General features: G+C 46.1%; 8 protein-coding genes across 29 annotated transcripts in view; 2 read left to right on the top strand and 6 right to left on the bottom strand.

The window, feature by feature from the left end:
- Positions 1 to 84, bottom strand: part of pim2 (Pim-2 proto-oncogene, serine/threonine kinase) — a 3,189-nt gene extending 3,105 nt beyond the window's left edge. The window contains exon 1 of one of the 3 annotated variants that reach the window (XR_008695207.1): positions 1 to 84. This exon is cut by the window's left edge and continues 164 nt beyond it. The gene's annotated coding sequence lies outside the window, so the exon portion shown is untranslated. The other 2 variants (XM_029157262.3, XM_029157263.3) reach the window with 2 other exon arrangements.
- Positions 85 to 1,461: 1,377 nt separating this feature from the next.
- On the bottom strand, positions 1,462 to 14,592 carry otud5a (OTU deubiquitinase 5a). Of its 4 annotated transcripts, none has more exons than XM_041071545.2 (9): positions 13,316 to 14,592; positions 12,671 to 12,764; positions 5,966 to 6,030; positions 5,733 to 5,889; positions 5,504 to 5,652; positions 4,458 to 4,643; positions 4,152 to 4,356; positions 3,951 to 4,022; positions 1,462 to 3,647 (listed from the first exon to the last, which is right to left on the bottom strand). In XM_041071545.2, the coding sequence occupies exons 1-9, from the start codon at positions 13,895 to 13,897 to the stop codon at positions 3,595 to 3,597; spliced, it is 1,563 nt and encodes a 520-aa protein (XP_040927479.1). In that variant the 5' UTR covers positions 13,898 to 14,592; the 3' UTR covers positions 1,462 to 3,594. The 4 variants fall into 4 exon arrangements, with proteins under 4 accessions (XP_040927479.1, XP_029012346.1, XP_029012345.1 ...); XM_029156513.3 differs by having other exon boundaries at positions 1,462 to 3,266; positions 12,671 to 12,761; positions 13,316 to 14,583; XM_029156512.3 differs by having other exon boundaries at positions 1,462 to 3,266; positions 13,316 to 14,581.
- Positions 14,593 to 15,298: 706 nt separating this feature from the next.
- Positions 15,299 to 17,140, bottom strand: LOC129604390 (uncharacterized). Of its 7 annotated transcripts, none has more exons than XM_055510531.1 (3): positions 16,291 to 17,140; positions 15,868 to 16,228; positions 15,299 to 15,805 (listed from the first exon to the last, which is right to left on the bottom strand). In XM_055510531.1, the coding sequence occupies exons 1-3, from the start codon at positions 16,577 to 16,579 to the stop codon at positions 15,604 to 15,606; spliced, it is 852 nt and encodes a 283-aa protein (XP_055366506.1). In that variant the 5' UTR covers positions 16,580 to 17,140; the 3' UTR covers positions 15,299 to 15,603. The 7 variants fall into 7 exon arrangements, with proteins under 7 accessions (XP_055366506.1, XP_055366507.1, XP_055366509.1 ...); XM_055510532.1 differs by having other exon boundaries at positions 15,868 to 16,326; positions 16,389 to 16,579; XM_055510534.1 differs by having other exon boundaries at positions 15,299 to 16,001; positions 16,095 to 17,139.
- si:ch211-180f4.1 (uncharacterized protein LOC100144405 homolog) lies at positions 15,299 to 23,476 on the bottom strand. Of its 5 annotated transcripts, XM_041071607.2 has the most exons (15): positions 23,230 to 23,476; positions 21,783 to 21,875; positions 20,890 to 21,012; positions 20,673 to 20,818; positions 20,493 to 20,594; positions 20,235 to 20,419; positions 19,541 to 19,783; positions 19,346 to 19,468; positions 19,118 to 19,240; positions 18,717 to 18,971; positions 18,542 to 18,626; positions 18,337 to 18,463; positions 18,071 to 18,258; positions 17,803 to 17,961; positions 15,299 to 17,640 (listed from the first exon to the last, which is right to left on the bottom strand). In XM_041071607.2, exons 2-15 carry the CDS (start codon positions 21,790 to 21,792, stop codon positions 17,158 to 17,160), a joined length of 2,352 nt encoding a protein of 783 aa, XP_040927541.1. In that variant the 5' UTR covers positions 21,793 to 21,875; positions 23,230 to 23,476; the 3' UTR covers positions 15,299 to 17,157. The 5 variants fall into 5 exon arrangements, with proteins under 5 accessions (XP_040927541.1, XP_029012957.1, XP_029012958.1 ...); XM_029157124.3 differs by having other exon boundaries at positions 18,542 to 18,971; positions 23,230 to 23,470; XM_029157125.3 differs by having other exon boundaries at positions 18,542 to 18,971; positions 21,787 to 21,875; positions 23,230 to 23,469.
- Positions 23,477 to 28,126: 4,650 nt separating this feature from the next.
- elk1 (ETS transcription factor ELK1) lies at positions 28,127 to 37,753 on the bottom strand. Its single transcript, XM_029156647.3, has 11 exons — positions 36,891 to 37,753; positions 34,097 to 34,305; positions 33,795 to 33,977; positions 33,540 to 33,713; positions 33,269 to 33,409; positions 32,664 to 33,065; positions 32,222 to 32,360; positions 32,019 to 32,143; positions 31,866 to 31,949; positions 31,557 to 31,658; positions 28,127 to 30,774 (listed from the first exon to the last, which is right to left on the bottom strand). Exons 1-11 carry the CDS (start codon positions 36,913 to 36,915, stop codon positions 30,676 to 30,678), a joined length of 1,683 nt encoding a protein of 560 aa, XP_029012480.1. The 5' UTR covers positions 36,916 to 37,753; the 3' UTR covers positions 28,127 to 30,675.
- Positions 37,754 to 42,562: 4,809 nt separating this feature from the next.
- uxt (ubiquitously-expressed, prefoldin-like chaperone) lies at positions 42,563 to 48,228 on the bottom strand. Of its 6 annotated transcripts, none has more exons than XM_055510538.1 (8): positions 45,901 to 46,041; positions 45,540 to 45,640; positions 45,182 to 45,307; positions 45,019 to 45,070; positions 43,837 to 43,904; positions 43,544 to 43,651; positions 43,399 to 43,462; positions 42,563 to 42,974 (listed from the first exon to the last, which is right to left on the bottom strand). In XM_055510538.1, exons 2-8 carry the CDS (start codon positions 45,623 to 45,625, stop codon positions 42,912 to 42,914), a joined length of 567 nt encoding a protein of 188 aa, XP_055366513.1. In that variant the 5' UTR covers positions 45,626 to 45,640; positions 45,901 to 46,041; the 3' UTR covers positions 42,563 to 42,911. The 6 variants fall into 6 exon arrangements, 5 of the variants coding, with proteins under 5 accessions (XP_055366513.1, XP_055366512.1, XP_055366514.1 ...); XM_055510537.1 differs by lacking the exon at positions 45,901 to 46,041 and adding an exon at positions 45,730 to 45,875; XM_055510539.1 differs by lacking the exon at positions 45,901 to 46,041 and adding an exon at positions 45,768 to 45,815.
- Positions 46,073 to 51,739, top strand: cdk20 (cyclin-dependent kinase 20). Of its 2 annotated transcripts, XM_029156872.3 has the most exons (8): positions 46,078 to 46,491; positions 48,310 to 48,423; positions 49,158 to 49,346; positions 49,774 to 49,895; positions 49,991 to 50,053; positions 50,429 to 50,552; positions 50,714 to 50,869; positions 51,333 to 51,739. In XM_029156872.3, exons 1-8 carry the CDS (start codon positions 46,417 to 46,419, stop codon positions 51,522 to 51,524), a joined length of 1,035 nt encoding a protein of 344 aa, XP_029012705.1. In that variant the 5' UTR covers positions 46,078 to 46,416; the 3' UTR covers positions 51,525 to 51,739. The 2 variants fall into 2 exon arrangements, with proteins under 2 accessions (XP_055366503.1, XP_029012705.1); XM_055510528.1 differs by lacking the exon at positions 49,158 to 49,346 and having other exon boundaries at positions 46,073 to 46,491.
- A 6,079-nt stretch (positions 51,740 to 57,818) lies between these two features.
- On the top strand, positions 57,819 to 60,822 carry gata1b (GATA binding protein 1b). Its single transcript, XM_055510540.1, has 7 exons — positions 57,819 to 57,921; positions 58,981 to 59,084; positions 59,216 to 59,265; positions 59,656 to 59,902; positions 59,980 to 60,125; positions 60,196 to 60,321; positions 60,392 to 60,822. The coding sequence occupies exons 3-7, from the start codon at positions 59,224 to 59,226 to the stop codon at positions 60,527 to 60,529; spliced, it is 699 nt and encodes a 232-aa protein (XP_055366515.1). The 5' UTR covers positions 57,819 to 57,921; positions 58,981 to 59,084; positions 59,216 to 59,223; the 3' UTR covers positions 60,530 to 60,822.
- Positions 60,823 to 67,506: the final 6,684 nt, after the last annotated feature.

Genomic DNA, 67,506 nt, shown 5'->3' with positions numbered 1-67,506 from the left:
GTCGGTATAAAAGAAACGTCGCTTAATATAATGTCATAGTGACCCCGTAGTCACTGCTCCTACAGAACTGTTTTGGTACGAATTTATACGCCTCTGTGAGACCACGCCCAGCCCGCCGTTACTGTCTAATCAGCACTCAAGCGTATGGTCTGTGTTTTGAACCGTTGGGCCAATAAAATTCAAGCTGTGCTCATGAATATTTAAAGCACGGGAGATCGATTCGTAGAATTCAGAGCAGAAGCGGAAGAGCGCGTTCTGCTGACGGGAAGGCGGTGGCGGTTTCCCCATAACCCACGTGCACCTATATTTGGTCTCTCAGATCAGCCATGAGTTCTGTTCACACACACATACACGCACACGCACACACACGCACACTGAGCAGCTCTGTGCCTTATCATAGGAGCCTATAATTTTAAGCCTTCTGAAGAAGTTTCTTTATTAGGTCATGTGCTGCTTTCTGTATTATGTACTAGCAAAAAGTGAAGACACAAGCATCATTAAGAAGGTGGAACCCTGCCATTGTGATTCCACTTTTCCCCCCACTCTCAATCCTGAGGCGTTAGTCACAGGCCGTCCCCTCACTGAGGTACAAGCATCTGACCTGGCTCCTCTTAAAGTGCACGTATGGACCATTGTCTTCTGCCTGCGTCCATCAGTTTCTTACCTCTGGTTCTTTGTTTTCTGTCTGTCACAAGCAGCACTGTGTCTTGGAGCCACTGTCGGTACTGATGCGGCAGAGGCAGCTCCCAGGGTTGTTGTGTTTGACTGATGTTCAGTTGTGTCCTGCCTGTTTGAGGCAGATGCTGTGTATGTTCCCTTTTCTTGTGAATTGTCTCTATATCCATAAAAACCAAATATTCAGTTTTAAAAAAAAGTAAATAAATGAAGAACCTGTATCATTTTTATGTGTTTCCTTTCACAGTCGGAGTTTTCCTGGTAAAAGTGTGAAGACAGAAGCAGATTTCAGCTCATAATTAACAGGGTTAGCTTCCTATTCCTGTTAAGATAAATGTGTCAAAGAGTAACTAGAAATAAAAGAAAAGAAAGCTGTCTATGAGCACTTCTTGTCAGTGAGAATATCGAGTCCTCTAGGTTATGTGATGTTATGAATTATTTCACAATCACATAATTAGCTTCTAACCACATGAGAAACTCATGGTATTCTGTCCAGTTTATCAAGTCCCACATTATTTATTGAAAACAATGATATTTAGTTTCCTTGATTATTACAAAAAGGCACACATTCTGAACATATTAATTTAAACTTAACCACTGCTTTATCTTTGTAACTCTTGTTTTAAATCTGTAGGTTTCAGTTGTTGTAGTTGCTTTGGATCTGAGTCTGATTTACATCTTAATAATCTACAGCTTGTGATGTACAATACCTTTCTCTCACCTTCATGTTTTAAACATAAGAGAGTCAGGGCATTTGTACACTGAAAAAATGTCTCAAAGACTTAATTGAGAAAAGTCTTCCTTTTTATTCCAAGAAAAAATTATTTTCATCCCAAACGAGAAAATAAAATAAAACAAAACTTATATCATTAATAATAACAACATTAATAGTCAATTATTAAGGGGATAAGTATGACAATTCGATTTTTCTTTCCTTTTTTGTTGTCACATTTTCTCTATGATGATATTGGTTGTGGTCAATTAAACATGCAGCTAAATAAGTCAAACGATGATGATAATGATGACGGTGGGAAGGAAGACAAACAGGAGAAAGAGGGAGGAGCTGCAACTGCTGGAGATTTTAGTTAAATGATGACATAGTGGCTACAGAAATGTTTCTAGCAACTAAGCTAAAAGGTAATGTAGCTCATTAGCAGCATTACAAAACCTGGAACTGGACAAACTGCCTTTCAAAATGTTGACTTTGAGTGATTGCGTGCTATGTTATAATAGTCTACATGCCACTGATGGTCTTTTCTTAATTAGGATTTCTAAAACAAAATGGCTGCCTATGGAAGCAATCAGAGGAATCAGGGCAAAACTAACCTGCCATCATCAGCTAAGCTATGGCCACGTGTCTGAAGCTTTACATTCCAGCTGATACATATGCTAATTCAGTGTCCAGGTACAAGACCTGAAGTTTTTAGTTTGTGTATTGTTTGCATTGGTAGAAATGACTCAAGGAAGTAAAAAATGAGCCATTACATTACTAAAGATAATGTAGGATTAGGTGGTTTGGTCCAAGTGGAAAGTGCTATCAAGAGTAGAGTTTAGCTGTCAGAACTAAAACGGTTTTCATTCCTACTCCTGGCAGTCAAGTGAGGACTACTTAGACCTTACCAAGGCCCGGCAGCTGTCAACAGGTTCTTTGCACTAGCACACCTATGTAGCCATGTTTTAGATGTGGAGGTAGCTCATCCACTCAGCCGGATGGTCTTTCGGTTTCAATAAGTTACCAAAGTGAAAAGCCATCAAACCTAAAGTTTGGTATAAATCCCCCAAATGGCTGCCAGTGGAACCTACTGTATCAATGGGAATGATGTAATTAGCATTATAGCTGTGGGTGCTGTAAGATAGGTTACATGTGCTAATATAGCTTGTAAAACGTGTAGAACTTGGTTAGTCTTGTTCCAAAATGGCTGAGTTAGCCAACTAGGAATATCACTAACCTATGTAAAGCACAATATTAGCTAGCTGCAAAGCATAGTAAGACTTGAGGTGGCAGCACGCTAACTAAAGTAAATGTTGTCTTACAGGCAGTGGTTGTTTTGTTCAGTTCTGATTAGCGTTCCTCAAACCAAAGGCTCTGACAGCCACACAGCCAGACGACTGCTGTGACCAAAACAAGGCAAATTCTAAAATCATGATGCTGTAGAGAGCTGCCCAAAATGTTAATTAAATCTTATAAATGATCCCAAATCAGCTTTAAGATGAAGCTCCGTCTAAACAGTAACCAGAAGTTGTGGGGTGAGGGAGGAAACAGACGGAAGGGGCGTTGACGACGGATTCTATCGGATGAGTTAAAGAAGGAAAAAAACAAAAAAAAAAACAAAGAGTGTGCATTTCTTGGTTGGATGTTTTATTGATGGTCCATCTCCTTCTGGGAGTCTGAGTTAAGAAGAGGAAGGTGGGGTCAGGGTGATGTAGGGGAGGGTCAAAGGTGATCGTTGTGTTTTATCAGCTGCTGTCTGGCGACGGCTCTCTCTCTCGATGCATGGCGGCACTCTGGTGTTTCATGCTGTCCAGATACTCCTGCTGAGAGACGGCCAGCACTGAGGCCAGGATCTCATCGTCCTCCCAGTCAGTCAGACCTGCAACACAGCACAGGCTCAGACACCGCTGATGTAGGGCTGCATTCACTAATCTATGAAAACAGCATCCACTTTGTTGTGAACATATGCTGCACTGTACACAAACATTTAACTGATCACGCATCATTGGTTTTGCAGATCTGACTTAGTGACCAACAGCCACACATAAAAAAACAAGAACAGCAACCACCTGCACAGACAGCGTTCAGCTCGGTTCTGCTAACAGCACTGTGTGCACGTGTCATTGAAAAGAGCTGGTCCAGGGCTCCTCAGTGCGACACCTCAGTTAACCTTACAAACCACGCCCGCGCTGCTGCTTCCTGTTGACTCAGGCTGAGGTTTGACAGTAAACAACAGAGTGATAGCTGCAGAGACAAGCACCTGGAGCAAACAACAAATAAAACAGTGTCATAAGGGCTTCAGCAGGAATCGGTTGTTCAGCTTCATCACTGATTCCTTCTAGAGTCCAGAACTGATACCAAAGTTCCTGTTGTTGTTTCCAGTGACTCAGCTCCTGGAAACGTGTTGTCAAACCAAAATCAAACAGCAGCAAGTTAAACTGGGGAGGTTCACCAGGAATGTAGCTAACTGACTGGAGGCCCCGTTAGCTAAACCAGCCACCTCTAAACACTGCAATAGGTGAACACAACACGCTTAAAGGTTACTGGACACAAAACAACGTACCGAACGCTGTGGGTGACATCTCCTGCATGATGGCTCTGTACTCCAAATGGTGACGACTCTGGTTACTAGGACCTGCGCGCGTGCGCACACGCACACACGCACACACATGCGCGCACGCACACGCACACACACACACACACACACACCCACACGTCACATGAAGTCCCATTGAGGACAAACAGGTACAGGTGTGTGTGTTACCTGGCGCGCAGGGCGAGGGGGGTTTGCTTAGGATGAGAGCCGCCCCTGCAGGGGAAGGGGGCTTGTTGTTGCCTGTGGGGGCAGTTGTGAGTTCAGAGTGGGAGGCGTCAGAGTCCCGTTGCCTTGGCGACCGGGCACTCCAGTCATCCAGTCCGCTGGAAGCTGCTGCAGTCGCCGAGCTGCAGGTGGCGCTGGCCTTACGCGGCTGGAGATGAAAAGGTGTTTAGAATCAGTGTTTGGTTTCTGCCATCAGACCAGCACTTTATTTAGCATGGATTCAAAGCAGACCGGGAACCGGGTCAGTACCTGTCTGGCCTGTTTCTCCTGGTCCTGCAGCCACTGCAGGTAGGACTCCCGGGCCACTTGCTCCTCAATGGCTTCATTGGTGGCCTCCCAATCTGTCGCCCTCTTCTTGTCCTCCAACATTTGCTGTTCAATCCAGGACTCTTCCGATGTCTTGATGGCCGACTTCATCAGAGACTGCTCTGCATACTGGGTTTGGAGAGGTACAAAGTACTGACTTTACCTGACCCAGCAGAACTACAGCTCCCACAATGCACCACAAGATACAAGCAGGAAGGACATCACTCATCCAGCTGCTTTCTGGCTTAGGTGTGAGCTCCTTAGCTCGTCAGCTCACACTTACACTGTTAAACATTAGGGGTGGACGGATCGATCCTAATATTGATACCACTAGTATTGATATCGATCGATACCCCAACAAAAATATCAATATTTAGGTTCAATTTTTACTCCTCCGCACTGCTGCCGTTTTTTTTCCAAATAGTCGACCTAACTGCTATCCTCCTATCTGCCTGTATGCCGGAGCAAAGCAGACACCCCCCCCTTGCTTTAAGATCTCACGTGACTCAGTGACTCGGGCCAGCAAACAAACAAGCAACAGGAGGACACAGATGAAAAAGAAGGATAAAAGCAGGAAAGGGTGAAACAACGGCAACCTGTACAATCTGCAAAAAGGCTGTTAAATACAGTGGCAACACCACCAGTTTATATTATATATTTACTGTTGAACTATGTCTGGATTTTATTAAATAATATTACAATTTAAAATATAACACAAAACATCTGAAAGTCATAAAAATGTATTTATATTTAATAATGCAATAATTATGAAAACGTTTCAGTATCTGTATCGATATCGGCGATACTGGTCCAGTATTTACCTGGTATCGGATTAACACCAAAGCTTGCAGTATGCCCACCCCTATTAAACCTATATGACAGTTTCTTCTAAGAGGGGTGGTCACTGAGCTTTATTGTGTCAAAGCACATTGATCAGCACCTTGATCATGACCCCTGCTTTGTCACTGTTCACTGTGCAGTTGCATTACCCCTGGTTTGAAGGCGGGCAGACCCAGCCCCACTCCGATCGTGGCCTTGTTGGGGTTCACCACAGAGTTGTAGTGGATGTTGCGATGGTAGCTCACTCTGATTGGCTCGTCGTTGTTCTGGTGGATGCCATGGAACGTGTTGATTGGTTCTGGGGTAGAAGCACGAAGAGGAAGCGGTTCAGCTTGCTGACGACAGATCTGCAGGCTGCTATTGGATGGGGAGCCTCACCTGTGCTGTATTGGTACACCTCCACCGGCCTGTTGTACATCTCGGCCATTGCCTGCATCTCGATGTGGTTGCCATGGCAATTGTTTTTCCTCTTCCTATTGATGTATGTGGTGAAGTCCTCTGTTACATAGTTGGAGAAATAGTCTGCATTCTTCATCTGAAGGAGAAGAAACAAAGTAAATAACACCTGACAAACTGTCTCATAATAATCAGAAGTGGATGCCGAGCCTCACCAGGTAGTCCATGCAGTGTTTCCTGACCACTTCATGCATGTCCTGATCCCCGTAGACTTGATCGGCTGAGACACACAAAAACAGGGTTTAGGCTAAGTGAGCGGCCGCACTCGTGGGACAACTTAATGGTCTCATTTGCTCAGTGAATCAATAAACGAGTCAAATCATTTTCCTTTGACTAATCTACTCATCCAACTTTTATATGCAAGTAAAACGAACAACTAAAACCAGAAAAACATCAGAAAACACATGAAAAAAAGCTCAATATTCATCATCAACAAAGGAAGAAGGAAACATTCAGTTCAACAGTTTCAACGCCATCAATCCAATGTTCAAAAGGCAGGATCAGATGTTACATTCAGTGTCAGTCCCTTATCACAAAGGCTCATTTCTATTTTACCAGTAAAGAAAATGTGTTTTGTGACCTGAGGCCTGAGGATTCCGCCCAGTCCATCTTTAGTATGTAAGGTTGACAATCACACACTTCCTGCTTCCAGCTCTATGCAAATCAGCATAACTTTGGTACGATTTCCAGCAAGTCACATGGTCAGTGACCGCAGCGATTCTCAGAACCCCCGTCAACTTCCCTTTTCTCCTCAGCAGTCGTATGTGATTGAGGTGAAGCTGTTGAGTGATGAACTGAACACACTCACAACAAAACTAAGAGCAGCAGGTGTGAGAACCTAAAACACACACACAGGGAATCTCCCGACATGTAGGGTGATGACCTGGTATCGGAGCATTGCCCTCACTCACTGGGGAGGAAACAGCCAACTGGTGGAGAGTCTGTTTCTGCAGCTTGGAGCAGATTGTTTGGTGATAAATGGATTGAATTGGTTACTATCAAAAACTTGCCAGTGTTGTTAGTGAGCTCTGCTGCCTGGAACAGACGGAGACCACAGGTCAGCATTACACAGTGATGGACCAGAGCAGTGACAGATCCACAGAACCAAAAATAGTCCTCAACAACATGTTGATTGATTTATACATATACAACAAGCAGGGGAGGGGACTTAACTTAGTGTTGAACCAGCTCTGCAGGCGTGTGGAGAATGACATGGGAAACTTTTACAAAAAAAACAAAAACAGATCAAAGCCCAAAACACACTCAGCGATTCTTCCTCCAGATGAGTGACGTGAATCATCAAGTACATAGAGGAGACAAGGGCAGTTGTAGAAGCTCAATATATGAACATTAAAAAAAATCAAAATCCATAATTAGAATCTCACTGATGCTGACAGAGACCTTGGAACAAATATTTAATGAACATGTCGAGTAGTATTTATGAATGAAGACACGCTCAGATTTCTCCATATTTTCTATGCAGAGAAAGGATCATTTATTCCTCAGTATCAACCCACCAGGGCAGCTGAGAATGACGTGTTTCACATCATCTTCAGTCCTGGCGGATTGATTTTCATGGCCTCTCAGACTACAACTAGTGCTTCCTCGTGTTTTCTGTACCTGCCTGTCAGTTTTGGGCTACATGTAGACAGAGGAGCACTTGAAACTTACTTCATGATACCAAGGAGAAACCAGAAAAAACAGATAGGAAAGAACGGTTGAATGAGCACTGACTAAGTAATATAGACAACCTTTATTGTGTTAGCTTGCGCTGTAAAGTTACAGTAAATTTAGAGCTGATGCCTGTTGTGCTTTGCGTGTTGAAGTGTCAGCTTAGGTTGCTAATGGGACTAGCTCTACCTCACGTTGCTAACGTTAGCTTGTGCATTAGCTTGGGTGGCAGCAACTCTAATACTAATAAAATAATTCATTTCATCCTTTTGTAGGTAATATCGGCCGGTCGCGTATCGTCACAGAGACCCCGTGAAGGGCGACTGTCTTGTTTTTCCAGCCACTAACAGCAGATGAAGAAAAGAAGAGGGTTTTGGCTCAATGAAGAATTTGTGGCTTTCTAACAAGTGTCTGCTTTGATTTTAAATAAAGGCTGCTAAACGACTTAGTCTTTTTTCAAACACTTTTATAACCTTTTGTTAAAAACGTCAGAACGTATGGAAGTTTATCCGACTCAAAATGCAAAAGCAAAACACACAGTTTCATTAATTAAAAGTTGAAAGAAAAAATCAATTGCATTTCATTTTCATATGGTTTATGAGTGTCTTTCTTCAAACCCGACAGCAGACAGCCATAATGCACTGCCACACGCTCAAAATGCAAACTCGTCATTCAAACTTTCAAACATTCACTCCTACATCAAGACGGACCTGTCCCTCATTGGCCAAGGTTAAACAATCCTAACCAGTTAGGGTCCACTATTGCCCCTTTAACAGACAGACAAACAGACAGAATGGCGAAGCCAGGGTCGATATAAACGTTTGTCCAAGCGTGTAGAAATAGCATTGTTCCTCCACCGTCAGACAGGCAGACATGCTGCTGGCTCTGAAAGGCAGCGGCATCCGCGTCCATCCTGCTGCTCTTATTACCCATGTCCATAAAGTTTTTATCTAAACCTTGCAGATGCTGAATCCACCCTGAACCAGACAACTGCCAAGAATTCTGGGTACGTTCATCTTGTACGTCACTGCTCTTCCTCAGAAGTTTATCAGCGTCATGTGACTGAGACAGTTTTCACAGATGTAGAAGTGAAAGTGCTCTTACTGCAGCACTAATATAATTCATGTCAAAGTATTATAGAAGTATTAGTATCCAGTTGTCCTGGACCCTTGTTCAGGTTTGGATGGATGTGGTACGACTGGGCTTTGGTGAAGGTGAGGCTGACTGTGGGTCAGGTCTCCTTTAAACCTGAGGAACCCACTGTGTCCAGCTGGAGACTGTCAGGATGAGCTCTGGGAACATGAAGCTTAAGGCCACGCTGTTCTCTGAAATAGCTTGGCAGCTTTTTCTAATGATCATCAGCTGAGCAGTCATCAGGTCACATGATGGCCACGCAGGCTGTCAGCCTCTTGATTGGTCAGTGTGGCTCAGTCATTGAGAAGGAACCAGAATCGCTGGTGAGAAGCTGGTGATAGACGACGACAATAAGCAGGAAGCGTTGTCTGATGATTCCCGACTTCTGGAATCTGACTTTAGATGCCTTTAAAACTAGTCAAACAGATACTACAGACACATATTCCATAAGGTTCTGGTTTAGTCATGCTACAGCTGCATGTTGGCGTTTTAAAAATGCAATGACACAGATTCCATTTTGGTCCCAGTTTAAGTAGAATAACTCTTGTAATAAATAATTCTCTTCTTTAATAATCACCATAAAACAGATCCAGTCCTAAGATGCAGACAAAAGACTGAGAAGTAAATGAAGTCAGAGCCCGGAGACATGGTTATGATTGATGGTACCAGAGGAGTAATGGATCAAGTCTGAGGATGTGAAGAGACTGTCTACAGCCACTTCTGACCCACTGGGAGGTCACGTCTGGCTCACTCAGACTGAACTCTACTTAGTCTGGTCTGGGTCCAGAACACGATCACACTTAGACGTTCAATATGACACCAGCTGTGTTTACATGCAAGGAGTCCCTGTTACTGGACCCTTCCTCCTGGGCCTGCTCTCAGACGGGGCTGAGAGTGAGGATCACACACTGCAGTGGAACATAGTAAGGTGGAAGCTGTTAGTGTTATTATGGCCAATGATACAGCGGAGTTTGGTTCTTCTTCTATTTGGCTGTTTCTCTTTGAATAAAACAAGGTGATGCTGTATTACTTTCATTTCACACTGCAGCTAGTGCTCATCTGTTTTTGAAATCACCCCACAGACACTAAACTGACAGGCTGAAGGTTCCTGATCCATGCTGTCCAAACAGGCTCTTCGCAGCAGTGGTGTTGTGGTTTAGTTTGTCATGTGTCAGATCACTACTCACACCTGCCGTCCACTTTCTGTTTCAGGTGGGCAGGTGTGTGTGTTTCTTTCCACAAAGCAAAGAAACAAGCCCTAAAAGAAGAAGTAAGAACTATCTGAGAGGAAGCCAGAACCAAGACCTTAATTGTCCTCCAACACCTGACACGTCAGCAGCATCAGACAAGGAGTCCAGTTCTCATGAGCAGAGACAGCAGATTTGTAACCTGACTTTTTGCTCATTCAGCAGAAAACAATAAAAATCTGCAAATAAAGTCACATATACAGTAAAGTGATAACTGTGGTGAGCAAACCTTCCTGCCTAAGCCTCCTACTCCAGGTCTGGAGTCTGGATCCAGAACCAAACCTTCAAGCTAAATGGACAGCAGATAAGTAGGTCGACTCCTTCCAAACTTGCATCTGACACCTGATGAAATGCACAGTTTCTGCTGGTCAAAGCCTCGAGGCTCTGAAACCAGAGAGACATCCACACTGCTCGACCATGAAGTCACATGATGCTCAACGTTAACTCAAGCGTCAGTACTGATACTTTTATCCCCCAACACAAAGCTGTTATCTGAAACAAGCTGAATGAGTCTGTGGACACAGAAACCGTCTGTTTACAGCGACCCACATTTCCACATTCCTTCCCACCACACACACGCATTCAACAGTGCAGCACAGCGCCCGCTACTGTCTGAAAGACCCATCTCACACACTCACACCTGCAGGTCAGAGGTCAGTCTCGTCAGTGCGTCTTATCACCAAGTGCGTGTATCTAATAATAAACAAACAGTGCACACAGCTGCACACGTGACTGAGGAAATTACAAACACGAGTCTCTGTTTGTAGTATTTAACCCAATTTAAAATCAAGAGGAGACATGATCACTATGTCAGTAAATACATCCAAGAAGTGTTTGTCATTCAGCGACAAAAATCTCTGACAAGCGTAGGAAGAATCCACTGTCCTCCCAGAGCTCACACTGGGCCCAAACATCAGCGCCACTCAAGCGGGGTCCATGTCTGGCGTCCTAACAGTCAGAACAGTGTTTTTCCTCATGAACAAAACACAATATAACATTTAACAGTTAATGTCTTTTGACCACCTGTCTTTCTGTGCTTTTATTAGAAGAATGTTTGAATGAAAGCCTTGCACCACTAGTAGAACATCAGAGCAACAGGAGTGCATCGACACCTGCTGGATACCAGTGGAACTGCAGAAGGACGTCTGAGCGCAAAACTACAGAACAGGTGTGACTGGCACGTGGAGAGCAGGGATCTGAGAGCCCCAGATGTTCACTTTTTAAGATTCAAATATTTATCTAACATTTAAGATGCAGAAAGACGGAAGGATTAGCAGGCAGCTGTCTTACAACTAGTTAGACGTGGACGTAGACCTGTCACTTGTGTTATAATAACTGAAAGTGAAAGGTGTAGAAGAAAATAAAAAACAACACAGCTGTGTTAAATCTTGATCCTGACCTTCAAAGAAGGCCCACCTCAGTTAGAGGGCAGCACAAATTCATACACCAATGCTGTGATGCAAGCCCCAGCAGTTTGCCTACAGGAAAAACAGGTGGGCTGATGATGCAGGAAACCTGGGACTGCTCCACATCCTGCAGCACCTGGATCTCCCTGGCACATACGCCAGGATCCTGTTGGTGGACTTCAGCTCACACTTTAACACCGTCACCCCTGGAATACTCCACCATGAACTGACCCAGCTCATCGTCCCTGATCCCACGTGCCAGTGGATCAGGAGCCTTCTGACCAACAGAAGGCAACAGGTGAGTCTGGGCAGCATCATCTGGCACCGGCACCATCAGCACCACAGCGATGTGTCCTCTCCTCACTGCTCTTATACCATCTATACCAACGCCTGCACCTCAGGGAACCCGTCTGTGAAACTCCTGAAGTATGCAGACCACATGACCGTCGTTGGGCTCCTCCAGGACGGTGATGAGTCTGGATGCAGACAGGAGGTGGAGCAGCAGGTCCAGTGGTGCAGTCAGAACCAGCTAGAGCTCAACAAGCTCAAGACTGTGGAGGTGGGTTTCAGGAAGAACCCCTCCCCAACATCCACAACAACACAGTGTCTACCGTGGACTCATTCAGGTTCCTAGGGTCCACAATCACAGGAGCTAGCTCAGGAAGTTCAACCTGCCCCAGGAGCTGCTGACCATCTTCTACACGGCCATCGTCCAGTCTGTCCTCTGCACCTCCATCACTGTGTGGTTTGGTTCAGCCACCAAGCAGGACAGACACAGACTGCAGCGGGTGGTCCGGTCATCGGGACTGAGCTTCTGTATTGGGCCAGACTCAGAAAACGGGCAGCGAGCATCACTGCTGACCCCACACACCCTGCACAGAAACTGTTTAAGCTCCTCCCCTCTGGCAGGCATCACAGAGCCATAGCCACCAATGCAATTTTCTAATTTAATTTATTCTATTTTTTTTCTTTTTATGCAAATAATTTATGTATATAACTCAAATTAATATGTAGATAATTAATGTTCGGTATGAGGGTATGAAAAGACAGAGTCAGACCAGATGCAATACCATGTTTGTCTTGTGCAAAACTGGCGAGTAAAATGATTCCGATTCTGAACGTAGGACAGAAAAGGTTTGTCGTTTCGCCACACACATACACTTTATTGAATAATAAACCTGATGGGTTTCTGTTGGTTGAAACCAACATGGCAGCCTTGTGTGGGCGCCAACGTTTTCCAGACAAGGTGAGTAACTTTACTGAGACATTTACAAATGAATTGGTTCAGATTTCATGTCTAGCACGTCAGTGATCGGCTTTGGTCGAGCTTTATGGGTCAAGTCGGGACTGATGGACTAAAAACATAACGTATCCCAAGTGTGTGTGTGTGTGCATCACTCACCCACAGCTCTGAACAAACACGCTCCGTCCTCCTTCATCTTCTTGATGACAAAGCCTTTCTTCTCCCTCAAAGCTTTTTCAAACCAGTGCTCCTGCTGAACACACACAGACATGCAGTCAGGTCTGTACTGACCAGGGTTCGCAGACAAAAGACTTTCAGCACTGGAATCGGGTTAAAATCATTGTGGTAAAACACCAACTGAAATGAAAGAATGACATCAAGTCTTGGCCTTTAGAGGTTGGAAAAGCTCATGTTTGAATATTTACTACTAATTATTAAATAATAAGAATCATAATAAGAGTGTCATGTCATTAATAGAGTCTCACCTTTCATTTCATCCTACACGTACTAGTTCTTCATAACACTGATCTGCTCACATTAAAGGCGGTTTGAACATTTAAGGTTGGAAAGACTTTACAATAAATTGATGCTTTGATGAGCTTTAGACAATTAAACATAATTATAGTCTCCATAATTGTGTCACCAGTCTTTGTGTTTGCTTGTTTTGTTTTTGTTCGCGTCTTTTACCAGTGTCTGATGAAATCCGTGGCCCCTAACCCTAATCCAGCTACACACCCGCAGCGGCCGCTCGTAAACACTCCATCATCTGTGTAGCCGCGTTAGCATTAGCCGCTAGCTGCCTACCTGCTCCACGGTGGCCGGGTCCATGGACTGCAGCCGGGCGGCGTTCTCGTACTCGTCCTCGCTGTTGTTTCCGGCTCCTTCCTCCGTTTCCTGGCTGGAGCCCACTCCTCCCGGTCCGGTCACGCCGGGCTGGCCTCCGCCGGCCAGAGCCGCCACCACCCCGCCGGAGCAGGTGCCAGCCTGCCGCCGCCGCTTGCTCAGGCCGGGCCCGGAGCAGCAGCTACCGATGCCTCCACCGCATCCGACGACACCGGCCGGAACGCCAAGGTCCCCGCGGGACCCGGCCACAATCCCGCTGCTGCTGTCCCGACCGTCGCCCGTGCCTGCCGGCGACACAGAGCCCACGGGGGGCGGAGAGGCCTGCTGCGGCCGGGAGCTCGCCTCGATGCTGCGCCTGTCGTCTCTAGCGGACGGCGGTGCGGGCTGGTAGGACCACGACGGAGGCGAAGCTCTCGGCCGGGCTCCGGTCCGTCCGGCGTGCGGGTGCTGGTGCGGGTCGGAGCCGCTTCGACGATCACTGTCATCGGCGTGGTCCGAGACGCCGACCCCGGAGCTGGTCTTCTTCTTCGGGAGAATCGTCATGGTGGAGAGTGTGTGCGGGAGGCAGGGAGGGGGTCAGAGGGCGACGAGTCCTCCCGTTCTGGATCGAATGTGCGGCTGTGTTCGGCCTGCGGCCCGGCCGTTTGTCTTCAGTCGCCGAGCTAAGGCTCTAATCCAAGCGAAAGTGGCAAGAGAAGCGATGGTTCTGCTCGTTTTCGACAGCTTGGTCGAACAAAAACAAAACGCGGCTCCCTCTTCCCGTTCTCCTGCGACCAGTCCCCAAAACATCAACACTATCTGACGAGCGCCGTGACGTCACTTCCTAGTAGCGACAGCGTGTGGTTGCATCAGGACGCCGGCAAACAACAGTTTGCAGTGTTATTCGTACTGATAATGCTGATGGTGTTTGTATAAATAAGTTGAAGGTGCGGGTCTATTAAACCTGAGCGACAACGAGCTAAACATGAAGATTCTAGTGTTATAACAACAAGTAGCTCAGAGGTAGCAGCTAATCGCATAGACTGCACGTCACAAGAGGCTAGTTCAGTGCAATGTCGAGGCTTTGGGCTTTAGGCTCGGTTCTGGCGGCCCAAAGCATCACACTGCCTCCACTCACCCGTCGTCCTCACACACGGCCCTGGCGCCACCTTCATCTTGGTGGATGGATACTCACTGCTGGACGAGGAGCAGCCTACGAGAGCTATAGGTCTGGAGACGTTGTGACCCAGTCATCCAACCTTCAGGACATTTGTTTGTCCTGCTTCTAAGGTGAACTTTGAGCTGCCTGATATTTCAGCACCAACAGGAGCAGTGAGGATGGTCTGTGTCATTTACAGAGCATCAGTAAGAGGGGACGAGGTAGAGCTGATAATTGGTGCATTTATACTCAAAACACATCTTTAGTTACATTTGATGCTACAATCCATAGAAAACAAGAAACTTTATACAAAAACCTGCATCTGACTGAGGTTGAGTTGTTCTACTGAGGTAAAACCTTAGCACGTCATCACGTAAATGAGTTGTGTTTAAGTGCTGCAGGCTGCTCTAATGTCCAAACCGCAACAAGCTGGCAACTAAAAAGAGCTGCAAAAACTGCATGGCCACTTTAAACGGACAGATTTTTAACCTGAACTAATGAGTTTTTTTTATTCTCCACAGTCTTGAGTTTTGTGTTATTTTGTGAATGTTTGACTAGCGGGAATTCACTGGAAAATCTACAACCAGAAATCTGGAGCCCAGAGCGGTCACGGGTCGTGTGGAATTCAGACTGACAGTCCAGTAGAGCTGGATGCTGCTTCATCTTATCATTAATCCTTGCTGCTCAATATGTTGACCTGGAGCCATCACTAAGGAACGAAGACCCCGTTCAACAGGAAGTCGGGTCGGGTCGAGAGAACTGCTCACTGTTCATTAAGATACTAGAGCAGGAATCACAGGATGTCAATCTGTTCAGGTAAGGTTTAATGATTTGGTGTCTGCAGCTTCTGGGAAATGTAGGTGAAAAGGTTCGAGTGAAATATTTGACAGTGTTTAAGTTACAATAATACAAAAATATTTTAACAGTCCAGCTACTGTCAGCGCCACCGAGCCTTAGGCTGAGAAGCACAGAAGATCCACCAGCATCCACAGCAACAAAAATAAAATCAAACGCTTCTATATTTTAGCCTCATAACCACAAAAGTCATTAAACCAGTTTCTGCTTTTAAGAAATGATGGATTTAAAACAGTTGAAAAATACAAGTTGGCACCTAAAGAATGTATGTGTATGCTTGCGTTTGTGTCTCTCTCTCCCTCACTCTGTCCTCACCTACAGGTATCATTGGACTCAGCTTTGTGTCGTGTCCTCCCTGTGTCCAGTCCAGTCTCTGATCCAACCATCCTGCCCGTGTCCAGTCTCTGATCCAACCATCCTGCCTGTGTCCAGTCTGGTCCCTGATCCAACCATCCTGCCTGTGTCCAGTCTCTGGTCCAACCATCCTGCCCGTGTCCAGTCTCTGATCCAACCATCCTGCCTGTGTCCAGTCTGGTCCCTGATCCAACCATCCTGCCTGTGTCCAGTCTCTGGTCCAACCATCCTGCCTGTGTCCAGTCTCTGATCCAACCATCCTGCCTGTGTCCAGTCTGGTCCCTGATCCAACCATCCTGCCTGTGTCCAGTCTCTGGTCCAACCATCCTGCCTGTGTCCAGTCTCTGGTCCAACCATCCTGCCTGTGTCCAGTCTCTGATCCAACCATCCTGCCTGTGTCCAGTCTGGTCCCTGATCCAACCATCCTGCCTGTGTCCAGTCTCTGGTCCAACCATCCTGCCTGTGTCCAGTCTCTGATCCAACCATCCTGCCTGTGTCCAGTCTGGTCCCTGATCCAACCATCCTGCCTGTGTCCAGTCTCTGGTCCAACCATCCTGCCTGTGTCCAGTCTCTGATCCAACCATCCTGCCTGTGTCCAGTCTGGTCCCTGATCCAACCATCCTGCCTGTGTCCAGTCTCTGGTCCAACCATCCTGCCTGTGTCCAGTCTCTGATCCAACCATCCTGCCTGTGTCCAGTCTGGTCCCTGATCCAACCATCCTGCCTGTGTCCAGTCTCTGGTCCAACCATCCTGCCTGTGTCCAGTCTCTGGTCCAACCATCCTGCCTGTGTCCAGTCTCTGATCCAACCATCCTGCCTGTGTCCAGTCTGGTCCCTGATCCAACCATCCTGCCTGTGTCCAGTCTCTGGTCCAACCATCCTGCCCGTGTCCAGTCTCTGATCCAACCATCCTGCCTGTGTCCAGTCTCTGGTCCAACCATCCTGCCTGTGCTCTGTTGTTGCTTGTTTGTTGTTGCTGTGCTTTTCTCTCTCTCTATCCTCTCACCCCAACCGGTCGAGGCACATCCAGCCTGGTTCTGCTGGAGGTTTTTTCCTCATTAGAGAGGGAGTTTTTCCTTTCCACTGTTGCTGTTAAATTATAATTAAAGACTTGCTGTATGTGGGATTTGTTGGGTTTAGTTGTGTAAAGTGCCTTACCGGGTGCTGTGCAAATAAAATTGAATTGTGTGCGCATAAGAATATTTAGTGAATTAACTAAGTAACTTAATTCACAAGTTACAGCCCAACAAACAAACGAAGGAGAGACAACAAACAAACGACCTGTAAAAATACAGTGAACGCACCAGGGAACAGTATCTGTGATAATCCACCAGAATGAGGAAGATGCTGCATTTGTGAGTGATGGGCCCCGCTAGGTCCTCCTCCTTTGATTTTAATCTTGGTCAGTTTCTTGACACCTGAACCACCTTTGGTCATTCTGGCCTTGTCTCCTTCTGCTACCACATGTAGGTCTTTGTTGTGTCTATCTGACTACCCCCACCCTCCCCCTCCCACTCCCGTCCTTCTTCCTCCTTGTCGTCCTTCTCCTTGTCAGCTTCGCTCTCCCATAGCGTGATCAGCGGTGGGTAGAGCTCATTCAGCGGAATGGACGTGGCGTGTTTCATGTACGTCTTCAGTGAGTGGCCGCAAGACTTGTGCTGCCGAACGCGTCGGCCCATGTAGACCACCAGCAACGCCATGAGGGATAACGCAAACATGGAGCCCATGACAGCCGCCAAGGCCACACCGCTACGCCGCGATGCTACCAGCTCCACCGAGAAAGACGCTTCCTTGGTGGTGATGTTTAGACAAGAAGTATGTACAGGTGAGGAGGGAGAGGCAGTGGAGGGGGGAGGAAATGAGGAGACTGTGAGGCAGACGTGGTACTCAGTGGCAGGAAGGAGGTGAGTCAGATTATACTCCTGAACATCAACCGGGACCTGGAGAGAAAAAGAATATGAACACAGCTGTTAATACAGACACTGAACTAAGCACAATCGCTCAACTGTCCTATTGTTAATACAGGGACCTGAACTAACCACATTCACGTTCTCATGCACATGACCCTTTGTTCACCTAGAGGCAGGTGTGAGCATGTCTACCTTGGTGGTATAGCTGATCTGAGGGTTGTCAATGTGCACAGAGGCGCTGGCCCACCAGGGCAGAGTGAGTGGGGCATCCTGCTGGTTCTGACCCTCCAGCAATTGTCCGGTGCTGGGATACAGCTTCCACTCCAACACCACTGACTGGGCGTGAACTACCTGCACACAAAAGTGTATAGGTCCAATTCGATAGGCCCGGCGATCAACCAGAACTAGAACTTTGTGGAGGTCCAGTAAAATGTGCTGAAGCTCAAAATCAAGCCTGCACCTTAGCAAGAACCACCAGAGACGCTGCTCGGCTCAAAGAGTTGCTTGTCCAGGCATGTTCTCCGTTGGGCTCTGTCCCCTGCTGGACCTTCTCTGACCACTGGCCCCCTGAACCCGGAGAGTCCACAAACACTGAGATGCTCTTAGTATCGGCCCCGTCCGAGTTCCATGCTACGCAGGTGTAAACACCTGAGAAAGAGAGGGGACAAGTTTAGAGCTGAGGCAGCTTCCTCTGCAGGCTGCTGAGAGTAACTGCCTTAGTCCAACCTGTGTCCGACGGCTCTGCATGCTCAATCACCAGTGCTCCAGGCTCTGACACCCGATGCTTCATCTTCCTGCTTAGGTCATGTCCCTCCTCCGATACGATGGCAGCAGCCATCACCTCTGAGCTCACCTGCCCAGGGAAGAAAAATCTAATTTCCTTGTTGAGACTCCACATAAAAAACAAGTCAATCAAGTGCGAACACTTCACCTTGTCTCCAGTGGGTGTCACCCAGTAGAACTGGGGGGAGGGGTCAGCATCGGCCCAGCACTTCAATGTGATTGGCTGCCCAGCACTGACATTCATGACGAGGGGGAAGGAGTGAGGAGAGATGTGAGGCAGGCAGCTGTTGGCCCCACCTTCAATACTGTCCGGCCCCGCCCACCTCATGGCTACCACGTCCTGCAGCTGCTGACCAGTCAAATGTGACGGGGAGGAGCAGAGGGTGACGGATGCATCCAGCAGTTTGAGATGTGACTGGTTACCAAGGTGGGGGCCCCAGGAGGACAGGCAGTCACATCTCAGCGGGTTGGAGTGTAGTGACAACTCCTCTAGAGTGGGGAGGGAGAAGAGGAGGTGTCCAGAGAGGAAGCTCAGCTGGTTGTTACTGAGCAGCAGAGAGCGGATGGAGGACAAGTCACTGAGGGGAAGGAGGAACAAAAGGAACACAGCAAGAGAACGAGAGGTGGAAGATGTAGAGAAACAAAACAATGGGTGAAATTTGGCTTGTGTCTATAATGAAAAATTAGAAATGTGACGGTATCGTTGTGAATGTAATGATGTCACCTGAAGGCCCGCGGGTCGATGTAGGACAGCTGTGGGTTGTTGCACAGGTCCAGTTTAGTGATTTCTGGGAGGTTGTGAAAAGCTGCTTGCTCTACCATCAGCAGCTCCTCCATGTTGTTCAGACTGAACCCAAACCCAGAACAAAGAGGTGCCTGGTAAATCACAAAGACGAGCCTAACGTTCTAAAAGATTCATAAACGTTTTCTCTGTGGTTCTGTTCTGACAGACCTGAGCTCCTCCAGGTGCTGAAGGTTCTGAAAGTCCCCCTGCTGGATTTGGGTGATTGGGTTTCTGTTCAGGTCGAGGAACTTCAGGTTAGGGAGCACACTTAGAGCGTCCCGGGGTACCGACCTGGCAGGACAACAGCAGTTCTCTCTTACTGGGATCAAGTAAGATCAAACCAACAACGACACTAAGACGCACCTGAGTCGGTTGTCGAAGAAGGACAGACTCTCTAGGTCCTCAAGGCCCAGGAAGGCGGCAGAGGGGACAGAGGTCAGTCCTATTCCAGCCAACACAAGGCTGTGAAGGCGGGACAGAGGAAGGAAGTTCTTCTCCTCCAGGCCCAGAATGGGATTTTCCCCTATCATTAAGATCTCAAGAGAAGGCAGGGACTTGAACCAGCGACTGTCTATGGCCACCAAGCGGTTGGAGTTCAGATGGAGCCTACAGGATGAGTGAGGTTAAGATGCTTTGGCATAGAAAAAGCTTCTAGCAATCCATTGTGGAGGTTCTAGCTGCTTCTCTTTGGTCTGGTGGCTGGTGCTGTGACATCTGTGACTGACCCAGTGGTTCGTAGCAGGTTTAAGTAATGGTTCAAAATATCAGTTTTGGTCCATAAATATGATTTCAGGGTTTTGGGATTTAGCATAACCTATGTGGTACTATGATAGCTTTAGCTGGTCCAGCTGGTTGTTAGAACAGATCTGGTTTGAACTGTGGAGCATTTTGGCTAATATTTGCTACGTTGGCCGTTCAACCCTCTAGTTTGTTTTAAAGGCCCTTCTGCAGGTTAATGAGGCGGCTGGGTGGTTCTTCAGATCGGACTATTGAAGGGTCAAGGGGTTCGAGATGTGATGTGTGATGTAGGAATGAAGAAGGTTAAAAGCAGAGCTACCGCAGCAGGTTGGTGAGACCAGCAAAGGCTCTGGGTCCAATGGAGGAGATGCGGTTGTGGTTGATGTAAAGCTCCTCCAGACTGGACAAGTTCCTCAAACTGAAGTCCTCCAGCTCCTCGATGTGATTCTCCTCAAGGTACAGCGTCACCAGGTAAACCAGACAGGAAAGACCCATAGAGCTGACCTGAACAGAGAGAGAAGGGTGGTACCACCAGGACACACAGACCGAGGAAACAGGACCACAGTGTGTTTATGACCTGTGTGAAGTGGTTCTGTGACAGGTCCAGCTCAGTCAGGTTGGTCAAGTTCTGCAGTTCTGAAGTGACTGAGGAGATGTTGTTACTCTGAAGCAACAGAACCTGAAACACGTCAACAAAACAACAGTGGGATAAACTGTAGCATGCTACAACTCCAGAACAAAACTGTACCAGCGGTACCTGTGTGTCAGACGACACGTTGGCTGGGACCTGGTGCAGGTGCAGCTCGTTGCAGTCCACCGTCTTGGCCTGGTGGTACAGAGACTGAGGCGTGTACCAAGGCCGTGTCTCACACACACACTGGACCGGACACGGTGCCGCCATGTCTGCAGGACACAACAAAGCTGGGACACAGCAGCTAATGAGCAGCTGCACGTTTGACCAGCAGATGACTCACCTTTGAAGCCACCCAATACAGCACGCCCTGTCGCGAGTGAGAGGACGCACACGAGCACCAATACAGGACCCATGGTGCACTGGGCTGGAGAAGCCAAGAATGACGTCAACGGCCCGAGACAAGCTGGATAAAAACACACAAATGCATTTATTTCTACCACTTAGCCTAGCTTAGCATAAGACCCCAAACAGTGGATGCGGTCATTCAGGTGGTCAGGTCAGGAGAAGAGTCCGGTAACAGGACAATGAATTTCCTGACACTCACACACACAGTTCTGGGGACAGATATCATGGCAGGAGATTCTACCTTCCCACTGCAAACCAGACCCTGAACCTAACACAGCCCAGCACATGAGTTAGTGATGAGCTGACGTCAATTATTTAACAAGCGCTTCCTGCTGCAGATGCTGTGATCGTCTATACTTGAGAGGACACACAGGAAGGTGTATTGATAGTGCTCATCACAACTTTATGCTATGGTGACATGGAAATAATGAAGCCAAGCAGTTTCGGGGGGAGTTTCACAGAACTCTACTGGTTCCGTTTGGACAGAATGGTCCTCGCCAACAAAACTGTTAATGTCTTATTGTCTTGCCTACATCCTTGTGTCTGGGACTCGGTTCCCAGATCAGCTTAATGGTGAAAAAGCTAAATATTACATTGGCTTAACATCAACACACATTTTAAAATCCCTTTAAAAAAACACATTGTTTCTCCTTAATGATGTTTGACATTTAAAACCTTTTTAATTCTTAGTTTCTAATTAGTTTTTACCTCTCATCTCAACCCTGTTGCTTTGTAAATAAAGCTGGGTGATTGAGAACATTCATGTGCAGCTTGGCGATGAAGAGTTTAAGCGAAGGAAAGGGATGTTGTTACTGTGGAAGCTCTGACCTACATTCATCAGTTGGAGAAGAATCGTTACACAACAGCTCAACTCATCTTCAGCTCAGTCAGCCTCGCTTGTCTGTTAACGCTGTCTGGTGTCTGTGACAAGAGGACAGAAGACAAAGTAAAGACACAAGACTTGGAAAAAGACAGAGAGAAAACAGAAGAAGCCTGACACCACCACACCGAGGAAGCCAGCCTGAAACCACCAGGACTGGGTCGGCCCCGCTCCACTCGTGTGGGGTGGTGGACTGGGGGTGGGTCCCACTCTGGGCGCGGGGGCATCTCCTGGTGGGCTCCCTACGGACCGTGGCGTTGACCCCCGGTGGCCCACACTCGGTGCTGTCTCTGTGGCTGCTGCAGTCTGTGGGGGGCTCTGTGTGGGCGGTTTGGGTCGTGACACCTGCCTCCTGGAACTGAAGGTGTGTGGGCTCCCTGGCTGCTGGGATTATTTCCTCTGCTTGCTGGATGGGCGTAGTGGCCGAGCCCCTCACATCACCCTGGCTTCCACAAGTGGCATTGTTCATGCCCCAACGTCTGCCTCACCCTTTGGGTGAATAATGTTAAGCTACAGCTTTACTAACCTTGTAGTGGGACTCAACACCTGAGCTGATAAACAGGCTTTCTAAACCTAACTGTATTACTATAAGTATTACTGATACTTATTACTATCAATATCATTAACGTGTGATTAGGGTAAACCACAGTACAGCAGTTGTTTAGTTATGAATGTGTTAGCCTAAGGTACATTCCTACTTATTTGTTTTGCGCCGATTGTTTGCTTAACTGATTTGTTTGGTTTCAGCAGCTGGTTGCACCCCCTCCAGCACACACACCCCAACGCACAAACTCAACCTGTCCACCAGCACAGCGACATCACACATACTTAAGATTGACTAAATAAACCATTAAATAAACCATTAATCAAGAAGAGTATATATATTTCTTATATACTCCTCTTGTAAAAGCAAAACTGTCCATCACAATACAGCATTCAGCCTAATCCATGGTGCTTGTTAAACTGCTGGACAGAACAATAAAAAGAAAAACATAGGACTAATAAATACATCTACACAGCAGCAGGTACTGTCACCCATGTTACAGTACCAACACCTTAATCAACGTTTTCTCCATGCAGATGCTGCAAGTGTTGCATTTAACAACAGGACATAAATGCAGTATTTCTCAGTTACAGGCAGATTGTACAGTTTCCACTTCATATAGTTCTGTGTGGAAGCCAAGTCTAGCTTAACGGTTCAAAAAGCAGCAGAACCGAACCTGGAATCAGAACATCAATCTGGGATCAGCTGAACTCACGCAGACACAGACACGTTGCAGGTGTGGGGAGTGTCGGTTTACACACGCACGCAAGTAAATGCATCAGCGGATCTATTTGACTCCTACAGCCGCTGTGCGGTTCTGTGTGACCTGGAGGATAGACCCATATTCTCACCTTGTTCTTACTGTTCCGCCGCTCCGAGCCGCCGCTGGACCACAGGCCAGAGTCCGGCCAGAGGTTTCGGGCAGAGACCCAGTTAGCCGCCTTTTTGTTGACGTTCTGGTGAGCCAGTTGAATTTAGGCCGAATCCTGGTGCTGCCACTTTTATCCGAAGCATCCCTCCCTGCCTGTCTGTCCTCTGTCAGGTCCGCAGCAGCTGACACCGGATCAGCCAATAGGATTTATAGGCCACTGGCGGCTGAACCAATTACAGCTCAAATGCTGCACAGAGGTTCGGAGTGAGGGGGGGCGCTGGTCGGTAACATGACGTAATGATCCAGATTCTTGGTCCATGCATGGAGTGCAATTCATTATTTATGTGTAAAATGAAAATTGAATAACGTCTTTTTATGCTGTGTTTCGTTTCCGTAAATCGGTAAAACACATTTGCGATATACTGATTTACTCATTCTCCTTTTCTCCACTTTCAAAACGAAATAAGAAAAAAGGAAACCGGGGGCGGGGCCAGTCGCCGGACTTTCACAATAAAACGCCAAAGAGCATTTGAAGCGCAACATCGGCAAATATTTGTAACTCTTGAAGGACTGCGGTCGTGTTTTGACACATAATGAGACCCACATTGTTAACATTAATCAACGTAACAATTATTTATTTAGCCCGTCTCAGTGCTGACAACTGTCGATTACGTTACGACTCATGGCGTTTGCTAAAGGAATGACAGGTCAGTCAGCTCGCCACCGTCGGGTCACTTACACAATCACCTGCCAACAAAGTTTTCTGTGCATCCTGCTTCATTAGTGCAGCGACATCACGACCTTGTCGACGCCTGATGAGGAAGAATTTGGCGCATCTGCGGTGTTCCGGTGATTTTCCGTTTATGATGAGACTGAAATCGCGTCCTCTTGCTTGGCCGGTTGATGCTCTTATGCCCAGGAAGACGCTCTAATGTTGTGCCGATCTTTGCAAGTATTCTAAACAGTGATTTATTACAGTTTATTGTGGCTGTTCAGACATGCTCCATCATTGGACTTCCTGTCTCAGAGCCTGCTTTACCTGCGGGAGAATAACAGCCACTCAACCTGCCTCACAATAACTGAACTCATTGTGAGCCATGACTGCCCTAATGTGCATCGCATCATCTTTGTGAGGCAGATTCTGAGGCAAAGTGTGTGTGATCAGATGATCTGTCACGCAACATCCAGGTGTTACTGTATGTACAGAGCAGATGAGTGCCTGCAGAGGATCTTTTTATTTCCCACCACCTACCTTCGGTATTGGTTTAGTAGTCATCATACCTTGCATTGAACATCTTATGTGCAGATGACAGATGAATCAGAAACAACAGTGAATCCTGGAACACTGTGGCTTCACCTCTTGTAATGCAGTCCCAAATCATAGCTCTGCATGCTGCTGTTCTTCTGGGGTGTGGAAGGGATTTTGGCCAAAAGAGGACATTTGTGTCAATGATGACTGTCTCTCTGCCTCATATAGGTCATAGGACTGCATTACAAGAGGTGAACCCACAGTGTTCCAGGATGCACTGTTGTTTCTGATTCATCTGTCATCCTGATCTGAGGAAAACAGTCTGTAGCTCTTTTAGCAACATGTTTTCAAATAATTAGGCCATTGTTTTATGTTTCTATGCTGATAGATAATATTACATTTTACATGTTCTATAAAGTTCAGCCTTGAAGATGTTGAAGATTTTGTGAGTTGGCAGATTTAAACTTGGTAAATAAACATTGGTTAAAAAACATATGGGCAGTTCTGACAAAACTGCCCAAAAACAAATGTTTTGTGAAAAAAAAGGACTGCTGCTTTACTTTCAGGCTTTTGCAGATATCGGACCCACATGCACAGCGCGGACAGGTTGGTGGTTTAAGAGGTGACAGTCTTTACGTAACTTAAGGCAAGCAGAGTTATACACAGGTGCTCTCAGACGTGAGCACCAAAGGAGCAGGCTCTAATCTTGGTCAAACGGTCAGGTACGTTACCAGTCTTTCCACCGCAAAAGTACAGGTAAGGAGCAGGCAGGACTCCGAAGTCAAGGTACGAAACAAGATCACTGACAAGGTAAGCTATACGGTATTGCTGGAAAGCGGTGAGTACACGCGTAACAATCTGGCGTCTGACTGGTGTGTGAGGTGGTGGCTAAATACTGGTGCTTGATTTCGAGATAACTGTCAGGTGTGCGTGATTAACTGGGAATGACATGGAAACAGCTGAGATGTGGGTGAGACAAGATGTGCTTCAAAATAAAACCCAAAACAGGACTAAGACATGACATTACTATCATAGGAACATGCACATAAGATGTTCAATGCAAGGTAGATAGATAGATAGAATACCTTTATTGTCCCGCGATGGGGAAATTACCAAGTTGCACAGAGACATATAGACATATATACAGAAGAAATAACACAATAATAATTATAAGAAATTAGAACATCATGTACATATAACAATGAGGTAAGGTGACTGCACCAAACAAAGTGAGCGAGATATTAAAGTGACTGGTGCAATTGCTCTGGAGATGTAGCGTGTGTGTGGCAGTGTGGTAGAAATGTGCACCATGTTATAATTGTTCATTATAAAATCTGACAGCAGCAAGAAGGAAAGACCTGTGGAATCTCTCCTTCCTACAGCGAGGGCGGATCCGTCTGTCACTGAATCTGCTCTCCAGGGCAGACAGGGCAGACATACATACATATATACACATATATATATACATATATATATATATATATATATACATATATATATATATATATATACATATATATATATATATATATATATATATATATATATAAAATATATATAAAATGTATAACAAAGATCAATGGACATAAATTCATCTTTATTTTACGTTTTTTTTAGTTACGTTACATCATGGTATTGTCAGGCGAGGCGAGGTGAGGCCCCGCCTTCCCTGACTGCACGTCACGCTTTGCTCAGCTAACCACTGTAACTGACGACAGGTGTTGTGCCAAAAAGTGACTGTCTGCCAGAAATTGATAAACGCCTTAACGAAGCGGTGCACGCTCAAATCAATTTCAGGAAAACGCCAGCTCTAAAACAAAACTGCTCATAAGCGCTGCACATAAAAGGGATCCAATGCAGGCTCACCATAAACACCTTACTCAACTTTTAAGCCGTTCTACTCTGAGCACACACACACCTGTAAATACCAGCATTCGCTTTACTGCTATGTGTGCTTTGGTATGACTGGCAACGGTGGAGCAGCGCTCAGACACACCTGCGCTTAAACCGGCTCCCGACACGCCCCTATTACCTCCGCCAATCATCTCCGGCTGTCCTTCAGGTGAGTGGAGGAGGACACGTGCCACACAATAAAAACACAATTCAACCCAACATGCAATTAAAAACGCTAAAAACCACTCCACACATCAAGCAGTTATTAAAAAGGAATTAATAGTCTGTCCTGTGACATCTGGACCCGTAGGTACGTACGTTTAGTCCATCCTAAATATGTGTGATGTTGCTGTGCTGGTGGACAGGTTGAGTTTGTGTCTGTGTGTGTGTGCAACCTGCTGCCCCTCCAAGAGCACGACCGCTGGCTGACTGTGTGTTCCTGAGACAGTGTCCCCCGCCCTAGATTTCTATTGTGTGGTTAAAAGTGGGTGGTGATCTCTCCACCAAGGCCAGTGGGCGTGGCCACAGCTGGCCTCACGAGGCAGCCCCCAAAGTCCTGGATAGGTGAGTATGACTAATGCAATTAAAACTGCAGAGCATCCCACTTAGGAGGGACAGAACCGCTTTCCAGTAGCCCCGGTCCCTCCATCAGTAGGACACCCCTCACAGACCTAAGTGGATGAGTGTGGAGAGATGTAGCAAGGCACCGGGGTTTGCTACCCATCCCACCGCCCCCCACAACCCCCAGCCAAGAAGAGATAGACGAGACCCAGGGACCGCAGTACTACTGCCCAGGCGCCACACGCAGCGCAGCCAGAACCATCCTCACCCCTCTGTCACACTTACCCATTCTCTCGCTCAAGTATGCTCATACTCGCCCCGTGTAGTGCTACACTCAAACCTACACACATACAGCTGCAGCTGTGCATTGAGGGCCAACATCCGCCCAGCGCCCAATGAAGACCGCAGCCCGAGTAGCCCGCCAGACCCCCCCGCGACAGGCCCGAGCAGTTACCAGAGGGCGTCGGACCGCTAGGGCAGGCAGCGCCCCACCTGAGCAGGGGCAGCGTCCTAGGGGAGAGACACCCCCCCGGACACAGGGCACCCAGGTCTCCATCCCCAGGTCCGCCCCTGCACACTGGCAGGGAGGCACGCCTCCGCTCCCCGGAGACAGGTACACGCCAACCCTCCAAATGGCCCTACTCCGGCACTGCTTTGTTTGTCTCTAGGTCAAGCCCACTTAGATCTGCTAAAAGACAGAGTGCAGGGGCTGCTGGGATTGGACAGCTTAAATCAGGTTGACACGTGTTCGCATACTCCTTGCCAAAATTGCTGCACAGGTGAACAAGACCAGAATGCATGTAGGAATCTATCTGCTGTCGTATCTGTACAATAAGGGGAAATATTCACGTTTGTGAGACCCATTTGGAACATCCTTTGTCCTGTATAATGTGTTCTATGAAGAATTTTATATTGTATTGGTTTATTGGTTGTAAGATTGGTTGTGCCCTAATGAGAGAGAGAAGAGATATAGACGCACCTTATGGAGCAGGTTTTGAACCAGTAGGTCATATGGTTTGGATGGAATTCAATGTTACAGTAGAATTAACAATAAAATATTAAAAAATCTGCAACATGATTATATCCTCATACATATCCGTTTAGACTAATAATGATACAGTAACAGCGAAGCATTTCATGATTAATTTATGAAACAGACAAAGTTGAGGCAGAATAATCCGAACAAAATAGTTTTATTACCTTTTCCCAGTGAGTATTTGTAGAAAACATTTACACAGACAGAAAGCATAAAAAATAGTTATTGTTCTTTCCCAGTATACATCGAAACATTTCTACTGTCTCAGAAAAATAAAAGCAGGCTCCTCCCCTTATCAATAAAGCCCCTGGCCAATCAAAGCCAAGGAGAGGCGGCGCCGAGCACAATCTGACAGCGACGACAGGCCACAGAAGCAACACATTATGACACTGACACGTGAGCCGGGCCGTTGCACGTCCAGCTCCAGAATCACAGGTACTATGTACAGAAACTGGTCCACATCAACCTGCTGATCTAATTACAAGAAGGTCCAGAGGAGACGTGTCAATCATCTGCTTCCAGAGCTTAGGATCCAATTTCACAATGCTGCAAAAAGGGTCAAAAGAAATTGTCCAGACTGGAGCATGCAAATCAACAGAACCCAGACCAAACAATGACCAGTTACTAATCTTTCTCCACGGTCTTGTCTGATAACAATTCTACTCCAGTGTATTTATAAAAGCTGGAACGTCACAATCAGAACCAAGACTGAACCAGAAAAAGCTCAGAGTCAATGATTCACTACAAGATGTCAGAACCGTGACGACCAGAGCAGCAGCATCAGATAGGAAACTCCAACAGAATGTCTCGCAAAAGTGAAAACAGCAGTGAAACGAGGCTTCAGCTGACATGTTAAACATGTTGCAGATTGTGGCCGTCCATAGTGTAGGACCAAGAACCCAACACTGATCAAAAAAAAAAACATTCTTCTGTTCTGCTGGTGAAACAGTCGGACGTTCGTCAGCTCTCAGTTAGAAATGGCTTATTTTAAATGAAGACGCATCTTCCTTCTGCTGCGGCTGGAATCTTTAAGGCTTTTTAAAACGCGACACAATAGAAACGCATCAGCTCTGATAGAAAAATAGAATCATGCTGTAAAAGGAGAGAACAGTCCAACACATGAGCTGCGCTCATGGCGCTGCGCTCATGGTGCCAGTGACTTGGGTTTTGTCAGAAAGGGCATCTAGCATAAAAACTTGCCAGTAACAATCAGGCGAATCATTTGCTGTGGCGACCTCTGACGGGAAAAGTTAAAAAAACAAAACAAAAAAAACCCTCATGTTTACAAGTTTAAATATTTGCCTGAAAGGAAATATACTGAACATATAAAAAGTGAATATATATTTCTAGGCCAATAAACACACTTGGTTCCTTTTCACCCGAGTCAGCGCACAAACGCACGCACTATAGAACAGCATGAAGTCTGAGGTGTGTGTGTGTGTGTGTGTGTGTGTGTGTGTGTGTGTGTGTGTGTGAAGACGCTAACAACACAAGCCTCAGCATTCTCATCATCACACAAGTACAAACACATGAACAGCATCATCACAAGCAGCAGCAGCAGCAGCAGCAACAGTCAGGTCAGGTAACCGTGGCAACCAGAGCACAGCAAGCATCGAACTACAACAGTCTTTGTTTTAGTGGAAACAATGGGCAAAATTCACCCTCACTTTGGATTTTTTTAAAAATGTGCAGCACTTTCATTGTTTTTGCTTTTTGAAGCAGATGTTCTCTCCCAGGTCGAAACACTTGGTCCTTCCCTGGCTCAGTCTAAACTTAGCCAAAGTGTAAGAAAGGCTGTTAGGACAGCTGTGGCCTGTGTCAGCGGAAAAAAGATTTGAGGCGCTTAACAAAATCCAACTTTCACTGGCGACAGAATGAACATCACTGGAACGGTGTGCCGACACTACGGCAGTTTTGCAGAAGAACAAAGTTATTGACTGCACATCAGGAATAAAATCAAAATCTACAACTAAATAAACACAGAGTCCATTGTCCTGGAGCTTCCTTGTGCTGCCACATAACGACAAAAATATCCACTCTGTGGCACAGATGCTTTAATGTAGCAGTAATGTGGCTGGGCTCGTCGGTTCAATGACAGGCCATGCAGAAGTGCTTTAAAGCTGGACCTGTGGAAATCCAGCAGCTGGGACTCAATGAAACAAGCAAAGACAAGTCACTCAGCATCAGCGATGCAAACTGGAATAAGCCAGCACCAAGGGCTCATCATGGAACAGACTAGACGCTGAGACTCTGTTTATAGGTCCAATCATCATACTTCCTGTTCATGTTAAGATGAACCAACAAACAGAAAAATGACCAGTTGGGATTTTAAATCAATGTTTTCACCTAAAACTTCAGTAAAATGTTGATTCCAGTTTCTCTAGGTGCCCAAAGAGAAGCTGTTATTTAAGTTACCAGCTCAAACAGACCTTCTCCAGAAAGAACAAAACACATATGTAGTCGATGTCATATTCAACCACTAAAGGAGGAGGAGAATCCACCCTTTCCATAGGCACCGGAGCAGTTCTGCCAGGTTTGCCTCTCTCACTGGTCCAACCAGTCAGATGGCAAGTCATGGTTCCAGCTGTTAGCAGAACACTTTGGAACAAATCCAGTTTTGGAAGGAGGCAAAGGAACCATCAGGTAAGTTCTGAGCCCAGTGAGAAGCTCTATAATTCGGCAGTGCGTCATGGTTTCTGCGGGCCGGGGGACAGAACCACAGGGGTGGAGAGTCCGTCGACGCTCAGAGCTGGGATATGGATTTGGTTACTGCCATTGCTGGGAAACTGGGGGAAAGAGAGAGAAATGTACCCGGAAGTTAACGTCACTACAGTTCTGCTTAAAACAAAGTAAATGTTTACGTTAAGGACTGAGACATGAGACTCAGGAATGTTTATCACCTACTCCTCAACAACTGCTGATCTCAGATCGGTCACATACAAGCAGCCAGTGGAAGAAATGTAAATGTGTAGTTTTCATTTGCTTCAGAAGGAGGTGGGGCAGGGCGTTGCTTAAACAGTGTGAGCAGAACCTTTAAAATGGGTCGGTCTTAAATCAAACAAGCCAGAAGGCGGCAGTGGCTTGGAGGCTCAGACTGGGCTAGAACCAGGGTCACACTCAGGGACGTGCAGTGAACTACATGTACTAGAACCACAGGGAACCATTTGATGCAAATACGTTTTCACAGTGGGTAGAAGCAGGAGATGATGGTACCATGTCAATAATGTGGGACCTGTGGCGGTCAGCTTCTGCAGAAATCTCGACATGACGTTGCCCGGTTCCATCCTGGAGGGAAGCGGTCATGGTCGGAGACCAGACGCCACACACAAGCTGGAAACCTAAATATTATTGCAGGTTTGACCAATGAATGGAACCATTGAAGCTCCATTTGTGAACCCACCTTGTGACAACCTGCTGTACTGAGCCAAGTGAATGAAGAGAATAAATTGCTATTCCATTTTAGTGCCCGTGTCGACCAACTCAACACTTCTCCCAGTCACTCCCACAGCGACACTTAACAAATCTATGACAGCAGATATTCCTGTGCAGTCAGAGGCACGTGCGTTACCTGGAAGGAGAGTTTAGCTGGGGAGCGAGGAGCAATGGGACTGAGTGTGCTCCAGAAGTGGATGGTGGAAGGAAGAGGACTGGGAGTCAACAGGACCGGAGTCTGCAGAGAAAGACAAATGCCTCAGCTCAGCTCTTGTTCCATCACTGCACACAAAGGCCTCTGGGACTGACAATGTACATGTACGTTGTAGTTGATCACAGCAAAGATGATAATATTCTGTGTGAAGCCACTACTGCTTTCAAATCTAAAAAGGTTCTTCATCGGTCGCCTGCAGAGCCGAGTGACACTTAAGAGCTGTGCATTTACCAGAGAGTGGGAGGTGATGACAGTCGGTGTCAGTGTGTTGGTGCCTGATCCAGGAGCCAGTAAACTGTTAACAGCTGCATTCACCTGCAGAGAAGGAACAAGGATGTGATGTCAGAGGACAGACTTGTACAGTGATCACTTGATAAAACTGACCTTATCCAGAGAGAGGCCGGGGGGGAGGGACGGCGACGATGGCAGCTCCAGGCCTCTCGGCTTTTTTGGTCTGGGAGGAACAGCAGAATCTGAGGGGCAGGTTACCGACGGAGGGATGGATGAGTCTGAAGAACAGAGAGAAAGACATTGTAGCTGTCCTACAGAAAAGCAGAGGTCTGGAATACGATAAAACAACATGTCACCTTTTACTGTGTCCTTGACCTCTGCCTCCCCTGCAGCCCGCTGACCTCTGACCTCAGGCTCTACACAGGGAGCAGCCGATTTTTCAACAATGGTGAGGGGCATGTCCGGTTCTCTTGAACCACAGATCAGCTGAGGAACCTCAGAGAGGGATGAAAAAACTAAATTAGCATTTCCTGACATGCCCCCTTTGACCGACGGCAGGTTCAGCTGTTACAGAGTTGGCTTTCTCCTCCATTGCTTGATGGTTTCTTCATCGCTAAAGCAGCTATACCTCTGACTTAACATCACCTTCATCCTGATTCACAGCATTATTGTCCCAAAGGAAATGTTCCATATCTCATTTCCACGTTAAGTCTCGTCTAAGTCCCAGCCGTCAGCGGACACGTATCAAAGTCTGAATAGACGTAAACCTCTGTGTTTCAGAACCACAATTTAACTCACCTCCTCCACTGGCTTCTCCTCCATTGACACCATCTCAAGCAGCTCTTCCTCTGACGGCAAGTTCTCCTCCTTGATAACGATAGGAGGAGGAGGGGGGGGGCGGGCAAGGGGAGGAGCAGACGCCACAGGACGGACAGCTGCCACGGCCGCCGGCTGCTGCTGGGGGGGTGGAGGGTTGATGATGACAAAGACAGGTGACGGAGGAGTTGGGTGAGGAAGACTGGGAACTCCCCCACAGTTGTCATGATGAAGCTGGGTGCTCATTAATGACTGGGATGAAGAGACAGGATTCACAGAACCCCCAACGGGACCCACAGGAATGAGGGAGGCGAGTGAGGAGGGATCCCCAGCACCGGTGAGATAAATCTGTGGCGGGTCATTGAGAGGAGGCACAGGAGGATTCTGGGAAAGAAAAGGAAGAAAAGGTTCAACATCTTCAAGACATAAAGCATGAGCAGATGCAGTGGCTACAGGGAACGTGATGGGGTCCCGCATGTTGTCTGTGCTTTGTGAGGGTCAAACACTTCACATCCTCTAATAACCGCTTCCTGTTTTCTTAAACTAATTTTTATTACTGAATGCTTATGTTTTGTCTTGGCAACAACCTGTGACTGGCTCGTAGTATTGGTGGCCATCTGAGGACTGAGAGCTGGAGTCTGACATGGAGACGGCTGAGTGACGATCACCTGAAGGGCAGAGTCAACGGCTATTGGCGGAGAAGATTTAGACTCTGACAAAACACACCTCTGAGAAAAAGAAAGAAGAGAACCAGTTTACATCAAGATCTATAGTAGCTAAGACGCCCTGACAACACGTTCACAGCCGGAATAGCCGATGTTGGTTCCACCAGATCCGAACTGCTGCCGCGTCTCTCACCTCTCTGGGCGTCCGCTCACCCTTCGGTGCAGCATCCTGGTGAAGCAGCAGCTCTGTTTTGACCGGCCGTGGGTTGGGGGATGCCTGCAGCGACTGGATGGTGAAGGTGGAGTAGAGGCCGGACTTCATGTAGTCATTTCTGGAGCTTTTCTGAGAGCTGCTGGGTGGCGAGCGCTGCAGGGTCAACACAAACGTCTATTAGCTCTATTTCACACTAAAACAGTCTTCACATATGAGGATGCCCACAGTACCCACCTGCTGTAGAGCTTTTGACGGACAGCTGGACGCTGCCCCAGCGTGGCCTTTTGAATGGCTGTTTGCATCAACGCCTTCTCTTCGCTGACCGTCCTCCCCATTGCATGCTCCCTCGAGTGACGGGTCGGCCTGACTGACAAACTTGTAGACGAACTTCTGGCCACTCACCTTCTTTATGATGTTCTGTTAATATAACAATAAACTGCTGAAACATTGTTTTATCTGCGACAAGAACTTTAATAATGTTCCTTTTACAAAATTAGATTATTTATAATATACAGATGTGTGTCTGGGTGAAGTACCTTGTCGTAGTAGTATCTCAGCGCCCGGCTCAGCTTGTCGTAGTTCATGTTGTGTTTGTTTTTGCGGAGCCCCCACAATCGGGCCACCTCCTCTGCGTCCAGCAGCTTGAACTCACCGTCCTCACCTGTCCAGGAGATCAGGTGACGCTGGCGCTGGTCCTCCAGCAGGTGCAGCAAGAACTGCCACAGTGTAATGGACGGGTCCATGGCTGTGGGGTTGGACACAAAGCCCCAATATTTATCTAAATAACTCAAAGGTTTTAATAATCCAACATGACAGTTACAGTAATTCAATAATCTGCGAAGGAAAACTACAACTGTTGCTGTTACTTGGGAAATTAAACATGGCTCAACATTCATGATATAAATTTTGAGATTCTGATGCTTTCGCATTAAACCTGGGGTTGTCATGTCAGCAGCCACACCCTTGCTCTCTGTCCAGGTGTGGACGCAACTCATCTGAAGAAGCGCCAACAAATGTCACTGATCATTTGTCAGGAGCAGGAGCTTAATTTTAAATAAAACCTAAAACCATCTTCGGTCTCGTAGGAACCTGATTAGACTGATTGATGATGAGACAGAAACACGGGAGGTGAAAGGATGAAGAGGTCTCCTGAGATGGTCAACATAAAAATTGGAGAGAGATGTAAATAAGCCTCATTACAAATTGGCTGACCTGTTGCATAACCAACCCATCAATCACCTTGGAAACCATCACCATGGTGAGACCTTTTCTCAATTGTAACTAAGGGGGAAAGAGAGTGGGCAGTAGAGAGAGAGACAGACAGACAGACACAGGGAGGCGTGAAGACTCTCAGTGACGGCGTTTTGTTCTATAGCTCATACCGCTGCTGCTCAAGGGCCGTTCAACACAAACACGTGGTCGTCATTCGGAGACATCACACACCAACCACTAAATCTATTCACTGAACACTGATTAAAAGGTTAAAGCCACTGGTGAAACCTTGGGTTTGTTACTGCTGCTTTACTCCTGGGATAAGTTAATTCTGGATAAAAGTTATCTGATTTTTATCGACTCACACCATTTTATTAAAGTGCTAATCATTGGTTTTCTTCGTGACTTCGTGTCTCCTTCAGTGATGGTGGTATCTGTAACAGGAGGTGATCATCTAGTAGGTGCTACAACATCCAACTCTGTAAAGACCACGTGTCTTTTGTAACTGCATAGCTGCTCCATCATTACGAATCTGTGAAGCTGTTCACTGATCACAAACTGGCTGGTATGCTTCATAACCAAGCACAGCATAAACCCTATTTTGGCCTTTTCACAGTATTTGTTGGCAAGAAGAAAGGAAGAGCAAGTAAAACCATCCTCAACATCCATGACCAAGACTTTCACACATAGGACTCCAGACCGTTCCCTTTAGAATGTAAGATAGTGGCCTCAGTGTTGTCTGAAGAGCTTGATCGAATTTTTACATTATCATCATCATCAGACCTAAGGGGTGGTGGCAGCATGGCAAAGCTGACAAATGAACGTCCTGTAACTCAAACATTAACAACAGCTTAAAGACAAGTGTCATTTGTTTGGCTCAAGAACTGGGATGTCTGTCTCTAAGGCTTCCTCAGTCAGACTCACTCTGCAGGCTGCTTAAACGTGTCTTAATACACAGCAGATTTATCTTTGACCACGTGCATGCACACGGACCCACATGATATAATTTGTCAAACCTCACACTCTGGCAACTGCAATTTATAAAGTTACTTTGAAAATAAAGTAGATGTGGACATAAAAAGCTTTTAAATCCTAATGGTCAGATGGTTCCTCAGGTACTTCCAGGTTCAGAGCAGGGTTGGGTTGTAAGCTTGAAGCTACAACTAAATCCTTGATTTGTAAAATATTTAATTGATGAATATAAATCTAATAATTTCTCCCATTAATGAATCCACAGAAAACACTCACATCAGTGTGCGTCAGTGTTGCCATGACAACATGTGCATATGGAATCACTAACCTGACAATGTCACTATGATAACAGTCAGCATCACGGCTGTTATTAGACTGGATGCTGGTGTCAGCACCATCATCATCATCAGGTACAACAACCAAGAGTTTGGCTCCAGTGATGAACAAAACCTTCACATCCTTAACTTATATGCAAAGTAGCACCTACAGCTACGTCACCTCTGTGCCCAGTGTTTGGGCTGAAAGGCATATGCAGGGTTTCTCAGTATCATTAATAAGCAGGTGTTTGTGGTACAATAAGCTGATTCGTATTGTGGCCCCAAGCTTTCAATGAACCTGAGGAGGGGGCCAGAAGAGATGCAGACCAGAGCAGCGTTGACCAGTTCCAGTCCTGTTCCAATCCTTGAGAGCCACCGTCCTAAGCGTTTTCCAATTCCCCCTGCTGATTACCTCGTTCAGGTGTGTCAGTTAGCTTCCAATTGATTAAACACTTGTTCAAAGTGATCGGTATTAGCTGGGGCAGGAAGAGTTGGAAAAGCAGCAGGACAGCGGCCCTCAAGGACCGAGTTTGGACACCCCTGCCCTAAAGCCACTGGCGTATTCTGCATCAGTCACAAGTTTAGTCCACATGTGGACAGTTTCAAAAAGACATAAATGTTAAAGTTAAGAAAGGAGTAACTGTACTTTTCAAACCTGGTTAAACTTACAAACGTGTCACTTTCTACATTCGCAACCGTTACACGTTATACAGACCCAATTGTGTCAAACACGGCTGTGAGCGGAACCGGGCCTTTGCGCTGCTACAGGTTCTACCAGGACACAACAGAGCAGCACCTCAGCACCACGCACGCACGCGAAGCAGCCTACCGTTTATCAGCGGGTTCGAGTCCATCTTCAGCGAACTGTTCCGGCTTGGGTTTCCCCTGGGATCAGACCTGCGGTTGTCCGTCCGGCTGTTTTTAGAAAGGCGGGGTAGGTGGCGGCCGTCAAAGCCGGGCTGAGCATCAAGCGTTCAGCAGCTTCTCTCCCGACCCGCAGGCGTTATGTAACCTCTCCGAAGTGCTGCTGCCAGGCTCCGCTGCCTCCATGCTAACGACACAGCGAGCTGCAGCACGTTCATCTCCATCAAAACAAAGCGTCAAACACTTAAATGTTTCAGAAACTACAGACTCTGCTCAGTTGCGCGTCACTTGATGCTAATTATACGCCCCTGCGCATTGTCCCACTGCTAGCAATTAGCAGCAGGACGCTAGTTACGCGTTATTCCTGGTGTTCTGCGAGACGCGTTGACAGGCGCTAATCATGCTAACTAGCTGGCCAATTAGCACGGCTAACGTGGTTTTGGTGGTAAACCCGTTTTTATCTAGGTTGTAGGTCCTCTAGTAGTTATTTGACTTAGCGCGTTAGTTTTGTTTTTGTTTTGGTTGTTAAAAGGCTTCACCATTTGTTTTCTGAAAGCTAAAGCTGTTAGCCTAGTGCCACAACACCTAGCCTAGCCTGCTGCTATGACAGCCCCCGCGGACTGAAGCGCTATAGTTCACAGTCAGCCGTCCACTGTAGAAAAGTAGGAGTAAAGTCCACCCGGTGGTTAATATTCCTTAAGCAGTCACAAACTTCCACGGAGGCGATAAACGGCGAATTCAACACTTCGGCTTGTTTTTTGTAGAGATGTCCAACTCGAGACCTCCCACTCGACTCAGCGTCAATCTCTTGAAGCGGAAGTGTTGTCAAGCAGAATCTCGAGCGCGTCCCGAATCACGTGACCAATGAGAGTGAGAGGCGTCGATGCGTCACGTGACTGCCGAGCGCCTTATCTGCAGTTTGAACGGACTGGTTGTTGCAATATGTCAGAGCTTTATAAACGTGGCAAGCGGACCGTAGATGATCTATAAAGATGATACACGATCTTTAAGATCGGCAATTTTCACATTACGGATATCTGTAATGTATTTATGACAAGTTCAAAATGTAAGTAAAGACTAAAACTACATTTTGACAAGTCGCAATTCCAATAAAAATATCTTTATTAGTCAGACATCAGTGCTATGCAAACGGTTCTTCTCCAAAGCTGGAGAGGTGGCGACAATGTGATTAAAGTATTGTTCTGTGGAAAAATAAAATAAAAGTCTTTGATTTAACTAAATGACAAACATGTCTCCTCAATGTAGTAATAAACAGAGTTGCAGAAGCACCAAATGCAGCTCTAATAACATCGGACTATCAGAAGTATTCACCATATTAAGGCTACTGTTATAGTATTATCCACAAAGAAAAAACAATTACACACCTTTGATTGAATAACTTTTATTTGACAATAAAACATGGACTGTGATCCTGAACAACCACGTCTCAGCGAGGGTTTGATGGTCAGTCTGCTCTGATGCAGTTCTCACACACAACCAGCAGATGTCGTTGTTCTGACTGTGTCAAATGGTGTCGAGCAATGTGTCGATTTCAGACCAACTGTGTCATAGTTGCTCAGTGATTCATGAGGCTTCGATTTCGCCATCTCTAGTTTTTTGCTTTTCTTCCTGTTCACACAAACACCTCCCCAGACTTTTGCACTGCCAATACGGCTCCATTTAAACCCACCGACTTCCGTTTATAATTTCAAAGTAACGGTGTATTTCGACGCAACATCCGGGGTAGAACGTAGGAAAGCTGTGGTACTGGTACCGCTGGTTACTCCACGAACTGAGCCCATGCTCTAAAATATACAAAACCACTGCACTTCCAGAGTTCCTGATAGAACCCCTGCTGAGAACACAAAACAGCAAAACACCAGATTTCTAGCAACAAAATGTCAAAGTTGAAGTGAAGTCTGGAATCTTTCTAATGTCCTGAATGGCAGATGTTTTCTGCCACATCATAGATGAGTGGTGGAACAACTGCTAATTAGAGCCGTTTGTGTGCCATAAGCCGCTGTATAACAAACTATCAGCTTTAAATTTTAACAGACTGTTTGGGAGACACATGATGGAAAGTTTTATAAATTACTCAAGCATCATCGTCTTTGTACTTAAGTACAGCATTTACATTTGTCTAGTTGCACTGATTCAGTTTCTCACATACTGAATCCATGTAAAATATTTCACATTTGTGTGTGTGTGTGTGTATGGGCGTGCGTGTGCATGTGTGTGTGTGTGTGTGTGTGTGTGTGTGTGTGTGTGTGTGTGTGTGTGTGTGTGTGTGCATGTGGTGCGGTTGGAGTGTGGGGGGTCCGGTTTTCCGCCCGGGGTACGTTGATCGTCTGCCTGGGTGGTCTCTTTTCTGCTGACCCCCACCTATTGCTGGCCTTGTGCTGCGGGCCCGGTGTGGTGCCAGGGAACATGGTCGGGCCAGTGGGTCGGCCCCGCTCCGCTTGTGTTGGGTGGTGGACTGGGGGTGGGTCCCACTCTGGGCGCGGGGGCATCTCCTGGCGGGCTCCCTACGGACCGTGGGTCCTCGGGCTCCACTCTTTCAGGCCGACCCTCCCACCGGGGGGAGTGTTTGCCCCTGGTTCTCATGGGGCGGACAGCGTTGACCCACGGTGGCCCACTCTGACCTTGGGTGCTGTCTCTGTGGCTGCTGCAGTCTGTGGGGGGCTCTGTGTGGGCGGTTTGGGTCGTGACACCTGCCTCCTGGAACTGAAGGTGTGTGGGCTCCCTGGCTGCTGGGATTCCTTCCTCTGCTTGCTGGATGGGCGTAGTGGCCGAGCCCCTCACATCACCCTGGCTTCCACAAGTGGCATTGTTCATGCCCCAACGTCTGCCTCACCCTTTGGGTGAATAATGTTAAGCTACAGCTTTACTAACCTTGTAGTGGGACTCAACACCTGAGCTGATAAACAGGCTTTCTAAACCTAACTGTATTACTATAAGTATTACTGATACTTATTACTATCAATTTAATTAATGTGTGATTAGGGAAGTTGTGATGTTGTACATCGTGGCTATTATTATGGCTATTATTGAGTATTATGAGATTATGTATAATAATGCATAGGTGTATGTGTATGTATAATTAACTCCCTTCTCACCCTACGCAGGTGGTCTCATCCACTTTCCAAGCTCGGGTCCTCTACCAGAGGCCAGGGAGCTTGAGGGTTCTGCGCAGTATCCTTGCTGTTCCTAGGACTGCAGTTTTCTGGACTGAGATGTCGGATGTTTTTCCAGGGATCTGTCGTAGCCACTCCTCCAGTTTGGGGGTCACTGCCCCCAGTGCTCCGATCACCACAGGCACCACTGTGGCCTTCACCTTCCAAGCCTTCTCCAGTTCTTCTCTGAGCCCTTGGTATTTCTCTAGTTTCTCATGTTCCTTTTTCCTGATGTTGCCATCGCTTGGTATTGCCACATCCACCACCACGGCTTTCCTCTGTTCTTTGTCCACCACCACAATGTCTGGTGTGGTAGATTTGGGCTTCTATGGCTCTGGTGCTCAGGGCCTGCTCCTGTGCAGCCAGGATGAGTGCCTCTGTGCTGTCCTTCAGCCCAGCCCTTTCAAGCCTGCAGGGTACAGTATCTGATCACTGGCAGGGCGTAGCTGGTTATTGCCTGGGATTTGTTCTTGCCATTGAGCTGGCTTCTTAGGACTTGCCTTACTCGTTGGAGGTATTTGGCTGTTGCCGCATTCCTTGTTGCCTGTTCAAGGTTGCCGTTTGCCTGTGGTATTCCAAGGTACTTGTAGTTGTCCACAATGTCTGCTATTGTTCCTTCTGGGAGTGAGACCCCTTCTGTGTGGATTACCTTGCCTCTCTTTGTCACTATCCTCCCACATTTCTTAAGCCCGAATGACATCCCGATGTCCGAGCTGTAGATCCTGGTGGTGTGGATCAGTGAGTCGATGTCTATGGGGTGCCAAATGTAAAAGTAGAACCTATAACTAGTTTTCTCACATTTAACTAAATGACACAACATGTTTTCTCACATTTAGTTAAATGTGCAAAAGTCTAAATGTAATTGTTAAATATAAATGTAAATGTTAAATGTTAAATCTAAATGCTAAATGTTAAATATAAATGTTAAATGTTAAATGTTAAATGTAAATGTTAAATGTTAAATGTTAAATGTAAATGTTAAATGTTAAATGTTAAATGTTAAATATAAATGTTAAATGTAAATGTTAAATGTTAAATGTTAAATATAAATGTAAATGTTAAATGTTAAATCTAAATGCTAAATGTTAAATATAAATGTTAAATGTTAAATGTTAAATGTTAAATGTTAAATGTAAATGTTAAATGTTAAATGTAAATGTTAAATGTTAAATCTAAATGTTAAAACTGAATATTCATGAATGGGCAAGTAGACTCCATCCCTACCCTCAAACAGCGCTGGTCTAAGATCAGTGACGCGGACTCAAACACCTCAAACAGTACGCATAGCTCCGCATCACTCTGGATCGGTGCACGAAAATACTGGAGAGAAGCCTGAAGTCGAAGCCATCATAGCCGCCAGCTCCGACTCCCTCCCGTTGGGGGAGATTGAACGGGCTGTAACGGCAGGTGTGCGGGCTGAGGCTCCGCTTCAAACTGCCGTTCTGTCGTAAACACCATTAATGAGGAGTCAAGTAGGTTTAAAAAGAATATTTCTGTGGCGCCGGTGGAGAATTAGTTGGCTAACTATACTAGCTAGCCGAAGTTACGTCCAGGCTAAAAACAAAAGTTTCCAGATCAGATGTGGGCGGGGTTTGCGCGCACTGTTCGAGGTGATTGAGTTCGCGTCTCTGATCTGAGACCAGCGCTGTTTGAGGGTAGGGATGGAGTCTACTTGCCCATTCATGAATATTCAGTTTTACACTCGGCCAACATTTAACATTTACATTTAACATTTACATTTAACATTTAGCATTTAACATTTACATTTAACATTTAACATTTACATTTAACATTTAGCATTTAACATTTACATTTAACATTTACATTTAACATTTAACATTTACATTTAGACTTTTGCACATTTAACTAAATGTGAGAAAACATGTTGTGTCATTTAGTTAAATGTGAGAAAACTAGTTATAGGTGCTCCTTTTACATTTGGCACCCCATAGATGTCTCACTCTTGGCGTACAGCTTGATGTCATCCATGTAGAGGAGGCGACTTATGGTGGCCCCGTTACGGAGTCGGTATCCATAGCCAGTCTTGTTTATTATTTGACTGAGGGGGTTCAGACCTATGCAGAACAGCAGTGGGGACAGTGCATCTCCTTGGTATATGCCACATTTGATGGACACTTGGGCAAGTGGCTTCCCATTGGCTTCAAGGGTGGTTCTCCACAACCTCATCGAGTTTGCTGTATGTATAACTAACTCCCTCCTCGTCCGCTTTCCCAGCTCGGGTCCTCTACCAGAGACCAGGGAGCTTGAGGGTTCTGCGCAGTATCCTTGCTGTTGTTGTAGTGTATGTACAGTGTATGTATGTGAGTCTGTAGAGTAAGAGTATATATATTTCTAATATACTCCTCTTGTAAAAGCAAAACTGTCTATCACAATACAGCATTCAGCCTAATACATGCTGCTTGTTAAACTGCCAGAGAGGGCACATTGTGAAAAAAAATTCACATTGGCCTATTCATTTCTTTATTTAGCATCTTGTTTCCATGGTGACGGGGTACATGTTGTTGACCAGACATGGGTGCCAAAAAGCTGAGCATTTGTGATTTCATGAGTACAGGCATATTTGTCACATTACATCTCTTTATACTTTATTCACAAACACAAACACAAACAGATATTAAAGTATGAGGTGTCCATCAAGCTCATCAATGTACTGCTACAACAGCCTCCTCTCCTTAAGCTCAGTGGCTGGAGGCTTTTGTCTTTGTCCCACTCAATGTCCTTGTCATTTCTCAACAACCTGCCAATATAAGCAACTGTTTTTAAAAACTATGATGACATACATCTGTAAAAGCCTAGAACACTTCTCTTCTTGTGGCATCTGGCAGATCTGTTAGTCCCTGCAGCTCCCTTAGACCCTAAGGATGAAAAGGACAGCAGGTAATAAGACTTTTATCACTTACAGAGAGTCGACGTAAATGAGGTTCCGTTTACAGCAAGTTGGAAGTGGAACCGGTCCGAGATCAGGACTCCAGCCAAGGGCATGAATACATCATACACTGCTGGTAAAACTCTGACTCAGCACAGTTAACGCTAGACTAGATACTGGGAACCGCAGGTCTAGGTACATTATTGATAATGGTAATTTGTACATATACACGTTTATATTAAATTGTCACCATAAATAAAACATGTCCTTGCAAGTATATAAGTAAACTGTGTTGTAGAATGTATGCCTCTTAAACATGGAAAAATAATAGAAATACGAAGGTGAACCGTTAAAAACAATCTGGAAAATAGGCAAAACATAAAAAAACATTGCCGTGACCTCTGACCACTGACCTCCAGCACCATGCGGATGTTGGCTTTTATTTTGGCAGAGTCTTTAGTGAGCTGCTCTGTAAAGCTGAAACACAAGGATAGTGAGGTTAACATCACCTGTGTGTCTGAAACATTGACCTGTAGCTAAATGAAGTTGTGAACTGACGCTGTGAGCTGACTTGTCTTCTTATCAATGAACCTTAGAGCTTCAGTGTGGGTCATCTCCACAAAGAAGCCATAACCGACTGCCACAAAGACCCTGGATGAGTCCTCGCTGACAGAAACACAATAGTCAGTGGAACATTGGCAGAAAAACCTTGTTTAAGTCAAAGCAGATATTCCCAAATAACACAACTGGAACATGACTGAGCACAGATCTGAGAGCGTTAACATGCTGCAGTTTTATGCTCTGTAATGGATCAATACCAATGGTGACCGAGGGCTTGATCAGTATCTTACACTTCAGCCTGTATGTAGAAGTGACAGCCAAGATCCACATCGGTCTTCAACAGCCGAGAGTCAGAGTTCTGCAGGAGGACAAGTATTTTTAGAGCACAGCACTCTGCCATGGCCCTCAAAGACTCCTGCCCAGCCTGGTGGACCCGTGTGTTGAGTCACAAGCTAGAAGACACCATGACAGACAAGGAGTGTCTGGTATATTCTAGCTACAGCTGACTAAACACATCTGATGCATCCAGGGCCCCATGTACAAAGACTTGTGTAGATTTCCTACTAAACTTGACCTAAGTTCAAATCCAGGAAAATGCATTTTTCCTTTCCTTTCCGTACATCCCACTCAAGTAGAAATGTGCGCAGGTGATCATATAAATGTTATAATAATAATAATATATATAAATGTTAATTCATTTAAACACGGGCTGCATCTGCGCAGTAGCTGGGCAGGAGCGGAAATAAAAAAATAAAAGTGGTCTGACATAAAAGTGGACGTGAAGCGAAGTTTAACACTAAAGCGTCACTAAAACAGGCAGAGGTGAAGGAGAAGATGTTCTAATTCTGACACTGTGTTCAGCAACTAATAGGAAGTCTGAAGACAGGATGATTTGGTGGAAGCACAGGTTCTTTGCACAACAGAATTAATATTTGGGCTGTTAAATTATTTACTGACCAAGAAGCCACTGATCTGGTACCAGCTTCAAACCTGATCTCAACCATGCTGTTCATTAAAATGAACGAATCATCATTAAACCAGGCACCTCGCTACAGTGTTGCTGACTAGCTGCATTTGTGCATCACAGATTATTTGTACGTTAATGTTGTTGTATGGAAACTTGATTCCTTGCTGACATATTGATGATCGCGTCCCACACAGCTGGCGTAGTTCGGCTCGGTTGGGCTCAGGGTCCACTACCCGACCGGTCTGCAGCTCCCTCTGGATGCCCCCGTGGCTGGACCCCTCGGGTCAACAGCTGGTTGTGCGCCTTTTCGCTGTGTCGCGGATCAGGAACGGGCACCTCTACCAGATTCTAATGGATCCTCTGTTCGATCCTCTAACAGATCAGTAGAATATATTTTTGCACCGATTTGCTAATGCAAAACAGAGCTACAGTAGATCTGCGCACATCTCTACTTCACGTAGTTTTTGACACATCTAACCGCAGGCCTAAATTCGTGCTTGCGTACCCTTCGTACATGAGGCCCCATGTCATCAGCGGGCGACAAGACCTGAGAAGCCCTGCACAAAACCAAGACATCAGATTAACGCAGGATCGCCCTATATCCCAGGTGAACTACGAAAGCAGTGGTGATGTCGGGTCATTTTTCCTGTAAACCTTAACATATTTACCTCTGTTCTCTTTTGCCATATTTCATTGCATTTTCCTTGTGTACCTGCAGACTCTGGATGGTGTTCTTCAGCTGTAAGTACTCAGCGATCTTCTCATAAACAGTATCTCTCTGCTCCAACACCCTTCTGCAAAACAAAACCCCAAATGGCTTTGGGTTAGTCCCCCTGAAATGAAACATCATCTCTTGTGCATATAACCACGTCACGTGCATGTCCGTACCAACGTGTTCCGGTTAAATTGGATTTTGAAGATGGAAAGTAAACATGAGGCTTTCTAGAGAAAGTAAAACACGTTCCAAAGCTCCGGTGAAATAAAAGCACCAAAATCCAAAAAGGGTCCATTTTCCGTGTCTCTTACCCTAAATCTCTCATCAGAACTTCGTTGATGAAGCCTTCATACTGCAGAATCTTCTGGTTGACGCTAGCATTAGCAGGTGGAGACATCTTTACAGCTTCTGACTATGGCACAGAGAAAGTCCAGCAGATATAAAGTCAACTACTGTCCGACGGATGTTCACTTTAACGTTTGTCACTCAGTGTCGACGCACAAACCATCCAGCAGCAATTGTGGGTTCCGTTTGCCTACCAATAACGACACGCTACCGGAGTGCACGTCGACGACACGGTGTTTCCGGATTTCAAAATAATAGCATTACAAAATTCTTTTAAAATTGCCATCTTTGTTGTTACATTTTACCACTCGTCATTTTTGTTTTTACGTTTTATCTGTTGTCATCTGTATTGTTTCGTCTTGCATCCCATCGTCTTTGTTGTGTTACATAAACACGTTACACGTAAACTGACTCTATGCTCTCTCTCTCTCCTGGGCCAGTTTAACCTTCGCGTTTGTGACGTATGACGTATGAGCGTCATCGCTTTTGTTGTTGCTGCTGCTCGTTATCCATAAAAGCTTCTTTAAAACCATACGACAAACGGAAAAGGAGGCACTTTAGATAGGACGTGCGTTTCCTGTGCGTGTTGGATACATGAATAGTGTCACCGGCAGCAGTTTAACCAGGGCGCACAGTTTTTGCTGAATTGAAAGGTTTATCTGAAATTTCCCAGCTAACCCAGCTAGCCGGTTACCAAGGTAACATTGGCCGTTAGGCGTTCATTGGTTTCAAAGTAAACAATATTTCATTCTAGGCCAAGCAATATACAGTAACTGCATATAGATGCACCGTATATATGAAGTCCGTAAATAAACATTACGTTTCACATGTGAACCTTGGTACATGGAGCAGTATAGTATTCTGGGCCGGATCGGAGAAGGAGCCCATGGCATCGTATTCAAGGCCAAACACGTCGAGGTAATATGGCAAGCGAATTTAACATATATGAGATAGTCAGAATTCACATTACACATATCTGATTAGTCAAAACTATAATTGAAACTGGAATTCTGGAAATACGTAATTCAATTTCGACTTCTCACAATTACAATTACAAATGTCTATAATTTGCCACATTTTAAAGATATCTTAAAAGTCATTTATCATTTTTTGGATATCTCATATATGTCATAGATATCTTTAATATTAGTTTTGACTAGGCAATATCTACATATAGCATTGTGATTACTCTGTTACATTGGTAACTGTGAATATGTAGGGTACGGAGAGATAACATTGATACCTGCATAACATAACGGTGTGTTTATGTGTTTAATCATAAGTAAACACTAGATTTAAAAATAGGTAAATTTGTATTTTTCCAGTACACGTCCCTTAATATTCAGTTAAAATTTAAGTTGTACTAGTGTTAAATATGTTTTAGTTGAAAATCACAAAAAACATACTCATATTTGTTTCACAAAATACACACAGCACAGCATGAACATTTCTCTACCTACTCTTTACCTAAAGTGTAACAGCACAGTAACAATCTAAGACAGCAGCACCACCAGCTTCTTTTATGGCAGATAAACAGACCTGACTGGTTTTCTGTAACGAAGTCTTGTATGAGGCTAAATAAATATGTATAACTTGTTCCACACTCGTTGATTGCTTGTTGTTGAGACACACAATGTGTCTGTTGACCTGGAGAAGATGGCTCATTTTAATCTTGAAGAACAGTCAGACCTGAGGATCACAACAAAACAAAGAATGCAAAAATCAATAATTACAGCTACTGTAGCTTCATGGTTTTTAAAACCATTTTTTGTGTCAGCATAGTACATTTTGTTTGCTAATCTAAAACACCGCAACAAGGATAGATGGTGAAACTGTAATTGATTAAATCTAAATATAACTACTTGCAACAAGGTGTGACTCTTACATGTCCTGTCATGTCTGAGCAATCAGCTAGTTCAGGATCCTCGATGACTCAACTTCTAGGAGATCTGAAATGCAGATGGAAATTTCAAACTCTTGTTAAGCCTTCAACAATATATTTTCTATTCTTGGCTCAACAAAAAACAATCTATTTACTTACCTTCCTGTGTGTAGACGACACCTCTTTGTTGGCATTCAGGAAAGACCTCCTCAGTGTGTTGGACTATAATATTACACTCAGTTACATACTGTACTAGCGCTCTTTTCAAGTAGGAGAGGGAAACAATACACACAAACACTTTAGTTTAACTGAACAACTGCCGGCATTTAATCAATAACACAATTTCCTACAGTTTGCTTATCACCTATAACTACTACTATAAAACAATATTCAGAGCTCTGAAAAAAAATAAAAAAGTACTTTTTTTCCTTGGTCAGCCAGTGCCTTGGGGTTCAAATGGCTGACTATATGACTATATACATATTTAACATCAAATTAAACAACAGAGTCAGGGCTACAGCACTATATAAGTGTTGTTCATGTACATCAAACACAGACGAAGATATGGTACAATTAACCGTTAGCATGTAGTTAGCATTATAGCCAGCCCTGGGCTAGTTTGTGACCTATTTATGGGTGTACTGCTGTGATACTTTATGCAACACACATACAAGGGCCCAAATGAAAGCTGTAATATAAAGGAATCTAAAGCGGACTGACGAAACCAAACTATTCTAGAACTGTTGAACTCGGTAAACACTGCTTATCCACACTGTTTACTACAGCCGTTAATCTGCATTGGATTCAGGTTTACCAGTAATAATAAAAGTGTGATGATGATGACTGTCTGTCAGACAGGGGAGACTGTGGCTCTAAAGAAAGTGGCTCTGAGGAAGCTGGAGGATGGCATCCCCAACCAGGCTTTGAGGGAAATCAAGGCCCTGCAGGAGATCGAGGACAACCAGTGTGTGAGTACCAGAGGCTGGATAGGGTTGTAAGCCTGAGTGAACCTATCTGACAAGCTCTGCATGCTAGAGGTCTGAATCCGGGTAGTGTGTGTGTGTGTGTGTGTGTGTGTGTGTGTGTGTGTGTGTGTGTGTGTGTGTGTGTACAGAAGAGAGATGCTGCTGACAGGATGTCATTTCCTGGACAGAGCACATGTAACTGAATTTAATGTTAATTCCACTTGTTGTCAGCTTGAGGGCGCTCTCTCTCTCTTCGAGAAAGAGAGAGAGAGAGAGAGAGAGAGGTGCTGTTTGGAGTTGGGGAACACTGCCAGTCGTGGTGGGGAAAGTATTCAGGAAGTGCGACACACCAACTGTCTCCCGAGAGACAAAAAAACACACTACTTACTATAAATGACCAGACTGTTTTGTTCTGCCAAAATACATGATTTTGTTGGTATGTGTCCAGAAAACTGTCAGTTATATGGACATGCACATAAGAAGTGTAGGGGAAGTTTTATTTTGAGAGGAAGTTAACAGCCTGAAGACCAGTGCTTTATGCCAACTGAGAAATAAGCATTCTCACGGAACCAGACCATGTCCCCCTGTTTGTTATTCGGCACAAAAACACAACGCAAAGTGACAGACATATAGAAGGGTTGCTGAACTAACTAGTTACTAAATAATTAGTCCATTTAGGTTTAGTTACAAATGGTCTGAGGTCAGAGGTCATCTTTATATCTTTTTCTTGTCTTCAGGTTGTGAAGCTGAAAGACGTCTTTCCTCATGGCACTGGCTTTGTTTTGGTGTTTGATTTCATGCTGTCTGACCTCTCTGAGGTCATCAGGAACTCTGAGCAAACTCTGACCCCGGCTCAGGTCAAAGGTTACATGATGATGCTGCTGAAGGGCGTCACTTTCTTGCATCACAACAACATCATGCACCGGGTGAGAAGATTCTGTCCATGTAGCTATTTGTTTTTATTAAAATAAAATTAGAAGTAGAGAAGAGTCAAACAAACAGGAGTCCTGATTTCGAGGTTATGCTGTAGAGATGACTCTTCTGCTGAGACCATTCAGAGCAGCTTTGTTCACAATGTTTGGTACATGCGCTTGCGGGCCACCATAGTAGACCTGCACGTGACCAACTGAGGAGGACTTCTTCAGTTAACTTATGTGTTTGGTTGTACAGCAAAACATGTTTCAGTTTGATATTTGTTAAATATCACAGGCTGTTTAACACAACTGTTTTAGAGATGCATTCCAAGGCAGAGTGAGTTATTCAGATACAACAATGAGTTTGGTTGTGCTTCATTTTGCCACATGCTATGTTGGCCACTGGTTGTGCATGTTTCCCCCCTCTGACTGCATATAGGACCTGAAGCCAGCAAACCTCCTCATCAGCTCCTCAGGTCATCTGAAGATCGCAGACTTTGGTCTGGCCAGACTGTTCAGTGAGCAGGGAGAGAGACTGTACAGCCACCAGGTGGCCACCAGGTAAGGCAGGCCACCTGGTAGTAGTCATCAGAGTCTGTTGGACCTAAACCATGTGAACAGACAGTTTGGCTTGGTTTGTTTGTGTGTGTGGGCAGGTGGTACCGAGCTCCTGAACTTCTGTATGGAGCCAGAAAGTACGACGAAGGTGTCGATCTTTGGTGAGAAGACTGCAATAACCAAACTACTTAGTACTGCTTAGTGTTTTTTAAACTACTGTACCTGCCAGAGAGACTTAAATACCCAGATACTCATCAGTAAAGTTAATTATTTTATAGCTCACTAAAAATATTGAATGAAGGAGGTGAATGCCATACCCGACTCAACCACGCTTTTCTGTGTACATGAATCTGGTTGATTGCCGATTCTAAAACCTAAGTGCACCCTGCCTTGAAGAAGATAAGGTGGGTATTGGGAACACTGTCTAATTCTAGTAACTCTGGAGCTGGAGGTGACCTCAATAACAAACATTGGACTGAATCGGATTGCACAGGTGTCCCTAATAAAGTGGACACTGATCACGGTTCATTTGCCAGGGCGGTGGGCTGCATCTTTGGGGAGCTGCTGAACTCATCTCCTTTGTTTCCCGGAGAGAACGACATCGAACAGCTCTGCTGTGTCCTCAGAGTCCTGGGAACACCGACGCAGGATACCTGGCCTGTAACGCACACACAGATCTCAGATCAGTTTGTTGACTAATCAAATCATAGATACCTAACTAGATTTAAGACAAATTAAACACGGTGAAATATTAGCGCTGTGTACAGATGAACTCACGTCATAATGAACATCTGTGTACACGTGTGTCTGTGTTGCTACAGGAGATAGTGGAGTTACCAGATTACAATAAGATCACGTTCAAGGAGAACCCAGCCATCCCATTAGAAGAGATTGTCCCAGACACGCCCCCTCAGGCCATCAGTCTACTCTACAAGTTCTTGGTGTATTCGTCTAAGCAGCGCTGCTCAGCCAGACGGGTACGTATGGATTCTGGAACTGCAGTGGCCTCTGGTTAGATTTCAGTCGCTCCCGTCAGTTGCATCATGGGAGATGGAGGATTCAAAATCTGAGAGGCTGGATCAAGAGCTGAGATGCAACAAAATCTAGAATGTGATTAGTGTTCCTCTTATGTAGACGTTACACTGGCATACCCTCAGCAGGTCACATCAGCTTTAATACACTCCAGGATTTTACATGGTGACAGAACAGCTGCTGCTGTCGTGTAAGAAACAGCACAACATCACCATGGTACGGTATCATTCAGAGAGCTGGGCCTCTGGTCAAGGTTCCAGTAACCATCAGAATGGTCTGCTCAGCATTTCAAAATCTCCCAGGTCGTTAGAGATCAGTTCTTGGTCTGTTGCATATGTCAAATGTTTCCTAACCTTTGTGTGGCTCAAGTGTGGATTGGCTGATGTCACCTGTATTCTCTTTCTGCAGGCCCTCCTCCATCCCTATTTCTTTTCCTCCCCCCTTCCTGCTCATCACTCAGAGCTGCCTATCCCTCACTTGGGGGGACACCCCCCCCGCCAGCGCCTGCAGCCTCCATCTCTCGATCTCTCTGTGGATCTGCCCCTGCAAAACAACGTGGTGGACCCCACGCTGTTGCAGGGACACGCCACCTGCCTCTGATCAAGAAAACTGTTGAATGATTTTATTTATAGACTTTTGTTTAGTTATGCAGTGTGTAACTATATAACTTGGAGAATACATTTTATTTAAAGCCTAAAGAGTCCTAGAGTTTCATTGATTTAGAGAACATGAATTAATTAAAACCAAAAGAACAATTTATTGTCTATCAATTAAGAGATGCTGCACTTTGGTTGAATACATTTTACAGCAACATGGTTCTGAATCTTGTTTTTTGGATGTTTCATAAACAACAATCCTCAGCTATTGGAATTAGCTGAATGGGCACCATCTTGGTTCAGGTCGTCAGTCACACTGCTCATTGGTCACGATTCTAGGATGTTTGGGCCCAGTTCAATTCAGCAGAGATTCTCACATTCTGAGGGGAATTCTTCAGGTCCTGTTACTGAGACATCAGCTCACCCTAGCTATTAGAAATAGCCTTTGACCTAAGTCCAGGTGTCATCTTCCCTGGTCGGGCCTGTGATCAGACCGGTGCAGTGTAGTGCCCAGTTCTGCCTGCCTGGAAGCAGTAAATTTTCTGTTGGTACCTTCTTTATTATCAACAGAGAAAGATCCACAGGGATTAAACCTCATCAAATGTCCAGTTGCTTTTTTTGTGTTCTGTCCAGCAGTTTAACAAGCAGGATATATTACGCTGAGTGCCATATTGTGATGGACAGCTTTGCTTTAACAAGAGCGGTATATATAAAATGTATTCAATTATTCAGTTCAATTCAATTCAATTCAGTTCAATTCAATTCAATTCAATTCAATTCAATTCAATTCAATTTTATTTATATAGTGCCAAATCACAACAAAGTTATCTCAAGGCACTTTACAAAGTAAGGTTTAAGACCTCACACAACTAAACCCAACAAATCCCACATACAGCAAGCATTTAATTTGACAGCCACAGTGGAGAGGAAAAACTCCCTCTCTAACGAGGAAGAACCAGGCTGGATGTGTGCGGCCATCTTCCTCAACCGGTTGGGGTGAGAGGAAAGAGAGAGAGAAAAGCACAGAAAAAACAACAAGCAACAACAAGCAACAACAGAGCACAGGCAGGACGGTTGGATACACAGCTGCCCATCACAGACACCAAACTTTGAGTCCTATGATACCTGTAGGTGAGGAGAGAGGGAGAGAGAGAGAGAGAGAGAGCGGGAGAGAAGCACAACTACTGGAGATAACGAGACAAGGTTAGTTGAACATAGAACAATGATGGAAGGTTATTGGACAGAAGAGGTAGAAGGAAACAGAGGAGCTCAGTGTATAAATTATAAATGAAGTCCCCCAGCAGTCTATGTCTTTTGCAGCTTAACTAAGAGATGGTTCCTGTGACTAACAATCATTGTCAGTGACCTGAACCATCTCTAACTATAAGCTTTATCAAAAAGGAAGGTTTTAAGCCTAATCTTAAAGGTGGAGAGTGTGTCAGCTTCTCGAAACCTGAAGAGGGAGCTGGTTCCAGAGGAGAGGAGCTTGGTAGCTAAAAGCTTGGCCTCCAGTTCTACATTCAAAGACTCTAGGAACCAGAAGTAGCCCAGCGCTCTGAGAACGAAACGTTCTGCCGGGAGCATAAGGAAATATGAGGTCTTTAAGATAAGAAGGAGCTTTATCATTGGGTACTTTTTAGGTGAGTAGGAGAATTTTAAATTCTATCCTACGTTTTACAGGCAGCCAGTGCAGAGAAGCTAATGTAGGAGAAATGTGATCTCTCTTTCTAAGTCCCATCAGAGCTCTGGATGCAGCATTTTGAATTAGCTGTAGGCTTTTTAAGGAGCTGTTAGGACATCCTATGAGTAAGGAGTTACAGTAGTCCAGCCTAGAGGTAACAAATGCATGAAACAGTTTCTCTGCATTCTCTCAGAGGAGGCTTCTGATTTTAGCTATATTTCTAAGATGAAAGTAGGCGGTTCTGGAGATTTGTTTAATGTATGATGTAAAAGAGAGATCCTGGTCAAAGATGACACCAATGTTCCTCACAGGGTGGCTATCTGACTCAATAATGACTAACTCTCTCAGATTTTTAGGCCCAACAATAAGAATTTCAGTTTTATCTGAATTTAGTTGAAGGACGTTTTGGCACATCCAGGATTTGATATCTTTTAAACAACCCTGAATTTTGACTAGCTGATCTGTTTCGTTTGGTTCCAAGGACATATATAGCTGAGTATCATCTGCATAACAATGAAAATTAATAGAATGCTTCCTAATAATCTCACCTAGAGTAGACATGTATAAGCTAAACAAAATTGGACCAAGCACAGAACCCTGTGCATGGCATGTGGAGAATTTCTCATTAACATGAACAAACTGGATTCTGTTCAACAAATAGGATTTAAACCATCCCAGTGCTGTTCCTTTAATCCCGATTCTATGTTTTAGTGTCTGTAATAGAATGTTATGATCAATTGTATCAAATGCAGCACTAAGATCTAACAGGACAAGGACAGAAACTAGACCATTGTCCGAAGCTAATAGAAGATGATTAGTGACTCTAACCAGAGCTGTTTCTGTGCTATGATGTTTTCTAAATCCTGACTGAAAATCTTCGTACAGGTTATTCCCACTCAGGTGGTCAGATAATTGTTTAGCCACGATATTTTCAAGAATCTTGGAAATAAAGGGTGAATTTGAAATGGGCCTATAGTTGGCCAGGGTTGTTTTTTTTCAATAGAGGTTTGACCACAGCCACCTTAAAAGCATGTGGTACTTGACCTACTGTAGATGTAAAGATTGGTTGATTTGATTTAATATGGACGAGCTGATTAAAGGTAGAACTTCTTAGAGTCTGGTTGGGATTGGATCTAAAAGACAAGTGGACGACTTGGAACAGTTGATTATTGAGGATAACTCCATATGAGTTATGGGGAAGAAGCTGTAAGGTGTCAGACTCGGGCAGGCGGCGGACCCACATGCACAGCACAGAGGCGGGATGATGGTTAAACACAGGTTTATTTTGTAAAGCAGGGTCAGACGGTCCAGGTCATACACAGAGGCTTGGCAATGACATACAGCAGGGAGCAGGCAATCTCGAGTCCAGTAATCAGGCAAGGTTTGGTACACAGAAGCTCTCGGTGACGGTACAGACAAGGGTTAAGCAAAACTCACGGTCAGTTGTTCAGTCCAAGGTCTTTCTCTGGTGAGGGTACAAACGAGGTTTAGGCAGGATGCAACGGTCAAAGCAAACAGGATCAATACACGAGGGAACTGGACAAGAACCAAAAACAACCCGCATGGAACACTGACAGGGCGGGCGGAGGGCGGACTGGGGGAGGGCAAAACGGGAACCCCCATCAAACAAAATTCACGCCCGAACACGACCGACCAGAGGACCCACCAGAAAAACAAAACAAGGACGAGTCTCATAATCCAGAAAACAACATGAATGTCCACGAGACAAGAACAAAGTCCACGACCAGGAAAATGCAGAGTCCAGGAATTCCCTCACGGAGGATGGAGACGCGGCGAGATCCTGCTCAGCCGCTGCTGAGGCAGGGTGGCACGCCTAGTGCCCTTGAGCTGGGCCAGCGTCCACGGGGACCACCCCGAACGGCGATGTCCTCCAGGCGGACGCTGATCCTGGAGACTGAGGGGTCGAGGCGGACGTCGCCGCAGGAGGCAGCGCCATCCACACAACCGGATGCGCCGAGGGCGGCAGCCGAGACAGAGACAAGGCAGGAACCAGAGACGAAGACAGACGTGGAGACGCGGCCGGGACCGGGCCGCCAGGGACCGATGCCGATGCGGCCGGAGCCGGGCCGCCAGGAACCGATGCAGGTGCGGCCGGAGCCGAGCCGCCAGGAACAGATGCAGGAGCGACCCTCTCCTGGAAGTCGGCGGGAACCGTGGCAGCGACTCCAGCCGGCGCGACCTCCTCCTGGAGGTCGGCGGGAACCGCGGCAGCGACTCCAGCCGGCGCGACCTCCTCCTGGAGGTCGGCGGGAACCGCGGCAGCGACTCCAGCCGGCGCGACCTCCTCCTGGAGGTCGGCGGGAACCGCGGCAGCGACTCCAGCCGGCGCGACCTCCTCCTGGAGGTCGGCGGGAACCGCGACAGCGACTCCAGCCGGCGCGACCTCCTCCTGGAGGTCGGCGGGAACCGCGGCAGCGACTCCAGCCGGCGCGACCTCCTCCTGGAGGCCGGCAGGAGCTGCGGCTCCGAGGGTGACAGGGACACAAATGGCACCTTTGCGGGAGCCGACAGGAGCGGGGACTGGAACGACCGCTGCGGGAGCTGACAGGAGCGGGAACGACCGCTGCGGGAACGACCACTGCGGGAGCCGACAGGAGCGGGAGCCGACAGGAGCGGGAACGACCGCAGCGGGAGCCGACAGGAGCGGGAACGACCGCAGCGGGAGCCGACAGGAGCGGGAACGACCGCAGCGGGAGCCGACAGGAGCGGGAACGACCGCTGCGGGGGCCGACAGGAGCGGGAACGACCGCTGCGGGAGCCGACAGGAGCGGGAACGACCGCTGCGGGAGCCGACAGGAACGGGAACTGGAACGGGAACTTACTGGAGCCGACAGGGACTGGAACGGCGTCCTTACTGGAGCCGACAGGGACTGGAACGGCGTCCTTACTGGAGCCGACAGGGACTGGAACGGCGTCCTTACTGGAGCCGACAGGGACTGGAACGGCGTCCTTACTGGAGCCGACAGGGACTGGAACGGCGTCCTTACTGGAGTCGACAGGGACTGGAACGGCGTCCTTACTGGAGTCGACAGGGACTGGAACGGCGTCCTTACTGGAGCCGACAGGGACTGGAACGGCGTCCTTACTGGAGCCGACAGGGACTGGAACGGCGTCCTTACTGGAGCCGACAGGGACTGGAACGGCGTCCTTACTGGAGCCGACAGGGACTAGAACGGCATCCTTACTGGAGCCGACAGGGACAGGAACGACCCCTAACGGGTCGACAGGAACAGGAACGACCCCTGGACTGGGACAGGAACGTGACTCGACTGAACCTGAACGTGACCGGACGGGGCTGAAACCCGGACTAGACTCGACTGGACTGGGACTCGGACTGGGCTCGACTGGACTGGGACCCGGACGGGGGCCCGGACTGGGATCTGGACTGGGCTCGACTGGAACGAGGCTAGAGCCCGAACTGGGCTCGGCTGGGCTGTGGCTGGAACCTACAGTAAGCGTGACAGGGCTGCACTAGAACATGAGCGTGGCGAGGCAGAACTGCGACTGGACACCGAGCGGAGCATGGCTGGGCTGGAGACTGGGCAAAACGCGGCTGGGCTGGAGACTGGGCAAAACGCGGCTGGGCTGGAGACTGGGCAAAACGCGGCTGGGCTGGAGACTGAACAGCGCGCGGCTGGGCTGGAGACGGGGGACCGCATGAGTGCAGGAAGTCCTCCCAGCGGAGCAAACATGGAGCTGGGCAGGTTGGAGCAGACACGACGGTCCGACGGGGCTGGGAGGAGGAAACCCGGGGCTGGCGTAATCCGAGCGGGCGGCGTGGGGGCTGGTGTGGTGCGGAGCGCGCTGCTTAACTCTTCGAGTCGTGCACACAATCGCTCATAGAGGCGACGAACACTGGGGAGCTCTAACACGCTGTCCTCGTCCTCCAGAGTCCATACCGCCACCTCCACGGCGCTGCCCTGGTTTTCCGGGTTAAGCGCCCTTCGGTAATCCTCCGCGAGGATTTTAAAATAATTACGTAGATCGCTGGGCAGCTCGGCGCAGGTAAACTCCATTCTCCCTCGGGTGAATAATACTCGCCGTCAAAAAAAAGAAACAAGAAAAAACAGTCACTGACCTGGCCGGAGAGCTGAGTGCTGGCTGGGTCCAAGTTTGGCCAGATTGTTCTGTCAGACTCGGGCAGGCGGCGGACCCACATGCACAGCACAGAGGCGGGATGATGGTTAAACACAGGTTTATTTTGTAAAGCAGGGTCAGACGGTCCAGGTCATACACAGAGGCTTGGCAATGACATACAGCAGGGAGCAGGCAATCTCGAGTCCAGTAATCAGGCAAGGTTTGGTACACAGAAGCTCTCGGTGACGGTACAGACAAGGGTTAAACAAAACTCACGGTCAGTTGTTCAGTCCAAGGTCTTTCTCTGGTGACGGTACAAACGAGGTTTAGGAAGGATGCAACGGTCAAAGCAAACAGGATCAATACACGAGGGAACTGGACACGAAACACTGGAACAAGGTATGGAACTAAGGAACGCAACAATCTGGCAGTTTGCTAGAGTGAGAGGTGGTGCTTAAATATACTGAGCTGATTACTGATCGCATGCAGGTGTGGGTAATGACCGGTAATGGCAGTAAAGCCGAAACAGAAACAGAAACCGGGAGTGCTACCATAATAAAACCGGAAATGGAAACCGGAACCAAAACAAAACAAGGAACAAGGCCAGAGACTGTGACATAAGGTAAGACAGAGGATTTGGTAATTGTAAAGTTGATGGATCTAGACAGTGCTTTCTGTCATTTGGAAGAAGTTGCTGCTGAATGTCTTCTCTAATAATGATAATTTTATTAGTGAAGTAGTTCATAAAGTCATTGCTGCTGAGAATTAAGGGGATAGTAGACTCAATACAGCTATGACTCTTTGTCAGCCTGGCTACAGTGCTGAAAAAAAACCTGGGGTTTTTTTGGTTTTCCTCAATTAGAGATGAATAATGTGTTTTTCTAGCAGCACAAAGTGCTTTTTTTATATATTATTAGACTGTCCTTCCATGCAATGCAGTTTACATTTATTTTGTTGGAACGCCACTGTCTTTCTAGTTGTCTGGTCCTGTGCTTTAGGCTGCGGATCTCTGACTTATACCACGGAGCTAACCTCCTCTGATTCACTCCCTTCTTCTTCAGAGGAGCCACTGTTTCTAACATTGTACGTAGAGAAGCTGCAGCATCATCTACAAGACAGTCAAACTGTTCATAAGGATAAATGATATATACTCTTCCTGATTAATGTTTTTTTTAATGTTTTATTTAGCTAATCCCAAATATGTGTGATGTTGCTGTGTTGGTGGACAAGTTAAGTTTCTGCCCTAGGATGTGTGTGGGGGAGGGGGTGTGGGGTGGTGTTGGTGCAACCAGCTGCTGAAACCAAGCAAATCTGTTAAGTAAACAATCGGTGCAAAATAAATAAGCAGGGATGTACCATAGGCTAACACATTCATAACTAAACAACTGTTGTACTGTGGTTTACCTTGGAGATTAATACTAATGCCAGTAATAGTGTTAAGGTATGTGCACATACTGATACAAACATATACATATCACATACATACACATATGCATTGTTATACATATCCCATACTGCTTAATAATAGTCATGTCCAGTTGCTTTTCAATCACTGGCTTCCCTTTGACCCAGTGTCACCTTTATCCTGGCAGCCTAATAATTCAGGATGAAACCAGGATTTCATGATTCTCTGGATTTTAAAGTTGGATTTGATTGTTTAACTTGTTAGCTTGTTTAACAGAGAATCTTCAGTCCCGCCCTCACTTCCTCCTCCTCATCTCTGCCACCTCACATCAACACACCATCCTTCACTCAGCCTGAAGTCAGAGCAGCTCCTCAGCCTCAGTGAGTATCATTGTCGTCCTGACACCTGTAGCTCAAACTGCTCTGTTCTAGTTTCTCTGCTAAATGTTTAACCTGCAGATTTACCATTTGGCTGTTGAACAGATCCACTGTGTGTTTTATTTTTCTCTTAGACCCAGTGATGACATCAGACTGGTCCGAAACATCAATGATCAACACTGAGGTGCGAGTCACTTGTATTCACTTGTATTGTATCCTGCAGTCTTGCTCATGTGCATGACTGCAGGTGCTGTTTATATCTAAGGTCACTAAATTGCAGTGACTTTGAACAGTGATTACATTTGATGTCACTTTGTTTGATATACCTGCTTACAGTAAGTGCAGTTTTTTTTCTCACGATGCTTCTGTACATTGCTGACATAGATTTTCATAAAAATGAAAATTAAACTCTAGAGCTGGAATACGTTCCAGCCTCTGTGACCAATATGAGGGCCAGTGCTTCTGATGATGGATGGCTGAACTGATGTGGTGGTCTGGTGGTCTTCTGCTCTGGCCCGAGATCTACTGAAACTCTAAAATCTCTCATCTCTAAATATTCACTGTTCCCCTGCAGGATAATCCCGCCTTATCACACACTCTCCTTCGATCACCGATTGCCTCTCTGGATGTTATGCCTCCCTATCAGTGGTTGGATAATTTGAGCTGTCAGTCAGCTGCTACCGTCCCGACTCCTCCGTCATACTTTTATTCTTCTCTGACCCTTCCCCCTTCTTTGATCCACCCACCTGGAGGAAGCAGTTGCTATGACAGCTCCTGCTCCTCCTCTGGCCCCTTGTCATGCAGGTGGGGCTTGGCAGCAGGTGAGTTATCTACCTGTGTGTGAGCTGCACCTGTCGGATGCAGGCCGGTCACCACATGACTTGCTCTTGGTGTGTAGGATCAGAGCAGCTTGAGTGTGTGAACTGTGGGGCGACGAGCGCCCCGCTGTGGACACCAGACTCCACTGGCGGTCACCTGTGCAACACCTGCGGCCTCTTGCAGAAAACCAACAACAGGCCGCTTCTGAGACCCAAGCGGAGACGCGTAAGATATAGCACAGCTCAGGTTTAGTCCTGTCAGCTGGGAGGCTTTCATTCGTTCATTGTGTTTTCAGGCCATGACTCGGAAAACAGGAACTCAGTGTTTCAATTGTGAGACGGTCACAACATCGCTTTGGAGGAGAAATGCTGCAGGACAACCTGTCTGCAACGCCTGCGGACTCTACTATAAACTGCACCAGGTGCTGCACACTCCTCGTTTTAAAATTCATTTCTAAAAATACAGTTCTCAGTATAATCCTTTAGTTTTAGGCCAACAGGCCACTGACAATGAAGAAAGATGAGATCCTAACCAGACATCGAAAACCAAAAAATTGGAAGAGCAGGACAGGCAACCAATCAGAGAGTCAGCAGACTTGGCCAGTCCCGCCCCTCAAGACGCCATTTTGAACTCCTTCACACAGCTGCTGCCATGAAACCCTCGTCCTCCATGTCCCTCTCCTCACAGTCACTGGCTGGATTCAAAGGCTCAGCTTTGTCTGTTTGATCTGGTCTTGATCTGTTTTACATGTCTGTAAATGGTTTGGTTTGTTTCTAATTTTAAAATGTTTTAAGTTGTTTTCAATAGTAAGAAATAAATTCTCACTTCTTTTACTTAGAGCATTGCATCGTTGTTGTGTCTGTCTCCTGAAGATGTTCTGTTCATAAACTGTTAATTAAACTCTATATTAATAAATAAAGAATGCCTTACATTCGAACTAAAGGAATGGAAAGGTGGAATTGGGTATCTATTAGGATACTTCTGAGTGAAGTCCCGCAAATTCACGAATATTGTTTCAAAGTGATGTGACGATCTCATCAGACCAAAACATTTGACTCATATTGAATTTGATGGCAACAAAGCTAACTGATAGAACAACAGTACATAATCTGGACCTCTGAAGTCTGAGCCAAAGGGTCGTTTCCTTACCTGAAGCATGTCTGTAGCTCTTTCTGCCTTCAGTCTGAGTGACATCAGGTGACTGGTCAGAAGAAAAGACTCTCTGTACCTTCAGAAAGTCTTTTACTTTATGTTTGAAGTCATTTTGTCTATGAATCTGAGAAGACGGTACAGAAATAAACATGTCAGAATTCATCCTGCAGTGACCAGCACTCACATCCTCAGTAAACAGTAGTGACCCAACCAGAGCAGCAGCTGCACAGGCCCGTTCCACAGAACTGCCTCCACAGTGTCTAACGAGACATGCTGCATTGGATCATTCTCTTTTCTGTGGGTTAGGGTCCATACTATAGATACCCTGGATCATTTGGCTGAGTCTTTGGGGAAATTTGGCTTCAGTCAACAGGCTTTCACACAGCAGCATTTATGCATCTCACTCAGTCCCTTAGTGAAGCAGCAGGCTGGTATCACTGGTCTGAGCACCCTCACTCAGAGCCCCCCCACACTGGCTGCTGGAGGCAGATGTTGTGCAACGCAGGAGGCTTCTGGTTTTCCGGACCCAGAAAATAAGACCAAGAGAGGAAACGGGAGCTGAACGGGGGCGGTTGGTGGTCTGAGGCGTCCAGAGACACGCAGGGTCTCTCCACCCTTCTCTCTCCCTGAGGTGTCCAGGCGATGATGGTGCTGCACTGCTGACGGGTGATAAGTAACCACAGCACACACATCTGTCGTTAGAAATGGTGAAACACAATGAACGTTGGAGATGTGCAATGTTGACATCCCATAGGCGTTAAAGATGCTCCGAACTCTGAGCAGCTTCCTCAAGCAAAGGCTGTTGGATAAAGCCAGTGGAACTATTAGAGCCTTGGGCAGTGACATTAGTGGCAGCTTGAGCCTAAGTTCGGTGACAGAGGAGTGGAAACTGTTTTGACTTACAATCAGTCAAAATTCTGAATGGGGAAAGTCCTGCCCATGGGTCACAACGTTGAAGAACCCATGAATACTGATAGATTCTAGACCAACAAGGTCCCAGGTTCAAACCCCCACCAGAACACCAAGTGTGTCCTTGAGCTCTGAGCCATGCAAGGCGCCCAGGGAGCGCCTTGCATGGCAGCCTACTGCTCCCCCAGGGGGCTAAATGCTGAAGACCAATTTCATTGTTACATTGTATGTGATAATGACCAATAAAGGCTTTCTTCTTCATTATGTCAAATCACATTCTGACCTGTCACAGTCTGGACCTGTGATCCAGTCACTGAGAGCTACAAAGCAACTAAAATCCTGTGAACACAAACAACAACAACAACAAATTGACGCAGTTTACTTTAATAGGTCAAAATCAATTGTTCTCTCCCTCCATCATGTTCAAAACTTAATCCACTTCACCAGGTTCAGAATTCTGATGCATTAGTAACGTCTGGATGGAATAAAACTGTTTTCAAATCTAGTAATGTGTTTTATGTAGCTTTTAAAGCAACTAAATCCTCAGTGATTATTGGTCCCAGTCACACCTACCATAAAAAAGACCTGGGTTGTGTTCCAGAAAGCGGGTTATGTAACATACCCAGGTAAGTTTGAGGGTAGGTTAGTGATTAACCTCAGCTTTCGGTTCCAAAAACGGAGGTAACTTTCAGGGTATGTTTGTAACCATAGCAACTGACTCTGAACATAACCTGCTCCGGAGCAGGTTATGTTTCGGGGTAAGTTCGTTTCGGAGGTTACTGAACAGGGCGTGTCCGTTTGATGATAAGCCTGTGGAAGTGGAGGCGCAGCTTGTTATATTTATTTCCACCGTGAAAGGGTCATAAAGCCACGTATCGATGTTTTTTTCATGTGAATTATTTGAAGGAGGGAGCGTTATCGTTTTTCTAAAGAATGTATTTAATGAACCATTTGAAACATTTCATCTCAAACTTAACAAACACGGGTCTGCGCTTATCATGGAAAGCATTTTGTGCGTAGCTCTTCGTTTTTTGCATCAGGACATTTTTGAGTGGCAGGATAATCTGGAACATATTTTAATATGTACACCTCGGACGTACTGCACACACGCACACTTTCCGTATTACTTTATTACTTTCCATTTCAGAGTTTCCAAACGTGATTGGGTGCATCAATGGCACCCACATTCCTATTAAAGCTCCTTCAGTCAATGAGGGAGACTATGTTAAGAGGAAGTCATTTCACAATTTCAATTTGCAGGTAACAATTATTTCCTGTTCAGAATCTTTTGGTTTAAAGACCATTAAACTCATTACTGTTTCCATTAACTAGGTAATATGTGATGCAACCCATCTCATCACTAATGTTAAAGCCAAATGATCAGGGTCAGTGCATGATTCCATAATCTTTTAGGGAATCATCAGTATGTCACATCTTTCAACAGGGTAGGTATGTTTGTAATTTACACACGTTCGTGTTTTTACTGTATTGTTTTATTGTTTTACACATTTCAATCATTACAGGACACTACAATAGCTACTTGCTGGGGGACAGAGGGTTCCCTTGTCTGCCCTATTTAATGACACCCTACCCTGAACCTGAACCTGGACCACAGACACGGTTCAACCGGGCCCACAGCAGAACACGGCCAAGGTGGAGATGACCACAGGCATCCTGAAGGCGAGGTTCCAGTGTCTGCGTGGCCTCAGGGTCAGTCCAGAGAGGGCATGTGACAATGTAGTGGATTGTGTTGTCTTTCACAATATTGACACCATACGAGGAGATCCTGTAATTGTGTAATCAGATCTTACCTTTTTGTTGATCTTGTGTTTCATTTTGACTTGGGACAGAGTTTCTCTTGCTCCAGAAGGATTACACCTTTTAAACAAGAATATTACTATTATCTAATATTATTAGAATCTCATGGAATAATAGTACAAAACGATGTGGAAGTTATGTTCCATTTTCCTTTACAATAAAAGAGGAGAGGGCAACGTAACGGTAATTAAATAAACTCAATTTACTTTCTTTTTCTTTTTTTTCCTTCGCCGAAGCAGCTGTGTTGCTTTTTTTTATTAATAATCGGCTTAAATTCTTCATTCTCTGCATTAAAACCTCCAACTCCGCCGTTGAAATACGCTGCCATTATAGTGTTGCTTCGCATTTCCATGGTGACTCGTGAATTCGGAAATCCATTGACAATGTCTTTATATATACGCCGTGCACGTGCGTTATCTCTGGGTTACCGACAGGAGGTAGATTAACCTAACTCTTATCAGGGATTTTGGAACCGACATACTCAGGGTAAGCAGGTTCTGGGTTAATCAACCCAGAGTTCAGGATTTAGCAGAAGGTTAATCAACCCTGCTTTCTGGAACACACCCCAGCATCGTGACAAGAGCGAAAGTAAGCAAACGTGAGTTCAGAACCAAAGCAAACAAGTAAAATGCTACGTTTCAGGGATGGATTAAGCCTGTTGAAAATGTTCCTATTTTTTCAGTCTGTTGCATACATATCTGGCATTAACTAAAAATAAAACAATTTAGACCTGTGTCTATGCCAAATTACCCTGCATTTGGTTGTAGAAAACAATTTTACTGGAAAAAGGTATATAGACTGACAAAATAGGAAAATAGTTCAGAGGTCAGCTCTGTCCTGGGCTGTGCTCTGGATGCAGTACAGGAGGTGGGTGACAGAAGGGTCCTGGCAAAGCCCACATCTATCCTGGACCTTGACTTTCACTCACTGCAGGACACGTCGTCTGATCTGGGAGCAGCTTTGTGACAGACTGATCCACCCTTGCTGTGGGAAGGAGATCTTTGCTCTTAGCTGCAATTAGACTGTACATCACACACACTCACTAGAATCAGTTGTAAAACTAGCCATTATAACCAGCTTTCTTTATTAGATTATATTATCAGCTCTTCCTTCTGTTTCTGCAATCTAAGCAAGTGAAGCAATTTCCCTCTGGGAATCTCGATTAGAAGAGGGCTCGTTTCCATCTTGGTGAAAAACAGGGAGGTCTGAGGATCACAACTAACGAAAGACAAAAATCACTAATTATATGCACTTATGTTTGTGTTCCATCTAATTAGTCTTCTGTAGCAAGATGGTTTTTAACAGTCAATTCATTGTGTCAGCACAATGATGCATACATTTTGTTTGCTAATCTACAGCATTACAGCACAATAGATGGTGAGACTTTAATTGATTACAGATAAATATGTCTAGTCTGCCTACTGTATGGTGTAAGTGTCACATTGCTGAGCGTTCTGTGTATGTTTTAACAGTTTGATTTCCCCACCAGAGTAAAAGTTGGGAAAACAAAAAAAAACGAGAAACAGCTTTAAATCCATTTATTTGTCTTGTTTTGAAAACACAGTTTTCAGCTTCTTTATTTGAGTAACGAGAGAAATGAGAAAACGGTCTGTGCACGTTCTAACAGTTTGATTTCCCCCTCCAGAATAAAAACGAGAAAACCAGTCGTTTTCAGTCGTTGTATTACATCTTCTGGACAACTTAACCAGAAAACAGCTTGATTTCAGTCGATGTCGTCTGGAAAGGAAAATATAAATCCTTTACTTAATTTGCCTTGAGCCCCGGCTTCCTGTTGTCGTTGTACTGTGTTTCAAAATAAGAGTCTCACTTTCTTAGGCTGTGCTTCCGGCGTCTAACGTGTCAGAGCAAACCTTGCAGCGCGTGTGGGGGGAGGGGGGTCACTCGTTACAATACGAAGGTACTGGACTACTTTACCATGACAGCCAACTCAAACAACCACGTACTTTGTTCATCAGCGTGTACAGACACATTAACAGCCCCTCTAGTTCTAAAACTGGCAGACCTCGTTCATACACATATTGTAGTTCTGCACATTACACTATACATTTATGTTCATGGTATCCATTCCATTAAGATGGGAGACACACGTTTGTTTGTCAGAGTACAGAATAGACTGAATGTATGTGTCATGCTCACGCCATGTCCTGTTACACTACTTCCTGTTTTATTTTGTTAACTTCCTGTTCACCCAGTCGTCACTCTCCGGTTCCCAGTATCCACACCTGTTACCAATCAGTAATCAGCACCAGTATATAGCCCCACCGTTCACAGACTCATGTTGCCAGATTGTTGAGTGTCTCGAGTCTCCCGAGTTCCCTGAGTGTTCCGAGTTTCTTTAGTTCCACACTTCGTTCCACCGTGTCGTGTCTAGTTCCCTCGTGTTTGACCCTGATTACCTTGACCGTGTATCCTGCCTGATCCTTGTTTGTACCGTCGCCTGTGAAAAGAACCTGGACCGAACATCTGACCGTGAGTTTGTCTTATCCCTGCCTGTACCTTTGCCGAGCCTGCCCGTGTAACGAACCTCGCTTGTTTACTGGACTGGAAACTGCCTGCTCCCTTTGGTAATTCCCTGCCAAGCGTTGTGTATGACCTGGACCGTCTGACTCTGTTTTCTAAAATAAAACCTGTGTTAATCGTCACCTTGCCTCTGCGCTGTGCATGTGGGTCCGCCGCCTGCCCCAAGTCTGACAGAACAATCTGGCCAAACTTGGACCCAGCCAGCACTCAGCCTCCGGTCAGGTCAGTGACTGTTTTTTTTTTCTTGCTTTTTTTACGGCGAATATTATTCACCCGAGGGAGCATGGAATTTACCTGCGCCGAGTTACCTAGCGACCTCCAAGTTTATTTTAAAATCCTCGCGGATTACCGACGAGCGCGTAACCCGGAAAACCAGCGCAGCGCCGTGGAGGTGGCGATATTGACTTTGGAGGACGAGGACAGCGCGTTAGAGCGCCCCAGTGTTCATCGCCTCTACGAGTGGTTGTGCGCAAGGTTCGAAGAGCTAAGCGACGCGCTCCGCACCACGCCAGCGCCGGATGCACCGCCGATGGTTTCGGTTTCCTCCTCCCAGCCCCGTCGGACCGTCGTGTCTGCACCGACCTGCCCAGCTCCATGTTTGTTCCGCTGGGAGGACTTCCTGCACTCATGCGGTCCCCCGTCTCCAGTTCAGCCGCGCGCTGTTCAGTCTCCAGCCCAGCCGCGAGCTGCTCAGTCTCCGGTCAAGACGCGAGCTGTTCAGTCTCCAGCTCAGTCGTGTTTTGCCCAGTCTCCAGCTCAGTCGTGTTTTGCCCAGTCTCCAGCTCAGTCGTGTTTTGCCCAGTCTCCAGCTCAGTCGTGTTTTGCCCAGTCTCCAGCTCAGTCGTGTTTTGCCCAGTCTCCAGCTCAGTCGTGTTTTGCCCAGTCTCCAGCTCAGTCGTGTTTTGCCCAGTCCCCAGTTCAGCCGTGTTTTGCCCAGTCCCCAGTTCAGCCGTGTTTTGCCCAGTCCCCAGGTCAGCCGTGTTTTGCCCAGTCCCCAGGTCAGCCGTGTTTTGCCCAGTCCCCAGGTCAGCCGTGTTTTGCCCAGTCCCCAGGTCAGCCGTGTTTTGCCCAGTCCCCAGGTCAGCCATGCTCCGCTCAGGCTCCAGTCGCCGTTCAGCCTCGCCACGCTCATGCTCTAGTGCAGCCCTGTCATGCTCAGGTTCCAGCCCCAGTCCAGTCGAGCCCA

The sequence above is a fragment of the Betta splendens genome, chromosome 7 (genome assembly GCF_900634795.4).
Source record: "Betta splendens chromosome 7, fBetSpl5.4, whole genome shotgun sequence".
Taxonomy (NCBI): domain Eukaryota; kingdom Metazoa; phylum Chordata; class Actinopteri; order Anabantiformes; family Osphronemidae; genus Betta; species Betta splendens.
The sequence above is the reverse complement of the archived record's forward strand: the minus strand, read 5'-3'. Positions and strand labels throughout refer to the sequence as shown.

Coding starts and splice junctions, on each gene's coding strand:
- otud5a (XM_029156512.3), bottom strand. CDS start 13,897: ATGACGATTCTCCCGAAGAAGAAGACCAGCTCCGGGGTCGGCGTCTCG. Junction 4,357..4,457: donor AGGAGAAACAGGCCAGACAG/GTACTGACCCGG, acceptor TTTCATCTCCAG/CCGCGTAAGGCCAGCGCCAC. Junction 3,267..3,950: donor GATGTCACCCACAGCGTTCG/GTACGTTGTTTT, acceptor GCTGTGTTGCAG/GTCTGACTGACTGGGAGGAC.
- LOC129604390 (XM_055510530.1), bottom strand. CDS start 16,641: ATGGTTGGACCAGAGACTGGACACAGGCAGGATGGTTGGATCAGAGAC. Junction 16,327..16,388: donor AGGGACCAGACTGGACACAG/GCAGGATGGTTG, acceptor GACTGGACACAG/GCAGGATGGTTGGATCAGGG.
- si:ch211-180f4.1 (XM_029157124.3), bottom strand. Junction 19,784..20,234: donor GGTCTCACCAACCTGCTGCG/GTAGCTCTGCTT, acceptor CTCATCCTGTAG/GCTCCATCTGAACTCCAACC. Junction 18,259..18,336: donor TGCAGAGCCGTCGGACACAG/GTTGGACTAAGG, acceptor TCTCTTTCTCAG/GTGTTTACACCTGCGTAGCA.
- elk1 (XM_029156647.3), bottom strand. CDS start 36,915: ATGGACTCGAACCCGCTGATAAACG. Junction 33,410..33,539: donor GTGAGCGGACGCCCAGAGAG/GTGAGAGACGCG, acceptor TCTTTTTCTCAG/AGGTGTGTTTTGTCAGAGTC. Junction 31,950..32,018: donor CCGGCCTCTCTCTGGATAAG/GTCAGTTTTATC, acceptor CCTTCTCTGCAG/GTGAATGCAGCTGTTAACAG.
- uxt (XM_055510536.1), bottom strand. Junction 43,905..45,018: donor TGGGGCCTCATGTACGAAGG/GTACGCAAGCAC, acceptor GTCCTCCTGCAG/AACTCTGACTCTCGGCTGTT. Junction 43,463..43,543: donor AAGACAAGTCAGCTCACAGC/GTCAGTTCACAA, acceptor CTTGTGTTTCAG/CTTTACAGAGCAGCTCACTA.
- cdk20 (XM_029156872.3), top strand. CDS start 46,417: ATGGAGCAGTATAGTATTCTGGGCCGGATCGGAGAAGGAGCCCATGGC. Junction 49,896..49,990: donor AGCCACCAGGTGGCCACCAG/GTAAGGCAGGCC, acceptor GTGTGTGGGCAG/GTGGTACCGAGCTCCTGAAC. Junction 50,553..50,713: donor CGACGCAGGATACCTGGCCT/GTAACGCACACA, acceptor GTGTTGCTACAG/GAGATAGTGGAGTTACCAGA.
- gata1b (XM_055510540.1), top strand. CDS start 59,224: ATGACATCAGACTGGTCCGAAACATCAATGATCAACACTGAG. Junction 59,266..59,655: donor CATCAATGATCAACACTGAG/GTGCGAGTCACT, acceptor GTTCCCCTGCAG/GATAATCCCGCCTTATCACA. Junction 59,903..59,979: donor CAGGTGGGGCTTGGCAGCAG/GTGAGTTATCTA, acceptor CTTGGTGTGTAG/GATCAGAGCAGCTTGAGTGT.